The sequence below is a fragment of the Diorhabda carinulata genome, chromosome 8 (genome assembly GCF_026250575.1).
Source record: "Diorhabda carinulata isolate Delta chromosome 8, icDioCari1.1, whole genome shotgun sequence".
Classification (NCBI taxonomy): domain Eukaryota; kingdom Metazoa; phylum Arthropoda; class Insecta; order Coleoptera; family Chrysomelidae; genus Diorhabda; species Diorhabda carinulata.
The window spans coordinates 747,180-819,268 of NC_079467.1; the positions used below are offsets into that span (position 1 = coordinate 747,180).

Below are 72,089 nucleotides of genomic sequence, written 5' to 3' on the forward strand. Positions count from 1 at the left end.
TACATCCAAATAGTCAACAACTGAAAGGTGTATTCGAATTCTCCACGAAATACCTTAGAACATCACATTTTTTGGAAACGTTTTTGATATTACATGAATATACAGAGATATATCTTCAGTTGATGTCTTGAAAAATCTTCTATAGCAGTAGTTTACTCAATCTTTTTTACCAAATAATTAATAGTAGCTCTAGAAATGATTCTATTTCAGTCAATTATATCTATTGATATAATTGATTGTATCAAGTGAAAGTTGAGAAGAAGATTCTTAGTTCCACGTATATCCACGTATATTATTCTTACAACTTAGATTTACTTTCAAAAGTTTGGAAAAAGTTTGAATTTAAATATAAAATTCCAAGGAAAAGAAATACAATCTAATATCACATAGAAATCTGTAATACTGAAACATGCTTAACATTCAATTATCGATTCATGATTTAATTAGATGAAAATCTGAGAGTACTAATGAAGACATTCGATTGGTTGGATGAGCTATTCATACTACTATAAGTGAGTGCTGGGAGTGTGAGATCTCACGAATTTTTATCATATCCATAAAATGATTGCTGCATTTTCATTTCAAATTTATGTATTCAACGTCATTTGTCGTAGCATTTTCGAGTGTTAAACTTGAAAGTTCATTTAAATATTTTCCAAAAAAAGAAGGTTATTCGCCCAAAGTTCCAACTCAATCATTACCCGTCCTCTTAGGAATTGTTTTCTTTTGAAGTATTCATGCTACATCTCAAAATATAAATGGGTTCTGACAAAAACGAGAATTTCTCAATTAAATAATGTATGTTCAAGAGAAAGCTTCTTATATTATAGGTAACATTAAGTAAATTGGAAATCGGAACTGAAAAATATTTTTAGCGATCTACAATTGGGACAGTTTTTCTTCAAACATTTTGAATATTTCTCCGTTCACGTATTGCGGCACATTAGTCACTTCTGATTTATTTATTTCAATATTTTGAAGAAATTGACCTCGCACTCCTTACGACGAACTCGATAAAGCTCGCTAAATCGTCCTCTACGTACATGCTCTCTTAAAGTGTTTGAATGAAAGTACATTTAATGAAATTTGTGGTGTGTTATTAGCCTATATATTAGCTGATAAGTTTTTCTTATATATTTTCAGCTTTGTATTATAGTGCTTACAAAATTTCCAGTTATCTTTCCTTTCGTTTCAATCCAATTTTATATAATAATTTCCATGTGAATTCTTATTTTCTGTTTTTAACTTGGAACAGAACTAATAGAATAAAACATTTCATTATTTTGTAGAAAAAATATATGCTAGAGTATCAGCTACTTTTTATTAGAATTTGTTCTACCTACTCGTTCCTTCTTTGGTCGTATACATCCATGTTCCCGTTTCTATCCTTATTTTTGTTGGTTCCAGGTTTCAACTAAATTCCCAATTGCTGAGAGTTGAGTTGAATTTGGACGTTTATCGTGTACCGGATGAGTCCTTGAGTCCTTTGAGTGTGGTTGAACTCCTAGCCTGGCAGCTGTAGAACTGCCAGAAAAAAATGGAGAAGGAAATGGTAATACAAAATATTCCTTCCGGAAAAGTTCTTCAGAAGTTTTAAAACCATATATGGTAAGGAATTCATGTTGCACAGAAATTACAGTATGTTGAATTTTGACGAAAATACAGTGGAAACCACGTACAATTACAGAGCTTCGTTTTTCTCCCAGTTTGTTTATCTTCGGATAAACTTTGGAGAAATTCAACCAATGTCGCGCTGTCAAGTGGAAAAGTCTACTACAATTTCGATTGGAGGATTCGACTGGAACACACAAACTCAAAAGTTTTGGAATGAATCATATAAGTAAGTAAAATACAACGGGAGAAACTGATTTAGTACTCAATTTGCTTCCCATAGACGAAGATTTTCCACGGAAAACTGGAGAAAATCTGTAGTATAATGGAAAAAGAATAAAAAATATTTGACTTCACGGTGAATGTATAAAAATAAAATAAATACATGGAAGTGCAACGGCAAAGGTAAGAACAGGTGTAAAACAAACCTTTCAGGACCAAAATCGAGGAATATTAAATTGAAAAGTTGGGTCATTCGACAATCCAGGTGTACTGATTACGAATATAGATGATGAGACGGAAGAGATAGAAAATTTCAAAGCGAAGGGTAGTAAAATGAAGAGATTTTTGGATATTATTCTCAGAGCAAAAGCAATCTTAAAAGCAACAAAGATAAGATTGTATAAAACTATGAACAGACCGACTGTACTGATATGAGTCAAAAGGTGTTGATAAAGAAAAGAGCTGATAAAAAAAGTGTGTGAGAATAATGGGGATGTGAAAATAAATAATAAGTCATGAGGAACCAGAACAAATGCTGAGCTTGAAGAAATAAATAACGAGTCTAGTATTAATTGCCAAAGCCCAAAAAGTCATGTGTGCGGAATGGATGAAAATAGAATTACCAAGAAAGCACAAATATAGGGAGAGGGGAGTAGAAGTAGAAGTAGAATTGAACACCCAAGTGTACTAACTCTGATATATTTCGAGCTTTCAAACATTTGAGTATTTATCGCCTTGGAATCAATTAGTTGCGATATGATCAATTTTGTGATATCTTAAAATAAAACTTTAGATTCTTGAACTTCAAAATTCAATATTCAAATTGACGCTCAATAGAAACATTAAGCATACGGATTCTCTAGTTTGGCCACAATTTTCTTAGAAATGACTCGCTTTATTGATGTGAGAAATTTATTCAGATTCGATGTTATTGATAACTTCTGGAAAACGTTTCCAGAGCTTTATACTCAGAGTGTATATTTCACTTACGTTCACATTTTTCTGGCTACCGTCCATAAAATTCTCCTGTCGCGGATATACATCCCAAAAATTATTGTATCTTCAATAAGGTAGAAAAAATGTATGAAAATTGAACCGATTTTCCAGTAAATGCAAGGGTTCGAGCCGGGAAAAGATCAGATGCTGCAAAATAATGATATCCCCTCCCCACCTTTTCCATACGCATTCCCTCCACTAGCGCTTCGTCGCAGAATCGTAGAGATTATGTCTATGTGCCGAACTTTCCCAGTCCGAATTTTCCATTTTCCCACGGTGGAACGGTACATCGCTAGGAAATTTTGACGAATCGCGTCTATGAGTAGAATTCTTTATTTGGATAAAAATATTTTCAAGTCCCTTTATGCTGTTTATTTGGAAATAAACTGATTGTAGTGTCAATAATACCATTTATTTTTTGTTATTATCGGATTTTGTGTATACTAAAACACAACAATTTATGTTTGGTTTGAAGTAGTTAATTTGGAACACTTTTGTGACAGTGTGTTCTTGGATTAACTTATATCTGGATTATAAGGCAAGTCCTTATATTATTAAAAACAAATTTTGAAATACCGGGAAGTAAATAGGCTGTTATGTCGGAACTTCCTGCTGTTTCTAGGTCTGTAAGGTTTATAAAAAAATCACCAATAACACAGATTTTACTTTAGAAAAACATCAAATTTCATCTTCTACAGTATAATATTTACTTGAATAAGAAATAATAACACTCTATATACCATCTTTTTTAAACAAACTAATATATATTACGTCAAAACTTTTATTTTCCAAAATTTACGTTGAATATGAGGAATTGCTTTCCAAACAAGTAAGTTAGATGGTATATTAAGACTAAAAAATGATATTGGTAGGGGATAATCAGCTTCCCTTCAATATTATAATCATTAATCTCAAAATTATCACAATAGTTTGTCTTAACTGATTCTTTAGGATACAATGAAAAGATTCCACGAATATAAAAATTCCTTTAATAAGTATAAAAATATAAACATAAACTTATCAACAAAACTAGTGAAGAGATAGATAATTATCGATAAGAGAGTAAGCAAGGACATCAAGACATGAATGACTATCAGCTTGAAATACCAGTTTAAATTTCTATCAAATTTGAATTATGGAGATAATAATGGGAATCGAAACGTTGATTGTGGATAACCTCTCCAATCATCGGTTCGAGATATAATAGAATTTGAAGTATACAGTGCAGCTCGCAGGTCTACAACCATTGAATCATCAGCTCTTCGTGCAGGCTGAATATTTTTATAAATGGTAAAACTGCAACAATTGCAGATCAAGTATGTAACAGTGAACGAATAAAATGGGCTTGAAACACCTTTCAACCGTTGAAGGAGTGGACGGAATCTTTCCAGCCCTCCTTCAAAGAGGACAGGACGAAATCCAGCTTTACTTGATCCGCCTCAGTAGAAGCAGTATAAAGCCTTGGAGAAGGGCCAAAGTAACTTTCGTAGTAAAAGCAGGTAACAAGGACACACATATCCCAAATCCTCAAGACTACTCTAGAACGGAGATTCTGAATTGGAAACCTCTCTATCTGTATCCATTCGCATACCAAACAAGTACATTTATGAAGGTAGCCTTAGTATAAATTAAGTAGGGCTAGGCACCATTCCAATTACTGCAAATAGGGGGTGTTTACGATGGCGAACTCTTGCGAATAATTCTTAAGCTTATCCAACCCTCTAGGGATTCATGATGGCATCTTCTTCAGCAGCTGTATAACCACTTGGCAGATGTGTTTACTCATTTTTTAGTTTTGGCTGATATACACTAAGAACGTTGTAACATTCTGTTTGTATGTGATATGGTTTTAGTTATTTCTAAATTATGATAATTTTATATTTTCCATCCAGATAAGAAGGTGTACTGGCTAATGCATGTGATAATTGCATTAACGTCTGGCTAAACCAAAGGATATCGATATAAGTATACACAGTACACCTCTAAACTAACTGATTAACATATGTTTCCAGTTATCTAGTTACTTTCAGTTCTTTAAAATCTATCTAATTATGAGTATAATCATTGAGACTACACTACACTTCATTTATTGAAATTACAAAGACAAAAGGCTTAAGACTGAATTATTCTAAACTGTATTGCAGTTCTCCTGTTCATATTATCCTCGCGCAAGGACTAACATTGCTCGTGATCTCATGTTTCAACAAAAACAAAACATTTAACACCTCATTATATTATATACCAGCAAAAGTTCACTTAGTTTGAAATGTTTAAATCCGGAGGAAAGTTTTGAATCGAATGGAAAACGGGGTTCTCCATTTGAAATAAAGTTTTCGTTTGAACGCTAGGATAAAATCGCTCCAACAACTAATTATGAAAATGTAGGTAAAATTTAGCTTTATACTCTTGAAATCTCTAATTATTAGAGAAGGAGTATATTATCAAATTTATTTTTTTTTTCATTTAACAATGTCAATAATGAGAAATTATCTTTTAATTGGTACGATCTGTCTACATTAACTTTCCAATTTTCTGTCCATAACACTATTGAACAGGTACATAGAGTAGGAGACTACTCTATGTACTTTTAGCATTTTCTCTGGATGTTGGTCAAGCGTTTGATGAAGTGTGGCATGAAGGTATTATATATAAACTTAAAAAACAGTCACCACATTCCTTTTCACCTATCTTAAGATCCTATTCAACAGATAGACATTGTTTGGTGAAACAGCAAGATGAATTCACAGGATTGTATTCGATAGAAGCTGGGGTCTCTCAAGGATGTCTACTGGGGCCCTTCTTATATCTCCTTTGTACCTCCAATCTTTCAGCGACCAATCATACCGAAGTTGTCACACTCTCTAAGATACCTCAATATTAGTTTTATGTCATAATACAAAAATTGCACAGAGATAATTAAAAAAAAATAGATGAATGGCTAAAAAAATGGGGGATTGAAGCGGACAAAGTCAAGTCCACTCATCATAACTTACACAATGAATCCAGTCACACTTATTGGTACAAAATAAAACAAACTGCTGTTGTACAAGGCTATATTTAGACCAATTTGGATTCACGGAATGTGTACTAGATGAAGATAAATGATACACCTTTATAAATTTTCAAACTTTTATTTCAAATATTCAATTTATAATAATCGCATTTCATTTTATGATTGAATGTTAGAAAGGTGGTGGATGATATTTGAGCAATTTGAGTTGTTGTTGCATATCTTCATCTCGCATAATCTCCTTTCCAACAGTTTAAAAAAAAATGTGATCCTACAACGAAAAAATTTATCGTTATGGTACATTTAGCAGTACGATTTGATCTACCAATTTCTAATTGAATTGTGAGTCGATATTTACCTCTGGAATTTCATCTTCAATACATTTGGCAATCCCCCATATCTTCTCTACAGTTGTTGTTAGTTTAGTCTCTGTAAAATGGAAAACTTACTTAGAAAATAATACGATGTATTATTATTTAGCTATTACCTTCTCTTGCATTTTTGATACAAGTAGCGTAGATGGAAATTTGATCTGGGGAAATTTTTGATGGCCAGTAGTACGCCATTTTCTCTAAGTTCATATTCAGTTTACTGTCGATCTAAAATAAAATATATCTCAAATCTCAATACATATCAAATATCTCTTTATTTAAAAATAAGAAAGAAAGGGTTCCACTCGCTTTTATGGAAACTATGAAACTTGTTATAAAACACTCAAATTGCACTCAATCTACTCTCATCAGTTTATATACTGTTGAGCAATTATTGGTATCCATGGACAGACAAATAACATGAAATTCACGATAATTAACCTAACGAATCACTTAATTCCTTTTAGGTTTCTCCAATAGTGAGTAAAATGCAAATTGCAGAAAGTACACAAAGTGTACAGCATAAATTTCAAGTTCAAAGACTTCGCGTTGTTCATTATTTGTTTGTTAGCCATCAATAGTGAACGTTTTTCATGAATTTGTAAAAATACTGTTATTTGAAAGGCATTAGCTCAACCGAGGAGAAAGCTGACTTATATTTTAATCTTGGCGAGACTGCTCCTTCATTATGAACAGCATTTGGTCGACCAGCATCTCAGTGGTCGACCAAATGGAACAAAAACAACGTCGTGAAGATTTTTCCATCGAGTGTTTAGAAATATTTCACAAAAATAAAGTCAAACGTGGGTCCATCACTTTACACTCGAAGCAAAAGAACAATCGTTGAACTAAGTAAGGAGAATCGGCTCCAAAGGAGGCAAAGACCGTTTCTTCTGCAGGCAAGGTCATGTTAAAACCAAGAAAATACAGTTAATAAATTCAGCTTGCGTTCATGATAAAAAATGCGATTTTATACTGATCAAGTGAAATTGTCCATTTTCAATAAGGGCAGATGTGAAATATTGAATTTATGCTTTTACTTACCACTCCCACGTTCAACCAAATGCAAGCTGTATATTCCTGTAAAAGATATTTTGATAAATAGAGAAAAATCATTTGCATGACATCATGTAAATACAAACAATAACAAAGAATTAAACAGAATCATCTCACATCTCATATTATTTTTTCGAAAAGTCAAATTTTATATTTTTCTCGAAAATTATTAAAAAATAACTAATTCCAAAACAGAAGAGATCTAAAATGAAAAACATTTAGAAGCATGAATATATCGAAAGGTTCAAGGAATAAAAAGAAAAGAAATTATTTATATTTTTTATATCATTTTGGATAATATTGATTTAAATTTTCGTTTTTCTGTTCATATCTTATTATTGATAATTCAAATAGAATTATATTTGTCGATGGAATTCGTACAGATTTATTAAGGCGATGTAGAGGCGCTTTTGTCAAAAATTTGATAGATAATTCATACAATTAATAAAAATCGTAGCTATATATGAATCCAATGTGAACAATAAACTGTTACAAAGAGGAAACTCTGGAGTTTAAAGCTTCCTCTTGATATTAGTGACGCGCTTATGTCAGCACCACATATGGTATTGATATCACTACAATCCAGAGCATAGTATAAGCAATTTAATGATACCATCGTAATGGCAAATCATTAGATTATCACCGACTGTCTAATGAACTTAGCTGTCCCGGACTGCATCGCCTCTTACCCTCAAAAATCCACTCGACGAACTAGAAGGGAAATTGATAGTCCTTCAACACCTATCTGGATTGTTTTGCATTGCGCCGACGTTTGCATATGAAACCGCACGAATCAAATTATCATAGGGTTCGTATGAAGATTTCAAAGAACGACATATTTAGTTTTGCGACATTAACCGAAACCAGTTAATGAAGATTTTGTATTACGCATAATGCTTGGAGGACTGTGCAAATGTGCAATAACACAAAAAATGAAGTTATTTCATTTGCTAAGAACAATGTTACGAAAATAACAAATCTTGGTATCATAGAAGACAATCAGACTTCGTTCAGAAACAGATTCAAATAACTGTATTGGCAGGACGGTATCTGAATGCAATGGAATCTGCATGTAAGAGTTTTTAAATGATATTCTTACTAAGAGATTTATAGACCTTATTGGGCCTAATCATATCGTGTTACATCATTGATTCACAAGGATTTACAAACATTATTGTTTGTGATATTATTATAAACGTTTCGAAAGACTCATTCCTCCCCTTCCAACCACATTAGTTGGATTGGAGAACCATATTAAGGCAGATATTGAATCGTGTATCAAATTTGAATATATAAAATCGGGCCATTCTGGATCTGCACTGTGAAATTGATGCAATTGATTCATTTTAGTCGATGTTTAATCCCTCACCTTTTCATTCCTAAGAACTTTGAAAGTTCGACTTGAATAAATAACGTTATTTTCATGGAGAAAATTTTTAAATGGGTTAGGTCGATTGAAAACTCCAATATAGGATTGAATGAGAAATTGAATCAATTATATTTAGCTCAATATTCCATAAAAAAATTCAATCTATTACGATTAACGTGAACCACTAGAGATATTTGGAACAAAAAACGATTCTAAATCGTGAATTCTTCTTCTATTTCTAATTCAATTAAAACAAACAGAAACGAAAACAGAATAAGAATCATTTCAAATTCCTCCAAAATAATTAAAATTGATTCAAGTGTGATAAAATAATATAAAATGGTTTTTGAGCTATCAAACAATTGGTAACGCTTTAGATTATTTTACAGTCCTTTTTATCAACGAAATAAATATAGAATCGTGCCTCATTTTTTGCAATTTCTCGCGTATATGTGTGTTATCATAGTGTGTCAGTATTTCTTTAAATTACTAAGGAAAAAAATTATTATGTAACCAATCAAATTTTCACGACATCTCGGTTAAACAATACACAATTGAATTAGAAAAACTAAAATAAAACCTCTGTATCACGAAAGTACCTTTGAAAACGAAAAATAATTTTGGTGCTAATAGACTATTAGATTTCTCTTTTGGTCGGAAATCAATCAAACTGTACACAGATATTGATAAATCTTCAACTAATACAAATAATATGATGAATGATTTTTATAGCAAATAAATATATATATTGCTGTTTATGATGACATAATACCTATGAGAAGAAAAATTCATAATATCAGATTATTGAAGAGTCTTTCTTATGAATAAAAGCTAATGCATATTAGAATAATACCTTAATGATATCGTTCTCATCGTTGAAAACTCCATCTTTAACTTCTCCTATCATTCCATCCGTAGCTCCGGTTAATGCAACACAATTATCATGTATCCTTTTATAATCCTTCATCAAATTTGGCCCAAAATCCTTCAAATTTGAATTAAATAAACTTTCTTTTGAATTCTTACCACCAAATTCAGGGGGTTATTGCTCATATAAAATTGAAATGTGTATTTCGTATAACAAAACTTCTCAAGCTCACCCCTTTCCGAGATATTACTAAACATGACTTTTTATTTTTTTTTAAATTTCAGTAAAGCTAGTAACTTGAAATTATTTTCGTGCACTCACAAAGGGTTATTTTTTCAATATTCCTGTTACATTATACGGGGATGAAATTAGCAACCCTTGTTTCATTCCATATAAAAACTTTTTTTCAAAATGAAGTTCCATGGATTGAAACTATAACTTAACATTTTTTTCATTCAAAATTATTTATTATTCTTAAATTTTTCTCCTGAAATCAACAGCGGCAGAGAAAAAAAAATACCATAATTTATGATTTAATGAAAAAATTGAGTGGAAAACATTAAAAATGTGAAATTTGATACGATTTTTAATAAATCCTGGAAAAAATCACCTCTAGGTGTTATGGATTACCGTACACGTTTAGAAAAAAGGATAAAGACTCAATTTAATTTAATTTCATACGAGCAATCACGTCCTGAATTTAGAAACAAGCTGTATATGTTACTGGAAATGTATGTAATCCGTCATTGAAATACAATTCCTAGGATATGTATATAATTCCTAAAATCGCACGGAAATGTGTAAAATAAACTATATTAGACACAATTCCCAGGAAATTTATACATTGTCAAAATGGCCATCGGAAATGAAGATAGTGGTGATACCCGAAATATTATAGGTGTAGTTTTGGCTAAAACCAACGATGAGCTTTAACAAATTGGTACCAAGAACGGAATCATAGTACAATTATATTCTCGATCTCAGATTAATGTGTGTCCTATTGGCACTTCTGTACGAATCGCACTTCCAGAGGTTGACAGAGGACGTGCTGATGCCCGAAATATTATAGGTGTAGCTTTGGTACCAAGAACGGAATCATAGTACAATTATATTCTCGATCTCAGATTAATGTGTGTCCAAGAGTTCTTCTTGATGCAGAGGATGCACCGAGTACGGAGATGTCACTACGGTCAGTTGCTAATCCACAATCCACTGGAACCGGCCAGGGATTTAAAAAGTGCCTTCGAAAGAAAAACTGTACTACAACAAGATATCTCTGCTATAAAAATAAATTATTGTGTACTAACTTTAATATTGTGACATTTATAACTTAATTAACAGATTTATTACATACCAAACGGAAGTTTGACTTTATAAGAATAAAATAAGTCGGTTTTGTGATAAATACATTTCAAAATTTCTTAAATACTTTATTTTCGAAGCTTTTATTAGTGAGATAATATGAAAATTTTTATATTTGTTACCTGAACGTTGTTGTCTCAACGAATGATTTGATCAAAATTATTAATTACATTTTAACAACGTGTTTTATGACAGAAATAATTATTTTTTCACATTTCCTAATATGATTTTGGAATTATATAAGTATCCTAGGATTTTATACAACATACATTTCCAGTAACATATATACAGGGTCTTTCAAAACGTTCGTATGCGAGTTATATCATTGCATTAAGCGAAAAAAAAATCGATTGAAAATCACCAAACAATCACATGTCTATAACAAAAATTAACAATAAGGTTTAGCTAATCAAAGCTTGTGGAACGTTCAAGTTCGTCCTAATCGAGCGGTCGAGAGAGCCATAAAAGTATTAAGCTGCTGCCGCAGTTTTGAACTTTGGCAATTCAGTATGAAATGAAAAATAATCTCTATGACAAATTTATTTGAAAACCCTTTTATTTAAAAAATTTATTCCAAGTATTTACATTAAATAATGTTTCCCTAGCTTTCGATAGGGAGGAACGTAAACGTTCCAAAAGCTTTGATTGGCTAAATCTTATTGGTAATTTGCGATTAATCTTTGCGTTATAGACATGAGATTGATGATTTCTGATCGATTTTTCTCGCTTAACCATCTAACGGTAAGGCGGAGTGTATCATCATAAATAGTAAGGAGGGGTCAGACCCGACCCATCTATGTTTTTCTTTTAAATAGTTCAGAATCACAAGAAAACAATTTTATTTTCTATAGATCAATACATCAGTCGAGTAACCACATTCATATTCATTTTTCACTACCAATCTGATAACTCAAAAAATCAGGAACACATTTTGCAACTTTTTTCCAAAGCAAAATGACTATTTTAGAAGCAACTCTCGTCACTTGGTAGTTTGTGATAACAGTTTTTATTCTACCTATGAACAATCACATTTAGTTTCATAATTTATATCAATAAAATAATTATTTCATTTAGAAAACCACATTGGAAGTTTAACTTTACATTGAAGCAAAATTATTATTCAGTCTTATCAAATAACAAAGTGAAGTACTTTTCGTGCCACTTTTCTAACTAGTTATAGGACTAGTACTTTTTCGGTTTCAAAAACATGTTTGATGAATCACAATCAATAGAAATAATTGAAAATAAACCAATAAAAAAATTATATATAATAAGGTACAAATCAGAATGTTCATCATTAGTAGCACATTTGGGACACAAAATCATTTTGTATTCTTCACACAAACTGCTGTTGCATTTTGCACAAAAATTGTTGCCTTTCCTGTTCTTTGAAGGATTACAATAACCCCACCGCAGTAGTTTACGATTGTGATGGTTCCTTACTTAAAATGGTTCCTATTGCGAATCGCAATTCTGTAGAAATGCGTTGATTCTCCAGACGTTGATTCATATATGGTTCAGCCAGTCCAAAAGCAAGGCTTTTGAGGAAATCTGCACGTGCGTGTACTGAGAATTCCTCACAATCTAAGTTCCATTTGAATATTACAAATGTATTTACACCTACCACCACTTTTTGTTGAGTTATAAAATTCAATTTCTTCGATTTTCCTGAGTCTCCGTTCTCTTTCCCCATTTGGTGCATCGTTGACAGAAGCAGAACCTTTTTCTTAGGTTTTGGTGCTTGAGCAAAAATCATTTTGTTATCCTGATACAGGTATTTGGTAGAACCCTGTGGAGCAGCAGATAATAATGAAGGCGGTATCTGTGGTTTATTATTTTTACGAAGTATATCAACGATTGTCAGTTTTCGTTCTCAAAGGACTTCTGCCATAGGAAGTGAACCAGTTATCAATGGCTACATTCCTATTAGTCCCTGTTATTGTTGAGTTGAGTTTTGAAACATATTGAGCAGGAATTGGCAAATCACCTTAGCAGAACAGTGTATCTAGTTCCGAGGGTCCCTCGATACCGACTGACAGGGTTTCTTGGGTTCTCGTACTACAAATAGTTGGTAGAGGGATGAGACACTCAATATGGAAGGAAGAAGGTCGGATGTAACCCCCCCTTAGCGTTAGAGGGTTAATGCAATGATATAACTCGCCTTTTGAGAGACCTTGTATAAGTTCAATGAAATCGATTTTATGTGTGACATAATTAAGAGGTAATCTAAAACAAATTGGATGTTCTTATTTTTGGATAATTATCATAGAATAGTCAAGTGTTGCCTTTTATCAAAAAATAGTTTAATTCACGATAGACCTGCCTTTTAGGAAAAATAATCTTTTGTGGGCGCTTTTTAAATAAGTAATTGGTGAATTATAGTATATCTCATGTTATTTTGATCTATGAAGTGAGAAAAAAATGAAAAATAACATTACGAAAAAGACAAAAATCAAGTTATATGTCTCGATACTTATTATTAAAAGCAAAAAAAGTCAGATTTGTATTTTGTAGTACTTACTGTTATATCAATGCAATTCGTAAACTGCAGAGCAGATAATATAAATATGACTGGAATTAGTTTATACATTTCTTAGTTTTATGTTTTCTTATACACAAAGAGTACGTATGGTACTTCTGTGGTTACTTCTGCCATTTAAATGGATTCAATATCTCTTATCAAACTTCCTAGTTATTTAATTATTTCCCTACTTGACAAACACGATAATTTGATTTTTCAAGTCCACATTCTATTTTGGAAATATGAAAAGTTACTGATGATATATTCTATAACCGTTTTTTCATTGAGAATAATGAATTATTAAGAATATCATAGAGAGTGAATTTTATGTATATAAACTCCTCAATCATCTCGGAAACGTCTTGTGATACGGCCGGTATAGTGGTAATTACATCGTTGTCAGATCTTTCCTTTTATCGGAAAAATAATGAACTTTGTTCTTCCTAATACATCACAATGTTTATTTTTTTGCTTTTCAAAATCCTTAAAAACTATTTTCCTTATATCGGACGAAGCATAATACATTTAGGAGGTAATAGGCGTAGAAGTCAACAAGAAACGTGTAATATCTTTAATAATTTATATCCTAACCGAAATCCCATAACAAGAGAACAGTTACATTGTCAGCTTTAAGCTTTGCAATTAACTCCCGATAGTACTCGCTATGGGTCTAATTTATATTTTCTAATATCCAATTAGTTTTTTTTAGATAAAAAGACTCACTACTGGTATTTTCCTTCAGAGTATTGGTGAAAAATAAGTGCCAAATATCATATGGAAACATAAATAACTGATTTTTAATAATTGATGAGTTGAAACCACAATTTACTATATTTCTTTATGACAGTGTTTTAATTGAAAATTATAATTTTTTTTGGTCGTCAATAGAAATTACCGAGTGCTGATAACGTTGGTTTCATTATCTGTTATTGAACTCAAGGATATCTTATCCTGAATGTTATCAAATGTTCGATTTCCTTCTTGTTACAATCAGATGTGAGATTATCGTACCAGAAGAAACATTCTAATTTATCACAATATATTGAAAATAATATGTTTTTTCGAATCATTTATAATTCTCGAAACGCTCTCAGAAGATATTTCGATAGTTTTATTGAAAAACTGTGATTAATTTTGAAAATATTTACCATAATCTAATATATAACTAATTCACATTTTGTTTTTACGTGCTGTATAATTAGATTTGTTATTTATTCCATATAATATTATTTGATTTATGATTGCGAGGGGTACTTTGTACATTTATGGCTCTAGAATTAAGAAAATGAGAATATGGGAATGGAAGGAGTTCTATTCAGATCAATATAACTATTTCGACTAAGGTAGCTCTAAAATGTGCACAATATGGTTTCTCCTGGTACAAAAAATCGCTAAACGAGCTTCCTTTTTCTAATACAACATAGGAACACGAAGTCCAAAATCAGAGCTGTAAGGTTGATCTACCATCTAATCGAATCCTTTGTTTAGCATCGATGTGATTTCTCATATTACCACGATAACAAACTCATCCTTTTTGATGTTTGCTGAATTTTTGCAAAGCATTTTTATAAAAAAATGCTTATTTGTACAAATAAGCGCCTTGAGTTGCTATATTTTTCATGTTCAATCATTCTAAAGATTTATAACTTGAAAAATCCAAGTTTTTTTTTTGTATCTGAATGGAAACTTTCCGGATATACTCAAATCACTAGGACAATAAATGAAACACAATATTTGTAATGTTTTTTTTTTTTAATTTCAATAAGTATCATATACACCTTGCCCATATACATCAAATATTTTACTTTCATAAAAATCCAGTAGTTCTTGATATGGATTGTCGATTTTTGACATTGTAGAGTTGATATTGAATAAATATGGAACTTGTGTACTACAAGCAGATTCCCAGTTGGCATTTTCGAGAAACAGATCACGGTAAGGAATTGGTTCCCTGCAAAAAACAATCCGTAATGAATTTGACAGCCAGATAAACAATAATCAATACAATCATCGCAATTCAGAAAAACCACATCATCCATCTCATATATTTCAAGGGAACGATTCACCTTCCGATAATATAGAGAGTGGATAAGCATACGAGGATCGTCCCAGAAATACCTGGCACAACAAAGAAAACATGAGAATTTCGAAAAAAATTTTATAATAAGGGGTCATACATGTATTACTTCACCGAAATGTGACAATGAGTGACCAATTAAATTAGTGGACGTTTATATATGGGTGATTCCATTATAACTGTGATATTCAATGTCCTGTATTGTTTTTTTGTACTAGTCATTAATTAATAATCAATTAATAAAAATTTTGTGTTAATTGAATAATTCTTAAGATATTTAAACATTATTTTTATACAATATAACTTGCCACTTAAAGAAAACTTATACTACATCACTTGAATGTCAGTACCGTGTCATGTCCATTCCTAGAATTTACCGATAAATTATTAATTTTTTTTGTCGTAACAAATGATTTAAACTAATTACCTTATAAATTCTAATGTTTATGATCAAACTGAGGAAAATTGATGCACTTGTTGTTTAATATCTTAAGTTACCATGTCAGTACCGTGGATAAATGAGTCAGTACCGTGGAACTCAAAATCCGACATTTGTGTCTTGCTCGTGATACTTTGAAGTTGTAGTAAATTCCTCTTAGAGTTTTATTTTTACAGTAAAATAGATGAATATTATGCATAAAAAAGTTAGAAAAGTTAAATTTTAAAATCTTGAAATTTTGAATACAAAAAATCACAGTTAGAACGGAATCACCCATATCTTATTAGAAATAACATTTTAAGGAACAATTCAATTGAATTAATGAATATAATACAATACGGTGTATAGTACAGCGTGGACGTAATTGTCGTTGGTTTTTTTTGTTATCTGGAATATCGGATGTTGATTTGATCAGATTATTCATTGAAAGTTTAAGTAAAAAAATTAAAAAAGCTGCTTCCTCTCAATTATTTTTAAAAACATGGATAAATTTAAGAGATGTGTGACGTCAAATCAAGAGGAGGATCATAAAAATGTCACAACATATGACAAAGACGGGGGAGGCGTTTAAACGTCTCAAAATTTGTGTGACGTAATTTATTAACTACCGAAATCACTTCATTTTTGGAAAATCTTCGACCACTAAGCTGCTTTTTCAAATTTGCGAAGAGCAAATAGTCCGAGAGTGCTAAATCTGGCATGAGGTCGCAGTTCAAACTCAAATTCATTAATTTTAGCAATTGCTATAACGGATGTGTGAATTGGTCTATTGTTTTGATTAAACAGCACAAGGAGCCGTCTCACCAAGAGTGAAATTTAGTTTCGCTTCCATATTGGTTGGACTAATGCTTACTATGTCTGCTAGCTCGGGCACATTCAATCGACGATCATCCAATACACTTTTTTTTCAACATTTCTGGAGTCGTCATCGCATTTGGTCGACCACTGCGATGCTGATCTTCGCAGTTCGTACGGCGTCGTTTGAACTCTACTGTCCAATATTTTACTGGAGCAGTCTCACCCAGAGTAAAATAAAGTTCAGCTTCTTTATTGGTTAGGCTAATGCCTTTCAAGTAAAAGTATTGTACCACATAACGATTACCAAACTCAATGAAAACGTTTATTATTGATAGCTGCCGAACAAATACTAAACGACGTGGCGTCTTCAAATTTCAAACGTATGCTGTTGAGATTGTGCACTTTCTAATACTAAGCAAGCAACTAACGCAATCTCTTCCGGAACCATCCTTGTACATTACTGAAGAAAAATACGTCCACTAAAATGATAGAAACTACTAAATTGTCAATACAATCCTTCCATATATTCATTGTCACTAAACAGGAATAGCCACAGAAGTGAAAGGTGATAGTGATAGAAATGAAAAATTCGTGAATTGTGATTCAACTATCCTGAAACTCATGAATCAAAAGAACCAAATTCATACTAGAGACGATCGGCATATAGTGACAGAAATCATCCTTTCCTCTCTGATATTCAATCTCGTCAAGTTGTGAATCTTATTTAATTTAATGAAGACAACAACTATTAGAAAAGAATGTTTAAGTAATCTGTTGATATTGAGGGTCAGTATTATATAACTCAGTATGAATGACTTTCGTTGATTCTACTGAGCTGAGCATTCATAGCTTTCTGAAGCCTACGGATCTACAACAAGATTTATGAAGAATTCGCAGCAGTTATTCACACTAGTGCCAACTTATTCCGTAATTTCTGTTTAATACTTGAATTAATTGATTCTGAACATCTCATACAACTGTAATTATCATTGTTCCTCACCTAATAAAAGGAATTTTGAGTATTTATAACCCAACTACACACTATTAAAAAATATTTTATATATAAGAATTTCATCCACTCTTTGATAAATATATGAAATTAGAAATAAATTTGATAATATACCAGCGAGTTTTCGAAATTAATTGATTCAAATCAGATTAAGAGTTGAAGTATATTTGCTATTCATTCATACATCATTATTAAAAGAAAACAAATCGTGTGTGAACTGTGGAAAGCAGAAACAAAGAATTTTCTTGTATTGGATTCGGTGTTCAAACTAGCTAGAATATAATAGTCAATAAAAAGTAACCTTCGATTGTCTTATAGGATCTATGATTAGAAAACTGAAAAAGAGTAAATGATAAAGTTCCCTAGGTTGCTCTTGCCGTAGAACCCATTGAGGTTCTTCAAAATTAGTAAATCCCCAGGAAGCAAAGCTTTTTCATTAGGTAGAACCTGAGATTTTTTTCAGTATGCTATAAAAACCTTGATAGTTCCAATTTATTAAAATTTCTTCGCAATTTGGAGGAACTACCAGTGTTGTATCTGTGATAGTCGATTTGCGCATGCCTTGTGATACGCCTACCAGAGTCTTTTCCATCCTAGTCTAAGAGGCTTATCTCAACTACATATTTGATTTAGATTGTCTGCAGGAGGAATTACTCCATATATTTTTCCCATTACCATAACTTTAGATGTCAGAGCCCTTGTGTATCTTTTGCTGATAGCTCCAACGGGAACCAAAATAAAAATGTTTCACAACCACAAGGTTTACAATAATTTATGGTTATTATGGTTATTGCCAACAATGTAATTTGTATGTAATGTAATGAGGAAAATTAGAGTCTTATAGAATATATAGCTTACCCAAATTTGCAAAAGTTTGCCCACATCTTGACTACTTTTTTTATCATTTCATCATCTTCTTTGGAGTGATTTGTATCCGAATTGAAAAAATAGAGAATATCGTCGCAATGTGCTACACCTATAAAAAACCATATTCCATCTTAATATGGGATAATTATGAGAAAAAATTGGATATTTATTTATTCTCGGGGAATAGCATTCAATTCATAAGGCAAAAATAAGTGAGATTGATTATCAGGTTATATCTTCACGAGCAGATTCTTCATTCAAAAGTATCATGTTTTGAAGCAGATTTTGATTTTATTTTTGCTGTTTTTATTCCTATAATCACAATTAGAATTCGCGATTCGGTTCCAGGAATATGGAATATTTTCTAATTCGAAGATTGATGAGATGGTCCATCAAATTTTTTGGATAGCGAGGAATCAATTTGATATCAAAAATGATTACGAAGTTGATTCTGAAATAACCGAGGCTAATACTATGAACTATAGTCGTTAATAATAATTATTTACGAACAAATTGAAGTTTGATTGAATTGATAACTTTGATTCTTTGTTTTTGGATCTTCCAGATTGAAAATACTGCTGCAATGTCACCTGTCTGTTGCAAATAAGATTCGAATGGATTTCATGAAAATAACGTTGTATGTATGTATGTGTGTACATATATCTTGTCATATGTACGACTCACAGAACTTTAACATTCGGAGAATTCGCACGACGCCTATAATCTGATTTTTATAAATAGCGGACGCGTCTTAAGCGTAGTAAGTTAGTTTTAAATAATTAGACTTAGTGAATAGAATGAATTAATAATCGTAGAAATTATTTAAGTGAAATTTATAAGTGAATTATTATAATTAGTGTATAGTGTGTAAGTAAGTTGTCATATGTACGACCCACAGGATCTATCCTGTGCCACAGCCCTGGGGATTCTCCTTTCAGAAAGTTAAGATTGAGTATGGATCCAACTGACAAAGATCTTCATCTTCTATTTTATGGGCTTCTAGGTGTAATGCTCGGAACTTCTTTCGCGCTTGAAGAGAATGTGGATAAAGCTTTAGATGAAGGCGAACTCGACAAGACTCATCTTGATATTGGCAAATCGCTTTACTAAGGTTGATACATTCTATACCTGTATAGACTTCTTCAGATTATTCCTATTTTTCTGTAATTGTTTCACAGAAATGGAATTTGGTCTTATCTTGAGAAGTTGATCCGCTTTTTCATTTCTTTCCCATACCATTGTCATATACCTCTGCTCTGTTTACCTAGCTGATACAACTTTCTCAGGTATTCTAAAACCAGATTATATCTTCATTTCTGCTCATAAAATATTTGATTTATTGCTCAAGATTTCAGAGTGGATGATTTTGTGCCAATACACTTCTATTCCAGTTCTGTCTGCAGTTTTGGATCCATTCCTGTACCTGTTTTGAGGTACTTTTTTGGTATTTCTACCCGTAGCATACCAAAATAGTTTTGTCTGCCATTTTATATGGTAAGGTGATAACTTTATAATTATAATAACTCCTCGTTATGTCTTTGGGTATGTTCTCATGGCACTGGTTGTACATATGCAGAACATTATTTGTACCTTCGATAAATTATTTCTCGTGGTGTTGAGACTAGTTCTAATGCCTCAAATTGCTGTCCCATACATCTTGATCAGCGCTTTTGTGGATTCACTTATATTTAATATATTCAGTCTTTGTTCCTGGGAAGCTTATTATCTACAGTCTCAGATATTTTCCATAAGTTTAGTATTCAGTGGATTTAGACTAGATGGGATCGAGATTGAGCCTTTTCTTCCTCGTGATAGTTAGTAATGTATTACTGAATTTAATTGAACCACTTTCGAAACTTATCACGTATATTAAAAAAAATTAATCGGTAGAATGATATTTTATAAATCTATCAATAAACTTCGTGGAATCTTTTCGAAGATGACAAGTCAATTAAGTTAACTGATGGGCGCCACCATTAATTATTGCCACACGAAATTTTGCTTCAAAATGTAATTTAACTAATGTTTTGGTATATTTCAGGATGATTCCTGGAATATTTTACATCGTTATGTCACAGTAGATAAAGCTTTGGTGCACTATTAAAACAATGAAGTTTATTCGAAGAACCTGCTCCCAAGAAAGCAAAAACGCTTAAAAAGTTCATAGGCATATTCAGTATTTGCTCTGAAATACCAATACCATAACTGATTATTCTCTATTTTCAGCACACCAAAGATTTAAGACCAAATTCATATATTTTTTTACAAAATATTGAAATTCGAGATTTATTTAACCGCTCCATATTATTGGAATGTTCTCTAAGAAAACCTATTTGTTTGATTGTGAGGAATACTCACCTTCTGAACTTACTCCTGGAAGTTTTCCTTGGTAGCTGAAAATATAGTAATAGATCTGTGGATCATATTTGCACACATTTTTCACGAATCTATTGATAGGTCTCACATACTGATCTACATTTCTAAACTGAAATCATGGAAAACTATCAATCAACAAATATTCAGAATAAAAACGCATATAATTACTACTAGTGCTAGTACCAGAAAATTGATGGATCCGCATATCTAATTATCAGTAACGGCATAAAATACATCAAGAAAGAAATGAAAAAAAAAAAAAAAGAAAAAGCAATAAGGGATGCAGTTCAAAGACGAGGCCCCCATGGGTGTGGAAGGGACCCTGGAGATAAAGAATTGCGTGGTATTATTGTACCAAAAGAGCAAGAACAGGCATATACTTGAAGATTGAGAAACTTCCAGAATCCATTGAAGGGGAGGAATGGGATTTGGTGGAAAACGTGAAAACGGTCGCCCAGAACATCCAAAATCTTTTTGGCTAGAATTGAGGGGGGAAAGTATACACGATCTTGAGACACTGAATCAGGTGGTGGATGGGAATAAGGGAGAAATGGTGAACGTAACCCTAACAAGAAAAATATCAGAATTTGAGGCTAAAGAGGGGAGTTATACAATAGCGCAATCCAGGGCAGAAAAATCCAGATGAATGGAATAGGGAGAAACGGTGTTGGTTATGACCGGGAATCGTCCGTAAGCAGAAGTCTTTAAGGAAATAAATAAGGTGAAGAAAACCAATGACTAAAGGGTGAGGACCAAGCAAAAACCCCCAAAGCGCAATGAAAAACAAGACGGAGGAGGTATCGGTCTCCACTAGAAATAGAGAAACTGCATTCAGAATATTGGATCTAGACGCCTCTGTCACCTCGGGGGAGGTTAAGGAGAAAGTGGAGAAACACTCAAAGCTAGCAGGACTTGTAGAAGTCAAATCAATGAGGAATACCAGGTTTGGCGAATAAATATGTCTGGTGAAGTTGAGGAACGTCACGACCAATAAGGTACTTTCCAAGTAGCACCTTCGTAAAATGGTTTTATGGCAAGGAAACTGAAAACTTCAATAAAGACATAAGTACTTCATTTGGTTAGGTTAGGTTTCGAATTATTTAGTGCTAATTGCAACGAAGCGTCAGTTCCCATCACCCAAAATAACGTGGACATGTATTTGAATGAAAATGGTAGTTTATTAATCATATATATTTTTCTGATACATTAGTAGTAATCATGTTAATACAAATAGTTTCGATTTCTCACAAGAAAAGAGATCAAAATTCTGTTTTGACTCAATAACGTCGTTTTCTAAGAAGGATCTTACATCACAGTTGTGCGTTGTTTGCGAAGCAATCCATAGAATTCACAGCTTTCGTATTGAGAACATGAAGTAGTTTCGGAATTTGTTTTTTCCAAATTTAATAACTTGAAAAAACATTCCGAAAATACTATGTTGAACGAATGTATTCTGTAATTTATCTATTCTCAATGATGGTGTTGACAAAAAGTGAATAAGAAGAATTTTCTAAAATAAATGATATTAAAGACATTCTTTTTGAAAGAACTAAATTTTAATCACTACGTTTTTTGTTTCAGGTAAGTTCAACATTCTGTAAATTCTACGATTCCGCAAAAATACACTTTGTATCGAACTTTGCATCTTTACTAAGGTTCTGTTGGATTTTGGATGTCAAGAGACGCCATCAATTCAGTTGCGGGTGCATTTTGATGTTCTGAAGTATTAGAATAAACCAAAATCTTGTTCTATTTTTATCACGAGTGAATTCTAGAAAATAATTAAGAGGTAAAGTGAAGTAAATAAACTCAAATTCGTGAAAACGTATCCAATCGCCACCGTCATAAAATAGGGTTGTTGTTAAAAATTAATTTTTTCCGTCGCCCTCTAAAAAGATTCTTTTTGATTAAATAACACCCAGGAAATTTATTTCAAATCAAAACAATACGGGCCTTCTTAATAGACTAAATCTATTGGGAAAAGTTTTGAGTTTAGATTTCTATTTATTGTTATTTTGATCAAGTTTTGTTATTTATATCAATTTTAGTAGGATCGTGTAGAGGCACGTGTTGTATCTAATTAAAAATAAATTTTTCATTAAATAGAAGTATTTAAGGGGCGTCGCACAAAACTTTTAACGACCATCGTATTACGCAATCAAGATAAAGCTCGCACATCAATTACTTGCAAAAAATTCAATTTGCGTCAAACGACAATAAAATTGATTGAGGTTTGGTAATAAAGTGGATATCAAAGAAATTTTCATGATCATTTGTTATACCAATAAGTGAAAATTTTGGATAGAATTTACCTGTATCAAATCCTCTACTGACGAACTGATCGATTTATTCACCCAAAACTTGGATTTTATTTTGAAACCTGCTTCTGTTAGATTTCTATTAGAGTGAATACCAGTAGGTACCAGTAAACTAAGATTCGAATCATAAAATGGTCCAGTTTGACTATGCAGATATGAAAGTACTGAAATTAAAAACAATTTTTAATTCTTGTTGTTGTCATCTAAGAATTTTGGAACAAAAACATGAAAATCCCTGTTTTTCTTTATATACACGTTCATCCTATATACTAAATCTCTTTGTGAAACTACTTCAAATACAGTAGACTTTATCAACCATTTTTTCATGAGAGAAATAGGAATTTATTTCATTCTGTTCAGGTCAGAAGTTCTGAAATCAACTTGTTTGAAATACTAGCTTCGTTTTATGATTGTTTCAATTTTAGAGTAGAAACTGTTTAGATATTTTGGAAGTACTCCTGCATTGGCTAGCAACAGAACATTCAATGAATTAATCTTTCCTATTCACTGATTTTTGATAACGTTAAAAAACAAAATTTCACAAAATCGCAAGTATATTAGAAACTATATTACTTTTAATGTAATCAAAGTATTGGTCACAACAAGTTTACTGCATTAGACAATAGAAACAACAAGGAATCAGATGAAGTGACAAGAATCCTCCCTCCATTAGTTGTAACTGTTCAAAAAAAGAATCAATTCGTATTCTTCAAGAAGAAAAACCTCTTTCTAAATGAGAAACTATTGTAATATTTTTCTTATTTATTTTTATTCGTGCGGTTAATTAATAAACTCTGTCTCTTACGTTCGCGATTTATTTAAACACTATACCCTACACTTAACTAACTTATAATAATTCACTCATCACTAACATTTAATTAGCTTAAATAATTTATTTAAATTCTTTCATTACAATTCATACAAGCAATCTCCTTTTGTATTTTGACGCATGCATTTAGAAGCACCCTGTATATCGCAGAAAATAAACGGAATAAATATGTTGAATGTTTTGTTTCATGTTATCACAAGTTCCATCTGTGAAATTGCTCGAATTTTTTAACACATGTCAGAAAGTCTACATCAACTCCAGTGAAGACAGATTATATCAGAAATACATCATATCTCGTAAAAAATGATATTTTCTGTACTAAAAACAAAGCACCGTTATTTCAAAAGCAAGTTAAACTTTTATGGAAAGTGAATTTTTCACTACATTTATACTGGAATTTAATCCTTCATATTGCAAGTAGTGAAGTCGTAATCCCTTATCTAATATAAACATAATTCCGATTTGTTCCAATATCTTCAGTATACAATTCAAAAATCTAAGAATAATTATTTATGTGATACGTGATAACAATAATTCACAATGTATTAATATCCCGCGACCACCCACTCCTATAAAACAAAACAAAAAACTAAATCCAGTCAATCTATTTAGATCCGTTCAAAATATTTGGTTGGATTTGAATCGAAAACTCTTAAGGGTATTGCGTTCTCATTCCTTTAGATAATTAATCATAATTATATTACTTACAAGGTATCTGTTCTTCAATTCCGTCTTTTGTTATTGGAATTTTAACACTTTGCCATATCATCATTTCGTTGGAAGTGAATCCCAACAGCATTGGAACTTTGCTAAAATTACCCTTTACCAATAATTCATCACTTCTTTTGGTCAAAAAAGCAGTTGGATGAGGAGGTTCTATTACAGGACCAAAAGGTAGCTCGAACAAACCTGGATTTGACTAAAATGAATACAACAGTGTGTAACTGGCATGAACTAGAGATGGAGGTAGTTGTTTGTATTAGAAAGTACACAGCAGACATGGTAATATTTTAAAAAGTGCGGTACATCGGATATTTACTGAAAATTTGGACATGACAAAGCTGAGCGTAAGCATCATGAAGATGTTTCCATCGGGTGTTTGACAAAGTTTTGTAAGAGTAAAGCCGAAATTTTGCGCTGTTTCATACCCACGAATGAAACGTGGATTCATTACTTCACATCCGACAAATAAAGAAAAATCAAAAGAATGGAAAGAAAAGGAAGAACCGGCTACAAACAAGGCAAATATCGTTTATCTGCAGACAAGGTCATGGCGTCAGTTCTTTGGGATGCGTATTTGCAACGTTTGAGTAAGGAAATTAAGCAAAAACGGCCTCATTTGGGGAAGGATTTTTTTATCAAAAAAATGCATCAGTTCACACATCAGTTATTCCATTGACAAAAACTGATGAATTGAAGTTTGAATTGCTAACGCAAGCAATCTATTCGCCAGATTTATACGCCTTGGATTATCCTGTCTTCTCAGACTTAAAAAATGGCTGGATGATCAAAGATTTCCCAAAAATGGAGAAGTAATATCGGCAGTTAATGGATATTTGAGGAGCATGACGATTATTATTACCATCGTACATAAGTTTTAAAACTAACATATTGATCTGTCATTGATTCATTGCTTATAAAAGTGGCAATATGAACGATATATGAACAGGAATGGAAACATATGAAAACGATAACTGCGAGATGATTATCGCGATTGTTTTAAATTAAATCAAATTTCTGGATGTCATCAAATTTCTTATTAATATGTCACAGTGGATGAAACTGGGGTTTACAATTATACCCCAAAAATAAAAATTGCACTCGAAACAATCAATTCAATGCGAGGAAACTGCTCCCAAAAAAGGTAAAAATAGTTCTTTTATCCAATAAGATCATGGATACGGTGCTTTGGAATTTGATGGGTTTAATTGTCTATTTTTGATTAAGAAAAAAGAAAAATGCGCCTGACCATTCTTCCCCTTCCGTTGTAGAAATATTGGTCTAACTGATTTGAAATTAAGTCTTCATCTACCATATTCATCTGATGTAGCAATTACATCATACTGCCAAAATAGATCATTTTTTGGATGAATGAAAAAAACTGGAAACCTGCTGCACTGAGTGAGTTTAGTTCGAAAGGAACATTCCATGTAACATCATATTAAAAAATAGATAATATAGGAACACATTCATTCATCACATTTTTCTTCCATCGGAAAATTTCTTCAATAAACAGCTGGTCGATCGTTACGATTTTCTCTTCTTCCGCGAACTCTGATGATGAAAATTTTTTCCACCCGTTCAATCACTTGGTGAGCTCAGTCGTGGGCATGCGCATAGTTTAGTTGTTTTGGTCTGACTAGGTATTGAAAGATGAACCATGTCGTTTGATAGGACAACCCATTCGTTTACCTTATTATCAAACAATGAGATCCATGAGTTTTTAGATTAAGAGGATTGTATCAAGCGGAAAGTCTGAGGAAATAATAATTTTCTATATTCATAGAATCAATAAATATTCATGTTATCAAGTTATCAATATTCCAAAATCTTTTGTGAAAAGTACGTTCTTGTTGTGAATATAACCAATAACTTGAGTTGGTGAAGAAAAATATGATCAATTTCTAGTAATTAATTAAATTATATCACAATGTATTTACCATCACAACAGAAGTTGATTCCATTTGTAAACTTCTATATTCCATCGTTTTCAATCGTTGTACCAATAACTTCGTCGAGGTTGGTGAGCTGCCAATAGTATACGCAGTTTTTAGCGCGTTTCTTGTGAGTGCTAATGAAGATATGGATACTCCGCTATTCATGATTGCTCCTTTGAATAACCCTTAGAAAAATTATAACTAAATTCATTAGATATAGATAGGTACCAAATCAATCCTAAGATTACGTAACATTGATCAAAATATTATAGGGCTTTTCATTTATAATCAAAGCCCCACGTGTCCATTGAGGACGATTCGTTTGTATTTTTATCTTTTACAACTTTATACAAAAGGGTATATTAACTTGTCATTGTGATATTCTAAATCACAAAACTGTACTCCCTCTTTCCAAACCAAGAAGGAATTATGCAAAAAAATCGTACACTACATATTTTTCATATTGAAAACTGATTTTCAGCAATGTGTTTGTTTTTGTGGGTATTCTAGTTATTACAGAGTATGTATGTTTTAAGTTCATTGAACTAATCCTTCAAGGATTAGTAAACAATTAGATAAAACTCAGATTTGAACTATCTGTCTTGAAATTGATTCACCTGTCGGAGCTATTCTAAACTCTAAGTAGTTTTTTGCACGTTTACACATCTTCAATTTATTAACCAAGCCTTTCCTGTGATTAATAGACATGTTTTTTTCATTTTGGCCCAAAATAATGATTCTTTCAAATGTTGTCACAGCCCTAGCTGATGCCTTCGCCAGAGAAAGCCGGAGATTACGCATGGGGTAGCGAAGTCTACCATTCACGATGCACTCCGGCATCTCCGGGGACTGGTAGCTACGATAGGAGGACCTTTAGTGGGCGACCAAGGGCAACAACGATGGTAGAGGATCGATTAATTACGCTGTCACATTGAACGGTTCCTGAGGTTCAGGAAAGACTTGAAGTGGCTCAAAATACACTGGGTCGCAACTCCTGGAAAGGCATTGAGGACTCTGCAGCAATGTGGAACTGTTTTGTTCACGAATGAGTCTCGATTTGGTCTCAGAAGATAGAGACAGAGTATGGAGACGACCAGGAATTTGCTCAATGTACCATTCGTGAATCACGGCCTAGAAGATCAGTTATTGTTTTGGGTGAGCTGAACTGATTTTCATAAATAATGGAGCTCTAATTGCTCGGAGGTACATCGAGGAAGCCCTCCTAGAGACTGTGATCCCATTTGCTCCATTTATTGGTGAGCAATTCATTTTGATGCAGGATAATGCTCGTCTACATAATGCATACCTGAAGAAAGTGGAAATCACAGTTCTGGACTGACCTGCACAATCTCGTGATATTAATCCCATAGAGCATTTGCGTATTAGACTTATGATTATGATTTTGATGGCGGATCGTTCATAACCTATTGAGCGTTTATAGAAATGAAGAAGATGTGATCTATTTCACTGTAATGTAAGTACAGTTCATGATATTCATCAGTATATCTATCGTATAGTGGAGCTAGACAATTTGCTCTATTTGTTTTATTTCTACACAGAGAGCAGCATTTTTTTGCTTGCCTGAAAATTGTCCAACGAAATCGTATCTAAGTGATACAGTACACAGAAGATCTTTTAGTTTAGTTGAGTTCCATATTTCTTCAGTAAATACTGTAATATGTTTCGTCTAGAATGAAAACTGTGTGTGTCATATCCGTTAGAACGGGCTAACTGATAATTTACTAAATATGTTTTCTATATTTTCATTATATGAAGTTGGATCATATTTTTTCTTCGATTAAAAACCTTTTACATTTTTACATGGGCTCAACACCATAACCAATTGACAATACTGTAACTAAACAGTTATATTTCCATTATATAATACCATGGTCCTCATCCAATGCAGCATGAATATCTTCTTTCATTATTCTTGATTCAACTAATTCATCTATTGAAATGTACTATAAATACTAAGTCCTCCCTTAAATTATTTACCTTTTGATTTCTCGGAAGTTAAATGAAGAGCAACTGATATAGCACCTGCACTTTGACCAAAAATGGTAACATTTTTCTTATCTCCACCAAAATATTGAATGTTTTTCTGCACCCATTCAAGTGCCAATACTTGATCCTTGAGCCCAAAATTACCAGGACAGTTGAGATCTTCAGTACTCAGAAATCCGAAAACACCTAGTCTATATTGAATTGAAACCACCACCAAATCTTCATCTAAGAAGTTTTCGGGATTGGCGTATTCATAAGAAGCGTTTCCACTGAAAAATCTACCACCATGTATCCAAATGATTACTGCTGATGTACTAGTTAGCTGTAAGTTATTGTCGTTTTATATCAAATGAGTAGTTTTTATCATTTTCTTATCATAACACGTGATATTAAAAGAATGAAAACGTTTGCAGTAGAGAAAACACAACTTAAATGTACCATAGAAGTTATTGAACAGAACTGAGACCTAAATTTACTAAAATGGGGAAAGTTTAATTTTCCCATTAACATTATGCTGTTGAGTTGAAAACAGAAGGCAAATTTTGGAATAATTTATGATATAAGAATGATGAAAGTGCTTTTTGTCGAACCGATTTTTTGTTACGATCTCATTTACTGAACAAAGACCATGAAACCGGTCCTGTTCTATTAGGTTAATACAATCCAAAGTATTTAGGATACGCCAATTTCTCTTTGTAGGTCAATTCACATTATACCGCAAAAACTCTATGTATTGCTCAGGAAATTAGAGATTTCTAGGAATTATAATATTCTGGAAAGCGTGATAGTGTATATAAGCGACTCTCGTAGTCAGTGAATAATTTTATGTTATAGTTAATAATTTGGGACAATGATAAGTGAAGCAAACTGTGTATTAAAATAAATTAGTTCGTTAAGTATTAGTGAATAGTGTAGTAATAAGTGTTGGTTAATAGAGAATCGTTCAGTGTTCTATGAATAAATTAAACAAATAAGATGTGATGTTTAACTGTTTAAATTAATCCCAGGAACATTTTAGTAATTCCACCCTATCTATTACTGATTGAATTATATGTAATAAATATTTTTAAGCGAAACTGAGAAAATATTATGTTGGTAGGTATCAAATTGAAGCCGCGCAATGTGTGGGATAATTCCGGGGAAGAATAATCATCAATTAAGCATCAAAAATTACTTCAATGAATTTAAAAAAAAATAATTTGAGCCTTTGAAAGGAATAGATCTGGACATTTCTTCCAGGGTGTCTAAGAGTAATTGCCATCGCGGTGTGGGAGAGATAGCCACTACTTACTTTGCCTTTTCCTTAGTGCAATTATTGCTCCGTACATATTACACCGTTTTGTGCCCATAATAATTATAACTACAACTTCCGCAGTTATCTTTTTCTCTATTTTTAGCTCCACTTTTAGAGGTATCATTGAAAACGATGTGAATTTGGTCGTAACTGCTATCAGTCAACCTACGAACTACCCTAAGTTTCTTAAGATTCTATTAGTCTCAATTTCTCTCTCTATTTTCGATGTTTCTTTTTAATTTTCTCTAATTTCATGTTTCTCGATATGTCTCCAGATTTAAAAAGAAAGATCAGTTGCTTAGCTTGTTTATGGACTTTATTTAATTTTACATGTAGTGCTTAATACTTTTGTCAGTATTGGTTGGTCCACCTTTTGACTGGATCTATTTGATCCTGGATCTGAAACTGCAATATTTCTTTCAATAGATTGCAGAGTTTTTTTCACAAAAAGCGTACTCCGGAATTGGTCCTTAATTTAGTGGAAAAAATGCTTCTGTCTTGAATCTTGATATTGCATTTACAATTGTCGCTGATTTCCCACAGGGCTTGGTTTAATAAGAAGCCAAATTGTTGTCTATTTAGACGGTGCTGGTTGCTGCAGCATCCAGTGGCTGAAGATGATGGGATGTGTTTGCCGGCATCGACAGTAAGATGATGTCATTATAATAAGCAAACTCCAGCATATTAACTGAATTACAGTTTGTAGAAAGGTCGTCCAGATAACATTTTGCTATCTGGTCTTCGGAATTGTATTTCAGCTATTCAAGAAATATACCCGAGGTTATTCAGGCAAATTTTCAAGAGATATAAATAATTGGGCTTTGAGGCAGTACATCTTCGAATTCAGGTTCATTCTTTTATAATGCACGCGGTAGGCATAAAATTACCTTCAGCATGAAAATGATCATTTACTGTGATTGTTCCATCTTTTCTGTGGAGGTAGACATAGCTACAGCTTTGGAACCAATTTCAGCCAAAATATGACCTGTTCGATTATTCAATTGCAAACCCAGATTCGACCATGTTACAAATACGGTCAAGTTTATTTATTAAGTCCTCTCAAGCATTTCAAAGTAAGTACTTACTTCTGCTTTATTTGAATGCATCAGTTCTTAAATAATTGAAAGTCAAATAAAAACCTCGTGACTGTAAATAGTCATACGGCCGTTTTGTACTTCTTTCATGGCCTTTCTTCAAATTGTGTTTACTCCAGGCACCTCGACTAGTAGTCGTATTTCGTTTGTATTGGTTAGGCATATGTGGAAACATTGAAAATGAAAAATCAATACAAATTAGCACATCAAATTCTTTAATTATATCTCCCGTGAATACTATGACTATCTCTACCTGTAACCAGTTAAAATAAGTGAAATTATCTACTTTCAAACCATTTTTACGAAAAAATAAAATCAACAACACCTTTTACATGTTCTGAAACGAATTAAATTGAGTAGTGCCATCGATCTGTTTATGCCACGATTTTTTTATCAACTATCCCTCTCTTAAGGCCATCTCCTCCGGAATTACCCTATATTAAAAACAAAAAATCTCACATTTGTTGTATAAACACTCAAAAATAAACAATCTTCCGAGCCGGTTATTTCTTCTAAGCCTTGTACACATTCTGATTTATCGTATGTACAATTCAAGACATCTTTCCATGGTTTCTTAGGAACTGCCACCTGAAATTTGATAATCTGGTGTGATATAAAGTACCAGATTTTATACTACAGAAATTTTTAGTTTACCTTCAAATGAGAAATCCTTCACGATCTGATAAAACAAATTATTTGAAATTGAATACTGGTCAATAATTTTTTAAAGATATTTCAATATTCTTCATAAATGCTTATTTTACAAAATAGCCAAGCCAGAACTAATGTAAATGAAATGTTTTCTGGATCAATTCATTTAGTACTTAGGAGTACCAAATTGGGTACACATTTATACGAGAAGGACCTGGCCCAACAAAAATTACATAAAAATTTTGGGAAAAAATATATTTATTTTTCCACATGATGTTTTTTCCCCTTTCAAGGTTGTCAATGGAAATTATCCCTCGCGATTTCCCAAAAACCGACGCCGTGACCTTATCTGCAGTTAGAACGGTGTTTGCCTTCTTTGGAGACTCTTTTCCATTCTCACTCCATTGTTTTGATTGTTATTTTATTTCAAGTGACGAGCCCAAGTTTCCTCCATGGTTATAAAACTGCGCAAAATTCGATGGATACATTCTTCAAGAGGCTGTTTTAGTTCCACTGTAAGCAAACGCAGCAAATGCTCTGCTTTCTCGAGACCAAATTTTCAGTTAATGATTATTCATGTAACATTCCCAATCTTTCGATGTATTATGGCACTAAAACCAAACTCAAACCGGTGGATATCGAAAACATCTTTGATATTCTCGTTTATTTTTTCAACTGGCTAAAAGATATTGGAGTTGTAATAAACAACATTCACTGCGATTCGTTATCACATACATGTTTTTTATAACTGAACCAATAGCAAACTTGAAAAGTAAAACTCGAAATTTCTGCCTCGAAGCAATACAGCTATCAAAAACAATTGTAATTTCGTAAAAAATGACTCTGACTAACACAGAGGATGAAGTTTGGTTATATTTATGCAAGACTTACTTCAAATCTTTCAGGTGGTTCTGCATAAGGTATTCCTTGAAATGCGTAATATTTTTTATTCAAATTATGAGTGATACCTGTTTTTCCTATGATAGATCCTTCTCTAATAGAAATTTGAATATACTGAAAAGAAAAGCGATAGATAAATATTTTCTTGTATAATACAATAGAAATATATTCACGAAAATAACCAGTTGAAGGTCATTTACTAGTCCAATGTCTTAAGTGCGAATACATAAAATTGAAAAATACCCATAGAGAAAAGTACCTCAGAAGCAAGGTTCGATTACTAGTTACTAGAGGATCATGGTTTGTCACTAGGACTGGTCCATAGGTGCCTAGAATGGATCATGCTTTGTTACCAAGACTGCTCCTCTTGGTTGCGAGGAATTAGACATTTTTAGCTGTCAATACCAGCACTTATTCAATTACCACAATCTGGCCATACATTTAATAATAATTGAATAAACTAGATGATTATGATTCCTTTCCATCCGAAACTTCTTGTAGTATTCCAGTTAAAAATATTTCACGATTTCTAGCTCATTGCTGAAATAACCTTTTTCCCGTCATTACTGATACATTTTTCAGTCACTGAATCTAGATCACTTAATCTTATACCATCATCATTATTTGATTGAAACGTCTTGTATTTTTAGTCCGGATATCGACAAATGTGGCCAAAGCTGTGTCCCCTAATTTTGGCCAGCCGTTCCTAGGATTCACCCACACTTGAAACAAGGTTCAAAACTGGTTTTTCCATTAATTATTCATCAATTATTATCACTAGAAGTTGGCGTAGAAATAGATTACATTAGCGAATCACATAAAAGCACAATTCGTAACCAACTAGTCGTGAAAAAAAAAATAATATCCCGATGCTGATTCAAGTATGACTCTTTAAAACAAGCTAGTCAATCAAAATAATGACCAAGAAGTTTGATGTCATTTTTAATGTTAATAATGAAAAAACATTTTTGCTACACTTCACTATTCGTTCTGTAATTAGATCTTTAATATTTAACAATAAACATTAATTAAACTCACCCCTCCTTTCGCGGTCAAAATAACACTTTTTAGAATGCATATAAATAGAAATAGATTGAGAGCGTGCATATTATATTATTAGCTTCTGTATATGATACAGATACCTCAAAAAGTTTTGGCATTCACAAAATACGTAATATCCTCTTACCAGAGATAACATAATCAAATTTCTGTGAATGTTATCCAAAATGTTGAAATAGTAATCCAGAACCGGCTTACGTTGAATATGATTGAAGTTTAATTAAAAGCAAAAGGCAGGATCAAAAACCTGTGTTTCGTAAGTGCCATTTCCACCAAAATTAAAATTAATCGTATTCAGTTAGAATTAACTTCAATATAAAGAGATGGATGAATTATAGCAGTTTGGCTGCTTTAGGACACATATTTGTCAAAAAAATCACGATTTTAAGGGAAAAAAAATTCGAAAATTTAAAAAAATCACTTTTTTTCATAATATCTCAAAAATAATGAGAGATACGTGTGAAAGTATTGAGATAAAAATTAGGTTTTCTTCTGACAAAAAATTTGTAGGACCAATGCTTCATCGGTCACCGATTGGATCACTGACGACAACAAAGTTCTCCGTTTCTTTTTTGGATCTCCTACATTCAGAATAAGTCGAGATGAGATATTCGTTATGTATACGAAATTGCTTGCTGCTTGAATTTCAGTCTGGCATCGATCATCACTACCAAGTAACGTTTGAGCACTTGGGATATGATCCCAAACTCCCCAATTTGCAGCTCGATTGTGTCCACGTGTTTCTTGTTTGTAATTAGAACCGCGCTATTTTGTGCTCTGCTAGTATCAGGCTAACTGATTCCATCAATCTACGAATCTTCTCAAGAACCGTATCAAAAGTAAAATTGATCTCCTCCAAGTGCTTTGCAACTATTACCAGTACTAGTGATGTAGTGTGTGTTCATTATGTTTTTTCGGCAAGAAAAACCCATTCGTCTTTTTATAGCTTTCATCAATGTATATGTCGTCGTTTTTCTCATGAAATACCTGTAGGGAGGTGTCCTGTTGTGAGTTTTCACCAAACTTATATTCTGTTTTTTGAGAGATTTTTGTTTCTTTTTGGGTTTTGTGTATTTCTAATGTTTTTTTAATTCCTGTTTTTGATCTCTCATCCTAAACACTTGAAAAGATAAAAAGAAGATCTTCTATTCCAATTCTTCCTTTTAAATAGCTGAGAAAAACATCTCTTACTATTATTCAGGTCATTTATTTGTAAGGAAATTGAAATAACAAAAGTTTGATTTATTCATCTTATAAGTATAAGAAATCATGTAAAAATATGGGTAGTCCAGGTTGATGTTCAAATTTGTATAACTTCCTCGATCTGACGAAATTAGAAGAAGAACCAATTCTGAAAACGATAAAATCTTCAATATTTTTATACTGAATATCTGATCAAATGTCAAAATGAATCGTTTCAATTCCTTATAAGATAAATATTATTTATATCATGACAAAGTAGAAAAACGAGGATCTTTTGGAAAATAAATGAACAAAATTCCCCGAGAAATTTGGGAAATAAATTGAATTCTCAGGTGTTTCTCACAGATAATCATGAATTTATTGGCGGGATATATAAAAATCATCGCAAGTAAACACACTTCACTAATTTATTTGAAACACAATTTATGACAAATGAAGTGCAAATATATGAGGTTATTGTGATTTTAGTTTCAAATTAACCATCATTGACACACAATAGTAACTTTTTTTATATTGGAATTGATCACAATATACTTTTAGAGCAATTTTTTGTTTATTGGACTATTTTTTGAACATTCGAATACATTTAAAATAACTTGCTGGGCTTGTGTATCTAAACTGTCTTCATTTTCACTAAACTTTGCAATTTTATTGTATTCATTCGCCCATAGTCTAAAGAACGCCATATTTCTATTTGATATGCTCTAGCTTGGTAGGAAGATCAATTCTATTTATTTGAACTTGAGACAGGCATCAGTCCATTTAATGAAATTAGTTTAAATAACTTACATAGAGATTAGAGGGTATTAGAGAGGAGATGTAAAGCAACTGATTGGAATTCTTAGTAAGTTGAGCAGAATTTGAGGTGAAATTGATGATCTAGTAACATAAAAATTCAATCAGATTATCAAGCTCATTGTTTGTGAGACGTACCTACCTCAAAGCCATGAAGAATGAACTTCAACGATCCATTTCGTAATTAATATAACATTGATAGGAAAATAGCTCATTGAATTTAGGTGTGTTTAAAAAAACTCATAATTACTCACCTCAGGTTTTTTATCATAAAGACATTTCGTTAATGCGTACGTCTTATCTAATAAAGTAAGATCGGTCGAGGCTGCAACAAAATATTGATTTTGTAGGAGAATCTTAAAATGCGATTCTCAAAAGTCCTATTGGAAAAAAAGGAATTGAAATATCAATTACAAAGTATTCATAGGGCATATATTAGAGGCAACTAACGCGTGTATATTTATTATTCAAATATTATTTCACCTTTTGATATAATTTCTTCACGACATTCCTTTATAACATTGAGTTGCTCGTCTTTGATTTTCTCAGGTAAAGTTTCATCCAATAATTTCTCATTGAGTTCAAAATTTTCATTGATCTGAAAATGGAGAAATCACTAATCATAGTGATATAATCCTCAAAAAGGATTTGAGAGGTTCTGGCTTTATCTGATACAAAAACAAATCGAGATGACAGTATTATTTTCCAAAAAATATCGAAAATATTGCCAAATAGACACTCTATTGGAATAAAAATGTACTGACTATATTAAATGCATTGATTTAAGAGGATAACCAGGAAATAACTATTTTCAACTTTATTATTTCCACGCTCTAAACTCGATTTTAGAGAACTTCAAAATGACGGATTGATTGGAAATTTTGTACACTTATTAAGGAACGGTGACAAAACAACAATTGAAAAAACTCCTACAATCATTCTTCATAATTTCACCTGAAACCAATCCTTGAAATCTATTATCATTAATTTTCAAATTTAGTGCACTTGTCAAGGCAAAAAATCCGTGTTTTGATGATTTGCAATTTTGTAAATATCAAAAAAATATAGTTTCGTGTATAACCCTATATCAAGATTAACTATAGATTCCTAGAGGAACTGAGCAGCTCCTTAAAGCTCTTCGATTCTTTTGTTGAGGTTGGCGCAACTTCGGATGATCATTCTTTCCATAAAGTTTTAAGGCTTTTAGTTTCTTGCGCTAGTTCATTCTCAACTTATGTTGATCTATGTTGGGTCTAGCTTGATCGTCTTTTCTTACAAACGAATCTTTTTTTTTTTTGTTTTTTATCAATTTAAATGTTCTACTGAAAACTTCTGTCTTATATATGCTTCTAAAATAACCCTCTTTCCATGTATTTCGGGAATATAGTTTACGGCTACCTAATAAAAAATTATTTCAACCACTTCATAGTTCCTAATACTTCAAATTATTATCTTCGTCGTTAGATGGCGTCTGGGTGTTAACCCATAACATGGTTCATTAAAATTTTTTGGTATGAATCAACGAGATCTTCCATTTAGCTGATATTTCAATAAACTCATATACTATCTTTGCTCTGATGGATAAAATCAGATGATGCGTACCTAATGAAAGTATATTCTGATCACTACATTAGTTATTTCTGATCAAAAGCTTTCAATATGTAAGTACGTACCTGAGGCTGTGGTAAAATAAACTTACCGCTTTGGTGTACAACCACAAACATCTAGTGTATTCCTAAAACATTGTTAAAATGAATAATCAAGATGCAAACATCGACGCAGTAAAAATATTTCACCTTAATTTTCAAATCATCATCAAATTTTCCTTGCTGAACTCTTTCTATTTCTGCTCGTGTAGCACCAGTCTTTTCAAAGCAATTTTCATGAGTTTCTTTGGCCAACTTTTGCAGTTTAGGACCATAATCCTAATTAAGAATATTTGATTATACTCATTGATTGATTTTGTCCAAATTATATGAATGATTTTTGTTTTTTGGTGACAACCATTTATTTAACTGAATTACACCACCACTATACCAACACTCACAGCGTTTCGATAACCAAGTTATCGTCTTCAGAGACAGTTCACCTTCAGTCTCTAAAGACGATAACTTGGTTATCGAAACGATAGTTTTTGTTATATTTGTGGTGAGTTTGTTATTAAAAAACACCAAAGAAACATTACAGACTTTGTAAAAAAGGTTTATCTAGCATATTTTGGAACTAAACTTGGAGATCAGGATAAATCTTGGGCGCCGCATAAGAATTATTATTTATGACCTTAGAAAATGGCCAAAAAAAGAGAAAAAACACTTCAAATTTGCTGTTCCTATGATATGGAGGTAACCAAGAAATCATTCCGATGACTGTTACTTTTGCAGTGTTGATATTACTGGTCATAAATCTAAAAACAAGAGGGTAATAAGCTACCCTAACCTTCCGTCCGTTATCCGTCCAGTAGGGCACGGTGTGGAGGATTTGCTGGTCTCTGAACCACCAGAGGACTCAAATTCTATTGTAACAGAAAAATTTTCTGATATACAGTCGGAGTTAGATGAACACGATGAAGAATTTGAATGAATTACAGAAAATGTAGAGCCTAAATAATTTACTCAGGTCGAGCTTAACGACTAAGCTAGGGGTTTGGGATTAACGAAAGAAAAAGCTGAACTGCTTGGCTCTAAGCTAAAAGAAAAGAACTTGTTGGCGGCTGGAACTAGCGTTCATGCATATAGGAAGAGAGAACAACAATTTTGAAAGTATTTTGAACAAGAGGGTGATTTGGTGTACTGCTCAGACATTCCTGGTCTAATGAGTGAGTTTGGAATTGAGTACAAAAAAGAAGACTAGAGAATGTTTATTGATTCATCCAAAAATAGTTTGAAGGCTGTTTTACTGCACAACGGTGAAGTGTATGCTTCTGTACCTGTTGGTAATTCTGTACAAATGAAAGAGAGCTACGAAAATCTGGAAATAGTGTTAAATAAAATAGGTTATTTTGGACATGATTGGATGTTATGTGGTGATTTGAAAATAACGTGCATGCTCCTTGGTCATCAAGGTGGTTTCATCATAATGCGCAGTAATTTTTGTTTTCCTGAAAATGCGTCATATATCAAGCCAACCCTTCACCTCAATAGCTGAAAAAATGAGACTCAATCAACCCATTGGAATATTTTTCCCATTACGTAAAATACAACTTTTATTTGATTAAAAAAATTTTAACAAAATCTATTCAATAGAAAATGGTGATGCTGATGAAAATGAAATGGAAATGATGAAAATTTGACGGTTGTTTTCGTTAGAAAGATAGTACTCTAACAAAAAATGTAGTGACCTCTATCCATTAGATCCTTATCTAATTGATCGATGATATAATATTCTATTCAATACACTCACCGCTTCGGCAATATAACAACTAGCAATACCAATACTGAGAGCTGCGAATAGAATAATTCTGTTCATTTTTCTGGAAAGATGAAAATACTTGTGAAAATCATTGAAACATATCTTTTTATATATGAGTAGTTTCGCTTGAAACAGCTCAATTTCTCTGATCATACAATATCGTTTATTGAATTAAAATAGAGCAGTTTCGATGTGGAAATTTATGAGCTATACGTTTCAATATAATGATCACAGCTCAAAAATTGCCTGAATTATAGGTACTCTAATGTTTTTCTTATTCATTTTTACCCTATTCCTATGGGTGCCGTGAGATCATGCACTCTGTCTCTCACTTATCTAATTTATTTAAGCAATTTACACTACACTTAACTAACTTATATAATTTATTCAAATTTTTCGGTAACTTTTCCATTTTTGGTGTCCACTAAGACTAATTATTATAGACTAACTAGTCCCATTAAATGAATTCGTTTATATATCCGAAAATTCTAGAGAATAAACAAACAAAACAAATAAATGAAAAGACATATAATTCAGTTTTCTCATTTTACACGGCTTAACGGCTTACATATGGACTTGTCTTCGGAGTTGTGCTAATAAAACACGAAAGTTTGCATCTAACAGGATGGAAATACATTTTATTAGCATCAAATACATCAATTGATCTCAGTATCTGGGTAAACAATAATAATCTAGAACTAATAACAACTTTGTTTAAAATATAGCAATTATAAATTTTTTCAAGCAGAAATATCTGAACTTTGATAAGTTAGCGAATGTATTTAAGATTATTTTAAATGAAAATAGATATAAATATGCATAAATCTGCACTTGTGAGACGTTAAACATCGAATTTCCCAATCCAATTTCCATTTCTCTCTCTTACTGCAATAACATATTTAGAATTATTCAAACATTTCCAAAACTTTTCCATTTTTCTTAAATTGAAACTTCAAACACATGCATACTACTCCGGATCCAATTTAAGAACTGTGAGATTAAATTTTATAAAAGTAAGACTGATATATTTCGATTAAAATCAACTTCAAAATTTGAGATTCAAACCTCTTGAATTTAAGGAAAAATTCTAAATTGATAATTTTTTGTTTGTACTACTTCTAAGTAGCACTTATTCTGAGTGTCCAAGTTAACTAGCTATATTTATAAGAGCAAATGGAGTGCGCTCAAAATTACACGTGAAAAAATAGTTTTCAAATAAGTGTATTCATAAATACAAAGATTTCCACTCAAGTTTTGGGACAAATGATAACCAATGTTCATTGGATATTCCTTCAATGTTTTCCAAAAAATATTTTCCATCTAGGTATCTCCAAAACATGTGATTCAAACTTGTGGTGTAGAAAAACATTGACCCATTAATTTGATTTTCCTGATTTTTTCTGGGAAAAAAAATTCTGGTGTATCTTTCAGAATTGAACATTCTTCGTTGCTCTGATGGAACGATTTCCAAATGTTAAGTTATTCCTTAAAACAGGCGACAATTTACTTTGAACTGCTTTGAGCGCGAACAATTTTTGTTGGATTTAGCTCGTCCTGAAAGGCCCTTACAGTTGATTATTGTTCGGTTTTGGGATCAAATGCACAGATCCATGCACATTTTTCACCTGTCACGATTTCGTAGACTTCTTTTCAAGCATTGAGAATAAATTATTCCAGCATTTCTTTGCACCCATCGACACGAGTTTTTTTGAGCAATTGTCAAATTAAACGGGAACTAATATTATTGAGAGTTCATGCAATATTGAATTTATGCGAGTAGAGCTAATGCCCAACCTCACGGAATGTCACATAAGGATCTTGAAACATTTGTTCACGTATATCATCGATTTTTTCTGGGATTGAATTCGGAAAATCAGCAAAACAAGATGACCCGAGATAGTGCTTCATCATATCTCAGAACTTCAGTAGCAGCCTTGGTAATTTATAAACGATTATGTTCAAGTAAAAAATACCTACGATGAAATAGAAAACAACACATTCTGTAGTCTCAGCTGCTTCCAATGTTTGAAAAAATTAACTTTAATTAGAATAGATGATAATGTTATATTAAAATATTTATCCTGGGAATTATACAGATTTAGTCCCTTCGAAAATACAATGGTTACAAATAGATGAATTGATTCAGATAGTTCTTAGAAGATACCTGGTTTAAATTCTGATCCACATGTTGTTTCGCCAACAAAAACCTTTGTTGAATAGAAAAAATAGAATTATATTAGATGAATCATAAATAAGTAGATGAAACTTAGCTTTATTAAAATCTACAGAGTGAGTTTTATGTATGGAACGCCTCAATTATCTCGGTAACGGCTTGTGCAATATGCCTGACTGGTCAATTCTCCTTATCTTTGTAGTAATCCTATCTTTTGATTCCTGTATATTGGCAGGTTTTGTCTTATAAGCGATGTTTTTTATGTAACCTCACGAGAAATAGTCTAAAGGATTCATTTCGGTTGATTGCGGGTGCAATTCGATAAAACCCTGTCTTCGAATACATCTTCTGAGAAACGCATTGTTTCACCATTTGATTGTAACATTTCTCCATCAGTAGGTCTGCTAATTCTTCACGTCCATCAAAATCGTCATCTGACAACTCTTCAATCAACGTTACTTTTTATGTATGGAATTTATCATCACGTGAAATTTTCAATAAGGATGTTCAAGAAATATCAAATTCCCTGGATATTTGTCTATTACTCAAGTGTGAATCGTTTTCTAACAGGACACAAACATCTAACGATTTGTTTTCAGTTGATGCAGTTTTTCTCATTTGGATAAATCTTCTACCGAACCAGTTTTTACTAATTTACTGACAGTAGAACTCGGATTTCGGTTAGGATATAAATTATTAAAGATATTAAACGTTTCTTGTTGACCACGACTATCACTATTCGTTCTTTTTCATATAAACGATCCATTGTAACATTCAATAATCTTCAACAATAATAATTTATTGGATCGTCAAATTGTTGAAGCTATAACTCCGAAATTATGACCTTCAGTTATAAGAAACATCTGATAAAGAATGCTGAGTATATTTTAAGGATTCCAAAAAAATATATGGGGTGATTTTTTGAAATAACAAAGTTCATTATTTTCCCGGAAGAAGGAAAGATCTGACAACAATATAAATACCACCCTTATACACAAAATTTTGTAAAAAACTTGTAAAAAAGTTGTTTCCGATATAATTGCGGGGTTCCTTATATATAACTCACTCTGTATATTAAATATTGAGAACAAATTTACCAAGGTATTAATCTAAAACTAGACTTTTCGGTATTGAAATCGTCAAGTTTAGGCTAGAAATTGGTTTCAATTTTTTATTTCAATTCATTATCGATCAAATTTGGTCGCAAATTATCAGTTGAAATATAATAAATCAACGATATAACGTACCTAAATATTATTAATTGATGACTTCCCAATAACCACTTGAAACCTTAATCAGTACTAAATTGGACATCAGTGAAATTCCAAACAATATTTATACTTTGTGGTAAAATTAAAAAAAAAACAAAGTATATCTTGTTTTCCTTTATTGAAACTGCTCTATTCCATTTCGATCAATATGATTTGCATACAGTACATTAAACCTATTTACATTGCAAATGATACATGTGATATATACGAGGATTGTCTGAAAATTTACCGACCTAACAAAGAATCCAGACATTTATTTCCATAATTGTTCTCATTTCTCAACGTTGAGTCGGACGAGGTTCGCTACTTGTAATCCACTTTCTTGATTTTTTATTAATTTTCGAGAATTCAGTGGTGAAAATTAGAGCAGGGTTCATAAGGACTGGGAATTGTTCTTTGGAATACGCTTTTGTTTCCATCGCGCTGAAATATTACGCATTAGTCAATCAGTCAATAAAAAAGTCTTGAAAATCATATCTTGCCTGCCCTTTTCACAATAACGGCGGATAAGTCAATTTTCACTATAAACCTCACAATAGTGGGGCTTTCTTGGGCAACGGTACTTTCACAAATTTGACAGTAAAACTTGAAATCAAAAAGGGGTTCTCTAGAACATCGTTTCACAGCTTTAAGATTTTCCATGTTCTCGAAGTCCCTCAAAGAAGAGATATAACAGAGAAAATAATATAAATATAGAATATAGAAAGAAGAAGAGACAAAGCTAAAATCCACATCTGTGATTACGAACAAGAAGATGACATTAACATTAACCGAATCGATGTTTTGTCTAACGACATTGAGTAGCGCTGATTCCGGACGATGGGAAAGCCCGATCTTGTTTAAAAAAAACTCACTCTCACTAAGGTGTTTAACTCAGGGTAACATTTGCACATCTTCAATGTAGCAATCACAGTTGAAACAGAAAAACATGTAGCCACTTATCCCCAACCAACCCCCATTTTCCTCCTCTCCTCTTGTTTTCCAAGAGTCGTCCGTCTTAGTTCTGTAATACCAACAATATAACCTGAAGACTCCTACTAAATTGAGTTTAGACAGTACTAGAAAAATATTCTGTCGTATCATTTCTCCAATTTTGTGATTTTCTGAAGGAGCATGAAATCCTTAACAGTGGTTTCTAGCGCTAAAATTTATATTAATATTATTTGGTGGAAGTTTACCAACATTTGGCTAATAATTGTAGTAGTTTTTAGTTGTTCAAGTATAGTTAGCAGATAGGATATAACATGATAATTTTCTGTTTGGGTGCATTGGATGTTAATTTGAACTATTGACTCATCAGACAAAATTTTACACTGGATTTTACGATTGTATTCAAACGTTATCGAATGTTTTGACTATTTGAATCACTTTTTGTTTAAGTGCTGATATAATTTCCCTAATAAGTAACTGGATAATTGAGTTATCTCAAGTTTTATTAATATCCAATGTTTTTCATATTTTATCACGATAAAATTCATACATTTATTATTTGAGTATACAGAAATATTCCATCTTCTCTTATATTTATTTTTCACAAAGTAGTTGTTTCTAGTTGTTCTCAATCAAGGTCTCGAAATAATTTACAATGTATAAAAACTTTTGAAAACAGAAAAAGAACATCTCGACCTTATAATCTGTTATATTTGAACGAGCAAATTTATATATGCTTATCAAATTAATAAAGTCAAAACGTTGAATTTTCATCTGTCAATTATAAAAGAAACTAATTTCAAATCAGAAGAACTATTGAAGAAATTTATACATATATAATCTAAATATTGGAAGCAAGTCCAACGATTTTCATGATATTTAATATACAAAGGGTTTCGGGGGCGATAAATCGATCGTTTTATTACACGCAAATAAGAAAGATGAAGTAATTAAAGGTAAAATAACAAAAAAGGTGGCGTTTGGATAGTCCTAATCCACGTGCAGATAAAACTTCCTTTCAATCAATGCTCCTTTTGGGTAGTTTTTAAGACTTTAAAAAACTAGGAGATAATATGCACGTTGATTGATATAGAGAGACCAAATTTTGCTGACTATTTACTTAAATTAGGCTACGACTTACTGACAATGAATACTATGAACAAAATTGAATTGCCACAGAATATCATTTCAAACATCAATCTTTTGATTGATTCGTTTGGTAACTGGGTGATTCCGTTCTAACTGTGATTTTTTGTATTCAAAATTTCAAGATTTTAAAATTTAACTTTTCTAACTTTTTTATGCATATTATTCATCTATTTTACTGTAAAAATAAAACTCTAAGAGGAATTTACTACAACTTCAAAGTATCACGAGCAAGACACAAATGTCGGATTTTGAGTTCCACGGTACTGACTCATTTATCCACGGTACTGACATGGTAACTTAAGATATTAAACAACAAGTGCATCAATTTTCCTCAGTTTGATCATAAACATTAGAATTTATAAGGTAATTAGTTTAAATCATTTGTTACGACAAAAAAAATTAATAATTTATCGGTAAATTCTAGGAATGGACATGACACGGTACTGACATTCAAGTGATGTAGTATAAGTTTTCTTTAAGTGGCAAGTTATATTGTATAAAAATAATGTTTAAATATCTTAAGAATTATTCAATTAACACAAAATTTTCATTAATTGATTATTAATTAATGACTAGTACAAAAAAACAATACAGGACATTGAATATCACAGTTAGAACGGAATCACCCAACTACTAATGAAAATAATAAGGGGGTGAAAGACAGAGCAATACTCGCTCATCTTAACAAAGATTCTAAAAAAATTATTGATGATCTAATTGCTTAATCACCCGGAGAAAACAAAATTCACTATAACCACGACTCAGTGACATATAAACCTAGAGTAGCAGTTGAATTTACAACACAATTTATAGATATTTGTCGACATTTCACCACGAATTGAAATCAATAAAAAAATCATTGATGTTGTTATGTAATTTAGATGTATCCGAATGACTATTGAATGGAGTAAGATTAATATTAATAAGTCTGTGTATTGATAACCTTGGATGTATGAGATTAAGAACCAATTTCAAAATCAAAACTGTGATAACAGAAACATTAAACTAATTACCCTGGTTATTTTTCATCCGAATAACCCGTTCTGATTTTTTTATTATAATGTCATATGTTTTTATTAATATGTCGGCAGGATCAGAAAATATTATTCATATTTCACCAGTACGTGATTCGTGTCTAGATGAAACTCTCAAGAAAACACAAAATACCGAGCAAAGCTCAGTCAACCAGGTAAGTAAAAAAGTAAAGTAAAAAACTTGTTTCTTCAAATTATCCGATTAAGAAGAGATAGAAAGCATAGAATGTGTTGCAGGTTTTCTGTATATTTCTCATAACCTGGTGAACCACTTCATCATGGGGATGGGGAGTTATGACCCACAGTTGTACCCGCTTCTTCTAATTAACACATCATATAACTTCAAAAGCTGTTCGCTTCATTTTTTGCCCTCATTATTTTATTTTTTCATACCTTAACGCAGTGGTAGGCGGACACATTAACAATGAATTGATAAATGATATCAAACTATAAACCCCCACTTTAAAAGTCAACATAATCATAGCTTTGTAGAGGAAAAGTACTTTCCTGAAATTAACCATATCTTACATAAAAAATGTGCGTATCCGTCTTAAAACTATTCAATGATACTCTCTCTCTAGATCGCTGAATCATTCACCTCAGGAAACTATATTGAACTATGAAGAAAATATTCTGATCTGAACCGAGAGAGAGAGAGATTCGTTGGAAAGAATTTGATAGATAAGGAAAATTTCAATAGGAGGAAGGTTTGTTGAAGTGGGTCCTGATATAGGAATTTTTCCTCTGCAGGGCCGATCCGATCGGAACCGATCTTTCAGATATCGATTTTAACAGCAGTTTAGACCCCACGAAAACTAGATAGATAGATCTAACCAAATTCTCTTTTTCTAGTTAGGATAATGACAAAAAAAACACTTATTAGTATCAATAAATTCATATTTATTTTGGATAAAAGAACTTAACACTCAGAAACGAATGCGTATAAATGAAAATATTTGGTTAACATTGTTGCAATCATCAGCTTTGTCGCAATTAGAAGAAAAACCAACTCTGAAAAAAAAAACTATTCTCAATATATGCGTTTTGAATTAAAATCATTTTGATAAGGACACAATAAATAAATAAAAAATTGGAAAATAACATGACAATAAATAAAGTTTATACTTTAAATTATTGTATCACGATATTTGTAAAGATTGTACTTTGAAACGTGAGTATTTGGAGTCAACTTAACCTAACCTAACATTTCGTTATTGTATAACTGTCATTAAAAGTGATGACAGCTGACAGTATAGAAAACGATTGTTCATGTAAAAGCGTGTTAAAAATATTTTTAACAAAGCGTTCAAAATAATAATTTTAGGAAGTGGAAATTTTCATTATTAATATTTAACAATCTTTACAAATGAACATTGATATTATGGAATCATCAGCTATCGTCGTAATCTTCCATGTTTTTTTATCTCCTATAATTTTTAAACTGTTTTAATTTGAATTGTTAATTTCGCAAGTTGTATGCTAAATTCTTTTTTCGTCCAAGATGGCGCCAACTTACAAATATTACGATAAGTGATAATTGCTTTTAGTTTAATTTCCAAATTAATTATTTTAAACATTTCCTTTGTATTATTATTTATCTTCTGTACTCATTTTTAGCATTTTTGGATAATAATTTCTTAAAAAAATACTGATTATAACCCTCCTACCGGAAATGCATCTGTTTTGATTCATAAAAACGGGGGGTAACTTTTGGGATTTACGCACTGATAAATTACAAAATTCTTCACGTCTATAGGCTTCAAATAATCCAAAAATAGTTGAAACTTTAACCATCAACTATTTATCATCTGGTGCCTTGTTTATGAAATGTTCATTTTGATCATGTGTGAGATGATACACTTTTCCGTTTGAATATGACTATTATTGATAATTTACTCCACAAAGTGGATGATTTCTTGTGAGTATTGTTGTAAACTCGTTCATGGTTCATGACATGGACCGTGAAGCCGGTACTATTCGGTTATAATGGAAAATTGGCAATATTGAACCAATGCGAAGAAAGTAGTAGTTTTTGGACACGGCAGAGTTGGTTAAAAGGAGTTTTCTTCAAATTTATAACACGACTAAGATTCTTTTGGAAGAGGAATATGAAACTAATAGAAAGGTCTTCATATATTTTCATAATAATATCGGATACCACCAATTTTTTCATCAGATAGAGACCTGGAACCTTGAGTATTTCAACATTTTCCATATATAATATATTATTTATCATTATGAATAAACATATTTGGGATGTCACATTCTTGATAAACAACTGAATTTACCGGCTGTAAAGCGTTTCTATTTTTTGAGTTAATCATAGAGACAATGCAATTCATTTTAAGGAGCTGTTCTCCATTCATAGCACTAAGATAAGCACTGGTCTGAGTACTAGAAATAGTATATTGAAAGTAGATTTAAACAATTAGATGCCATATTTTCAACGTATAGTACCACAAAAACCAAAATAAAGCACGTTATTCTGTAAAATCTGTCTTTTCTCTTCTAACAAATTCATTATTAGTGAGGAATACCATCTGCAGACTCATGTATTTTCTACTGAACACACTGTTTACACCTACACTACACCAACACTCACAATTACATTGTCTGAGGCGCGTTTCAATAACCAAGTTATTATCTTTAGAGACTGAAGGTAGAATGAAACTTAATAACTTGAATAACCTGTTTCATACTAAATTTTCTCACCAATAAACATTCACCCGCGAAAATTCATTCCAGCGGGAAAACTTCCTTGGCGGAAATCTTCTCATTTACTCCTTGACTTCTAAACTATGGAGTGGAGAAATTGGCCATCTGCCCCTTCCAAATACATCCAACAATTTATAATTAGACATTTTTTAACAATCTAACATTATATATTTATATTTCGGTATTTCATACTTACCAAATTTGGAAAAGATTAGTACATATGAAATTAGCTGTGGTGATTGTGACGGAAAGTATATTGGGCAGACTAAAAGCTCCACTATTGTCCGATTTAAAGAGCATATTCAAAACATGGACGGACCGTGAAATCGATTATATAAAATTGTTAAAACATGTATTCAATAATAAATTGTTGGATGCATTTGAAAGCATTGAAATTGCCTAATGTAAGAAAAGCTTAATTAGGTTCAAAGGTCCAATTCTTTACAGCTCAGTCTATAGCTGGAATTAATTTTCGCGGGAGAATGTTTATTGGTGGGAAAATTTAACATAAAACAGGTAATTAAAGTTATTAAGTTTTAGTTTACCTTCTGTCTGTCTGAAGACGATAACTTGGTTAACGAAACGCGTGTCAAACAGTGTATTGTGAGTGTTGGTGTGAACAGTGTGTTCATCATGAATATCACAATAATGTAATTTCTGACAGAAATAGTGAAATGCTGTATCGACAGATGAAACTATTCACTATTTATATTGATGAGATGAGATTAATTATGTGTGTGTGTGTGTGTGTGTGTGTGTGTGTGTGTGTGTGTGTGTATGTGTGTGAGATGCTTGAGGTTCTCATAACTTCTCACCTCTGGGTTCCTATCATGGACACATTTTGCTAATGAGTAAGCTTTATCTGCAAAATTCATATCGGCTCCTGCTGCAACAGAAAATCATTTTCATTTCAAAAATATCAAATTATCAATGTGATTTAAGAAATTTCCGTTTAAATAAACTGAAATAACGTTAAGCTAAGAAACAAATTAATAAGAGATCAGATTATGTATTTATATTTCAAAAATTTCTTCACCTGTCCTTATGATTTCTGCACGGCAATCCGTTATAACTTTAAACTGCACGTCTTTTATTGCCACAGGTAACGTGTCTTTTATTAACTCCTCATCAAGCTCAAAATTCCCATTCATCTAAAAATGAGAAAAATTCAATATGACAATAGCTTCAGTATAATAGATTTGGAGTATCATGCATACGAATTCGCTTTGCTAGAAGTCGCTTCAGTATAAGAAAATTGTAGATAACACTGGAAACGAAGTCAAAATATACAATTGAGAACGATAAGAGGAAATGTTATTGGAAGCATTTACCACGTACTTGTCTCATAAGGAAAAAAATGTACTTGTTGAGAAATATTTCGATGGTAGCCTTGTTTTTGCCGTGTGTTATATTATAAATACGATCTTACTCAGTTACTGATAATAATTGATCCATTTCACGATTACTCAAGTTAGTTCACACTTTGTTAAAACAAAAGAAGTACCTGGTCTGACCAAGATATGTTTAAAGTTGTTTGGCAGCCATCAATAGTCAACGTTTAAGGTGGATTTGAGAACATGGACAAAATTGGTAACTCTTACGTAGTGATAAAATTTTATTTGAAGGGTTGAGCTCAACCAATATAAAATCTAAACTGGATTCTACTCTGGATGAGACTGCAACTTCGATATCAACAGTGAAATATTGGGTAGCAGAATTCAAGCGAGGTCGTAAGACCTGCGAAGACCATCATCGCAGTGGTCGACCAAATGAGGAAAAAACTCCAGAAATGTTGAAGTGTAGTACAGTAACTGAAAATATGGACACGAGAAAGCTGTGCGCAGGATGGGTGCTTGTTATAATTGATCTAAAAATTGCTATTTTCTAACCTCCACATATCTGCGAAAATAACTAAAGGTGTAAGGGATATGCAGACAAACTTCACCACTAAATAGATGATAATCATCAACTTTCAAACGTTGTTTGTCTCCTTTCTTTTATATGTACAATATATGAAATATCTCTATCGTCTACCTTTCACAGTTTTTTCGTAACATTAGACAGGATTCCTCGGTTTAGTTGTATCGAAACAGTTGATATTTTTGATATTTTTTTTCTACAATGATAATATGTGATCATTGCACATTTCAACCACCACATTTGTTACAACTGTCTATCTATTGAAAATGAATCTATCAACATGATGATCATTATCTAACCGCTCGCATGGTTTGGGGTCATCTCAATAAAACTCAGTTTGTAATGATTGATGCAACGATGTCTTATTGCAAGCTAATAGAATGTGGAGTGCCTCAAAGCTCAGTACTAAACCATTTTGTGTATTTTCTGCTTAATAACGATCCTGATTTCACTTAACTAATATCTAGTGATCTAATCACCCTTAAATGTTGATTCGAATCTAATCTTCTTTGTCCCAACGTTTCTTTAACTAAAGTTTCATCATATACGAATCTATTATAGCCTTTTTGTATCGAATAACACCCCAATTCTTCGAAATATCCTAAATATTGACTTTTTCTTCCTTATTTATCTCTGAATTCGTTTGCCTAATTCGTAAGCACGCTTCGACAATTTTAAGTTTTAGATTATTATTAGAAACGGGTAGCATGACTGATTTACATACTTAACGTACAGAATTAGTTAAAGGTTCAATAGTTTACAATTAAAAAAAATGCAAAATTATTTGCCAATTGAAATCAAATCGATATCACTACGATTTTTATTCTAATAATAATATTTATTATTATTAACTATTATTTTTATTGTAGATTTTTGTGTATACTTCATTAGGATTTCATTTTATTTGCTTCATTTATTAGTTATTCGTATATTTGTTTGTTTGTTTGTTTTCTACAAGCTTTTGTTTACAAATTTGAACAATATTTTGACAATAAAGCATTTCTCTCTAATTTAGAAAAACTTACGGCTTTGGTGTGAGTCCATAAACAGCCGGTATATTCCTGAAATAATTTCATATGATTAATCGTTAGGCGAAACATTCAATGCGGTGAAGATATAATTAATTTACCTTAATTTTTATTTCATCATCGAATTTTCCTTGTTGTACTCTTTCTATTTCTGTTTGCGTAACGCCAGTCTTTTCAACACAAAAGTCGTGAGCTTTTTTGGCAAGAGTTTTTAGTTTATAACCATAATCCTAAATCAAAATACAAAATCATACTTATTATTCAAAAAAACCTTATAATTGATTCAATAGCATAACTTTTCTTATAATTCTGTTCTCTTTCATCAAATTCATCAACCCTTATGTCACCCAGTCTTTACGCTACCACTATACCAACACGACGTAATCATCTTCAAAGATTGAAGGTAAATTGTCTGTAAATACGATAACGTGGTTATCGAAGCGTTCGTAAGATAATGTAAGTATGAATGATGAATGTAGTAAACAGTATGATCATCACTTACGTTTCCATAAATTACAAATATTACATTTTTTTCCTAAGCGCATCCCTCTGAAATCATCAAACATTCTGAAAGTCTAGTCATTTTTCAAGCAGAAATTCATGCAATTGAAAAATATGTCAATCTAAAGAGGAGCTATGACAAAAAGGAAATCGCCATCCTGTCCGATAGTCAAGCAGCTCTTAGCTTTAATATCATATAATCCCTTCCAAAGAAAATAAAATATCTAAAGCGGGTGCAGATAAGCCCTTCATGGGACTTGAACTCTTCTATGGTATCAGCTTTATAACAATGGAGAAAGCACTGGAAAAAAGATGGATAGGAACCAATTACTTGGACAACCTCATAGGGTTGGGACACTATAACCAGAGTAGATATATAAACTTAAGCACAGTATAAGTATAAGCAAGTACCGACACTTCTCATAAGACAATGCTTCAAGTTTCAATGACCTTGCGCCATGTTCGCGGTTGTTTTCAGAGCGAAATTTAATTTATTTACTTTTATTTGTAGTTAAATTCATAAGTATCCCAATAGAAATTGAAGAATAAAACAATGGTAATTGGATGAACAATAATTTTAGTAATTTAGCTAGATGATTATTCCAAATTTGATAGGAATTGTGCAATTCGAAAAATACGTTGATATATTGAAAATGTGGAATAAACTATTAAATAATAATTCAGAAGAAAATAGGAGCTGGAAATTGAATATTTACCAAATAAAATTAAATAAGAGGTTACGTTTTCATATATATTTATTAGTGATCAAAGTTTACGTATAAATTTGTTACAAATAATTGATTTGCGACGTCCCTTCTGCGTTTAGAAATTTCTATGATAAATTTTAAAGAAAAAAATAAACTTATACGAATAAATTCAAGTAGAAACTGATCATATGGATGATTAAACTAGCACTCTTGCAATAGCTGTGTATATGTATGAATAACTCGTTTTTCAATTAGAATATTATCGAAATTAACTTGGAAAATGTCTTCTAGTTTTGAAATATATATGATACAAGTATCATTAGGTGAAAGTAATCCTCCAAAATTCTCAGTATCTGTGTCAAATGGCTAAAATAAGTATATAAAGTCTTTTATTCTAAACTTACAGACCTATGTGCAAATTCCTCACGAATGTGACAACGATATAGTCAATGAACACAATTTTTAAAGTATGAATTAACTTCTTACACACTAATTTATCGATTTAATCTTAAACACTATACCCTAACTATTATAAAATAATTAAAATAAAACAGTTTCTTGCGTGCAAAACTTTTTTTTGAGTGTTGCTACTGGATATTCCTATGCTGTGACCTAAGTAAGAATAATCCAACAACAAACACCTGAAGACGGAAACAATAAGGAACTCTAGAGCACTACATCTGGGTGCGTATGTATAAGAAGATGAAGATCTATGTCAATTAAAACCATCTTTCATTCTAGACTTTTTAAAAGGAGTGGGATTGATGGATCAGTTATAAACACTGGATTCTCCAGTATGGCAGTGTATACCAAATCCATACAAACATAGGTACGTACAACATGACTGCTACCTGCTTATTCTTCGCAATGAATTACTGATTAGATGCATAATCAGTTTGGTGGAAGATGTGTTTAGAAAATGAGTGTGACATGTTGTTCTGCTAAATACCGTAACCGTAAAATAGATTTTTTTTATATAGGAGAGTAAAACAACGGAACACAGGCAGCTTTTTGACAATTACGAAGAAGAGTTAGGAATAATATGGGCTTAATTATTAATCTTAAACAACTTTTCTCAATAACTAAATTAATCGCGTTTCGTATTTCAGATATTCTGACGAAATAAACAATAATTCAGTTTGTTCATCTATCAAATACACTGAAAGAGATGGGAATTGGAAATGTAAGCAACAAACAATATTTTCAAATAATTTTTTGAGTACAGAAAGTGCGATCTACGCATACTAGAGTGCATATGGGACTAGATAGTATAGATACTAATATTTTTCTAATCGATATACTCACCCCTTCGGTTAAATAGCAACTAGCAGCACCAATACAGATTACTGCGAATAAAATCAGTTTTTTCATTTTCCTGAAAATATCAAAATTGAATATTAAGAAGTAGTCACTTGAATAATTGTCTGTTGAATAAATTCTCGACATTTCCAATCTCATTAATATAACTATTGTATTCCAATTTGAACTTTTGTTATTAATATTATGAATGGTATATAAAATTTTAATTATTTTAATGAAGCATTTCTATTTAAAATAGCACACAATTTTCAAGCTTATCAACAAATTTGAATGTTTTTTTCTCAATTTTCTGAAAAAAAATAGATAGACTATCTAAGAATTATCAATACATACGTTCTAGTTTTCACATATTCACGGAAAATCATTTTACTAAACTAAACTTTCATGTCGGTATCGCCAGATCATCTGCAATTTTCCAACTAAAGTCGTGGTGCACACAGCACCCACTAATTCTTCTCCAAAAATGTCTCTATTTCAAAGGCGCTTTTGACAACACCGTTCAATCAATCAAGAAGAAATGGGAATAGGAAAATAAGCACGGAAGCATCTCCATTACTATTACAGTGGAAGGTATTTCGCGAAGCGTGGTCATTGATAGTGGACAAAGTTTTTACTAGTCTGGGCAACACTAGATTCATAGTCTCAAACCACGACGATAGTAGTAGCAAAAATGAAGGTCAAATATCTAGCAATATGCGAACGTTCCTAAACACAATTGAAAACCATTTATCCTGGATAAACACTAGAAATAATCATTTAGATAAAGTAATATCCAAAGGCACTGTGACTGTATAGTCGCTATTCTGTAGGCAAGATATGGTGGATAGTGTGATACCCAGAAATGACACTAAATTCATAATAGGTCTCTAGACAGGTCCTAATGGCTCATAGGTTGTTTCCGGAAGGAGTGGTCGGTCTTGGATCTTTAGAATTATTGTAAAAGGAAGCACGACTGACTAAACAACCGGATAGGCGATGAATAAAGGAGCAGATGTACTCCCCAATAATTGCCCGCGAATCACAAAGACCTAGAGGAGCAAACTGTCAGCTGTCAGCTATCGAGGATAGGGGATGAATTGCTACTCGTTAGTCAGCCTCTGGGATACCTGGCGAACTCCCAGAGTATTCTACCTTGGCCAGATATGGGCACACTTGATAAAGAAGGATCAAGGAGGCAGAAAAAACATTCAAAGGGGAATTAAGAGAATTAGAAGCGGAAATAAAGGCTAAAGAAATGAGGAACGGGGAGGCAAAAGAGAAAACAAGTATGGATATTAGGATATTAGGCTGAAGAAAGCTGAAGAAACATTCAGGAGGAAAATGAGAGAGCTCGGAGAAAAAATGAGGGAAAAAGAGAAGACAAGTGAAAAAATGAGAGGGAAAAGTAGGAATTCCGAGGAAGAGCTAGTAACAAGATGGAGCGTTCATAATTTCTTAGATCCTTCAAGGTTCTATAAAAGGAGCATCAAGTTTGGTCTCTTCACCTCCTCAAGTTTTTTTGTGTACCACATCAAGTCCAAAGCGCACTCAGAATCGTGAGGAAATGTCGTTTAATGAAATTGAAAATATTGGAAGAATACTAGAAACAGTACCATTGTATGAAAGTTGGAGGCAGATAGTACTTCAAATTGAACTGTTTCTTCTTACAATAATCCATGCAATTTCATGAAATGGAGTCGTTTAGAATAATAAAAATGAGAGTTGGATAGATAGTAAAAGCAGCTTCAAAATTGTACATGACTTCAAACTTTTAATTTTTTTTATTGGTGATAAAGAACAGGACTCCTATAGAATAAATCCCCTTTCACGTTAAAATCGTTTTCTTTCGTTGATTTTCCGATCATAAACCTTATTTGTGGTGCAAATTCTACTTGGAGATACTTGGACACACCCTGTATATCTTTTAAATCATTTTGTGTCTCGTATTTGCGATAGATTAACATATTAACATATAAATTTTATGAATATTGCAAAACATTGTCATATTGGAGACGTAGAAATTTTCAATGGAAATTTTTGATATGATAAGTGATAAGTACCATAAAAAAATGACTCAAAATCAAATACCGATGACGAATGCAAAATCACGTCATATAAGGTCAAATTATTGATAACAACTATTATTACTGGAGGATATCTATTTATACAGTGTGTACATGAAGTAAAATTTTGTTGAATAAAAAATTATGCAAATAAATCGTACAATCTGCAGAAGTATATTATTAGTGCAAAATTCACATATTGTATCAAATATTACTCTTATTTTTAGTTTTTCAAAATTTATTGAATTAAAAATACAACCGTCGGACCGTATAATTCTAATTTTCTCATTTCCTAAGTCCATTAAAACAAAATTATCAAAAAATTGTTTATTTTAAAGAACTATTGGGTTTTTCTGTAGATAATTATCTTTGTTGATGAATTATTTGACACTAATGGGAGGTGTTTAGTGTACTTAGATTCTTTCAAAGTTCATTTATATTTACAAAGAAGAAAACGACAGGTTATGGTGCTAGTAGCAATTCAATATTACATTTCCAAATCACAAGCGTATCAAACAACTACAGTTTGAAGGTTTTTAAATCTGACTATAATTAACGATGAAAATTCTTGGACGTATGTAAAATTTTGAGGAGAAACATTATGAGAACTGCAATACAACATGATAGAAATCGTATAATGATATTTTGTAAAACCGCAGAGCAAAAAGTAGATGCATACCCTCATTTCATTGGTGAAATAGTGAAGCAACGTTTATGTTAATCACCACTTACTTATCTGCAACTTCTTCTATCATATATGATATTTCTTCTACATTTAACTCTATATTTTGCCGTTCAGCTCGTCTAAAGTTCATTGCTCTTATTTCTCCATTTCATATATTTCTGGGCCTGCTTCTTCTCTTCTTTTTATTCGTTCCGGTTTTCCAATCACTTCTGCTGCTCTGTTCTCCTTTATCCTCACTATGTGACAAACCCATCTCAATTGTTGTTGTTTGATTTTTTGCACTGCATTCACTACGTTCAATTTTCATCTAATTATATCGTTCCTCATTTATCCAGTTTCTTCACCCCCGTATCTCCATTCCACATGTTTATTTTTGCCTCAATTTAATGGTTAGTACTCAGGATTTGCAATCATAGATCAGCATTGGTAGTAGTACTGATTCGTAAACTCTCGTTTTTGTACGTTTTGTTATCTCTTTTTTGTTGTAGAATACTCTGTATAATTCTATTTACTATATCGTCTGTAGATTGGTCTCAATCTATTGAATCCTATGTGTGTTTTTTCTTTTTACACTTCATTAACTATCGTCGTCCCTGACGAGAAGAAAGAATAACGGATTTAAAGCGCATCTTCATTCCTCTCCCTATAAGTTACGAAAACTCTTGTCGTCTTCCCGCTAAATCTTAATTTTCTTATACATATTCTAAGCTATGTTTATCAGTTGCTTACTAACTTTTCCATTCCTTATTATTTCTCACACATTTTCTCTGTTTATACAATATACTTATCGAAGGCTCTTTCTAAATCAGCTGCTATAATATAAACCTCACTTTCTGCATCTGTTATTTGCCTCAAAGTGAATATCCGCCATAAGAGAACATAGAAGGCAAGGTTATTGTTTGGGAATGATTGTTATCATTTTATGAAAGGCAATTCGAACGGACCAAAGTATTTGGGTCTGTTGAGAAATCACATACTTCTCGCCAGAAGAAATACAGATAGTAACAAATGACAATGAAAATTAACAAGATGGATGCATAATCATCACATTTTATTGTGGTTCGAAATCAGTAAAATGGAGTTTCCAAAGACAGATAAATTGGAGAAAGGGGCCCAATAAAATGATCAGCTATATCTTTCGATTGACTATTTTCATTCATATAATTTTGGAATAGCACATATTACACTCCTGTTGATGGTCTAAAGTATTTGATGAAGTTTCTATCTAATAATTTTTGCTAAACCTCACAAAATCATTTCGTGATTTATCTATATCACTAAGAATAATGTGAAAAATTCCATTCCGCTATTTTGTTGATGATGAAGTTGATGATTGCATACTAACGAAAAATTTGTACAAGGAATGAGATGAACTAACAAATAGAAAATTTAGTTGTTTTTATTATCAAAAACTATAATTTTAGAGATTTGATTTGATTTTTTCACCCCGATTTTACACAATTTACGTTGCAAATCATTTCATAAATTAAATTTGAGATAATGGAATGAATGGAAAGCTGTTGATAATGATTTATTAAAATTAAACGAAATATCAATTTGAATACAATCTAAGATTGATGTACCTGTTTTTAGATTAATAAAAAGCAATGATCAATTCTTTCCTAGCACTTGAAAACCTCACTCTTGGTCACTTTTGAACTGTACTGATAGCTCTCTATCCCTCCAGTATATTTATACAATATCGTTACCTAAAAAAATCAAGTATTCCTTGTTTTTCATCGACAAAATCACCGTCTTCCATTTTGATCAAGTTGATTTGCATACTGTGTACCAAAACTGTTTTACATTGTAAATTATACACGTGACATCATTTTCAAATTTATATTATACCATGATAAAATTTCATTTTCATATTTTATTTCGTTGAAAGTGAATTGAATTCAAATATTAGTTGATTATTTGGACAATTATCACATTGAAAATGATAATGATAAATAATAATAGAAGCACACATGTACACACGATATAATAGCTGAGAAATTTAAGCGCAGACTTTCTAGACCCATAGCTTAGAAATTATTCCCTTCTACATTTTCCTATTTTTTACTTTTGTTTTCCAGTCCTGATTCTTCCTCTCTCTCTCTCTCTCTCTCTTACTTAGGTCTTTCATAAACTCTACATACGACCTTTTCATCGGTTTTTCCTTTGTCTTGTTTGTCCTTATCCATATTTTTTTTTATGCACTCAAATCTGGCATTCTCTGAATGTGAGCCTTCCACTTTTTTTCTGGACATTTTCAACAGCATTGTAGATAACGAATCTCCCTGTTTCAATCCTGTATGGTTTGCCTTTACCTTTATTTTTGTTTGTTCGAGTTTCATTTTGGTGAGACTCATTAGCTTTTTTCCCAAAACATTAGAACAAGGCCAACATCAGAAAAACTTAATGGTCAAGATAAATAAATCGGTTTAAGTCAAGTTCTTGATAAAGTCTAGCGCTTGGATTCACTCTACATAATAAGATACATTTTTCCGCTTAATTATTTCCCCATTGTTAAATCATACCTTAAACTTTGATACTTTGTGGTTAAGTATACAGACGTGTACTCAACAATTAAAACAGTTGTTCTCTGGAAGCGTTTTAGATCAGCTTCTATATGATCTACACACAGCCGATCAGACAATTCAACATATCATTATAATCCTCAAAATGCATCACAAATCCTTCCAACTAATATCGACAGGCTGTTGCAATTGTTGAAAATATTGCAAAGTCAAGGGATCGAGTCCAAATCCATTCATGTTACCTTCAAAAACAAACAAGGAAATCGTCTGTTAGATTAAACAAGAGACTTACTTGGAGGAAACATTTCTTTACGAAAAGAAAACAGCTCAAGATTGAACTTAGACAATTATATTAAATACATGTGGAGAAATCACAACTCTATTTCGAGAATGAGCTATTAATATGTGGAACAATTCTAAAACCTGTTTGGATATAAGGTGAGATTTCAATCAAGAGTTCTGAGGATCATAACAAATCCTTAAATACTGCATGGTATGTACTCAACAACATTAATAAAAGAGATGTGCTCACAAAACAAATTGAACTGATCAATGACAAGTACAATAGAAGACTCGAGCCTTACCTCAATCAACAACGCAGAACTTTAGTATCAGAACCTGTTATCTGACCTGTCCACTCAAAAGATTTACCATGTACTACAACACCAACACATTTTAATATATCTCATGTGGTAGAAGTCTCTAGTTATTCGATGTCCTCCATGGTTACTATTGGATTCCAGCCTTTTGAATTGACTACAAGTTGTTGTTAAGTAATGTCATTGGTAACGGTTATCGTTTAACCTACAAATTCCACCAACTTTGATACACTTATATTACATTTTATTTGTTATGTTTATTATTTTGTGATACTAGATAATCATTTAGGATACTACAGGGTCAATAAATTTGGAAAATCTTTTACCACTGAGCCATTTTTTCAATTCTGGGAACAGGAAATAGTTCTGCGGCCGTTTTCTCTGGAGCTAGTTCTCCCTTTTCAATCCATCGTTTTGATTGTTCTTCTATTTTGGGTATGGACGTTTCATTCATGGTTATGAAACGGAGCAAGGAGCAGTCTCATCCAGAGTAGAATCAATTTTTATCATTTACGGGTTTTTGATATGAAAATTTTTTAAATAAATTATTCCTTTAAACTGCAAAATCTCGTAGAGTTTTTAATACTTGTAGTGACATCTTTCAAAAGCTAGCGAGATTGAAATGAGAAATATATAAAATAAGAAACCTCTTTAGTAGACTTAAGAGGTTTTGACATTTCAGTATATTTTTAATGAAAAATTAAAGTGAGTTTAGAATCGCGCCAAAAATCACTTCGCGTTAAGCTAACTCAAGGTTTGTTTTTGTGCCCTAAACGTTCATAAAATCAAATAGTTATGTCACATAACCATGATAGTCGTGGTAAATATATCGTGAGTTTAACATTTAACAAAAATATCACTGAGTGTGTCGTTTATTAGCTCAAGATGATTTCTGCAAAGGTCATGATCAAAATGATATTCTGGTGACAGATTTAAGAGCCAGAAGTAACTTTATCATCGGTGACGATTTTAATATTGAACAATATCACTGAGAAACAAGTATCAACCGGTGATATTCCTTGTTATCAAAGAAATCAAGATGATATTAGTAAAAGCGTGACGCCTACTTCCACGGTGCCAACATCACCTTTGGAGGAATCCTTATTAATCCTTGACTTGAACAATACGACATTAATATACGAGGTCTGACTTGTAGATTCATAATTCTAATAACGAACCTAGTGACAGTGGTTCTGAGAATGTTATTTAACATATTGAGCGGGTTCTAAGCTCTTCTAAATCTGAAAGTTTCTCAGAAAATGATCGAAATAAGATAAATCAAACTGTCGCTCCAAAACGTGAAAGATCTAAAGGAAAAAACGTTAATAGCTTCAACTGGGAACGTAATAAAAATAAACTGAAACGAATGGAAGGAGAAAATTATACTACTACTAAATTAAATAAGGAAATAAAAAACTATAACAAAATTGAGAGAGAATCAAGGAAAATGGGTACTCCTTGTGATTGCAGTATTTCCAAGAAATCCAAATTCCGAAAGTTTTATTGCCTATCATTTTCTGAGGAAGAAAGAAAGTCAAAATTCATTATATTGGTTGGGCTTAAGCCTCTCAAATAAAAGTTTTCGTTTTCATCACTTAACGATATTAAATTTACTGAAAACGTTCAATATTGATGGCGGCCAACTAAATACTAAACAACGTGGCGTCTTCAAACTTTTGGTTTTTTTCAAGCAACTACTGCTATCTCTAGGAGAGCCCAGGTACTCCTGAAAACAATCTCTTGGAAAATATTCAAAATGATGATCTTTCACGACTTCTCAACGTGTACTTAATTCAAAAGTTATTCAGAGCTTTTCGATATATAGTGCATTCAAAAGCTTAAGTCCAAAACCGCGTAGAAAAGTTGATAATGAAATTAGTTAATCATCTTTATCTCTTTAGTATGTTTTAATTGACTCATTTCTCCTCATTTCTTCCATTACCCGTAGTTTCTTAACAGCATGTAGTTAATTTAGGTTACCAGAATTAGGATTTATGTAAATACTATCTATTGTTCCTTTGTTATGTTAAAATCAAAATTAAAACAATAGAATTTTGGTTTATTCATATTTCTATTTACAAAATGTTACAAAATATTTCGAGGTATTTGAATAATTTTATTGTTGTCAGTATTAGATGGAACCAATTTTTTGATAACCTGACCTTACAACTGAATCATGCGTGAAATGAATGCATATTTGATTAATGGAAATGTCTTGGATGATAATAAAAGATACACTTTGATTGAATCATCAACTAATAAGGAAACGCGAAATTACAATTACAAACAATTAGTTTGAGCAGCATCTAGTTAAGGTTCAGATAGTATGGCAAATGATATGGAAATAACTGATTAAATGAGGAAACCTTATAAAATTATGACAGTCATGACTGCAAAGAATGACAGATCAGATTAGTTTGGTATCAGAATTTGAAACACACATCAAGAGGAATCCGTATTTACAAGTCGACCAACTAGATCAGAAATAATGATAATTATGATAATTTCGATGTAATTTAATGATTTCCCAGTAAAAGAAATCATTGACGTAATCCAAACTACCAACAACTAGAAAGCACCGGATTTGATAAAATCCAAAACTTCTGGTATAAGAAATTCCCGAGTCTACGCAGGGAATTAGCGAAGCAATTTTCTCACCTCCTACAAAATCCAGAAGATATCCCATCGTTTTTACCACCGGGTTCCACTCATTTGCTTCCACTTCATATAAGATACTCACAGTTTGTAACACTAACAGAATTTATAGGCACGTAGAGGAGAATAACATCTTACCAGAGGAACAGAAAGAGATCAACAAGAGTTCAAAGAACAACTTATTATGGAATCTGTGATTAGTTCTTATTACCAGGTTTTTGTTACCAATTTACATAATTCAAAAACTGTCTTTATAAAGACAATATTTGAGATGACTTTATTGTTTGTTCACGGTATTCTAGAGATCTCAAGAATCTGAATTATTATCTAGAAAACCGTTGGATAAATATATAAGCGATAGCTTATCAGCCAGGATAAGTAAAGAATTTGATGTCTTAGTGAACACATCGGGATAGTGAAAAGTAAACAAAACGGCGTATTTAAATAAATTAGTATCAGTGAATAGTTTAGTGTAAGTGTTAGTGTATAAGTTAAATTCATCGTGTGTATAAATCAACTACAACATTCTGTAATTTACAACTGTATAAATAAATGAAAATATAAAAATAATGATAAAGTTAAGAGAAATTAGTAATATTTAATATAAAGTATACTATTCTATTCGCGAGTAATGGTTATTTGGATAAAATCACCACACACCATATGTGTAGTTCTAAAACCGGTCTATGATCGATTATTATTGAATATAAGCTAATGGATACTTACACGTTAACGAGTTCTTGTTTATCTGAGACTCTAGTGATACTAAATGAATTCATATATAAGAGAGACCATTAATGACTATTTAAATTATCAATTTAAAACGAATTATGTATCTAAACTATGTTCAAGTTCATATTTATGTTCCACGTGTATATTTCTTGTATCTTCTCAAATCCAAAAATTTCCTACGTAAAGTTATATCAAAAGTAAGTTATTTCGAATATTTTTTCATCACCAAGAGTTTACGAAGATGGTCCCAGAGGTACCTGGTTTGATCTAGACATAACGAAAGTTGCTTGAAAAATAGCAGTGTATTAGAAAGTACAGAATACATACAACATATGTTTCAAGTTTAAAAACAACAGTATTTGATTGGCAGTCATTAATAATCAACGTTGGATTCTACTCTGGATTATACTGATCTGTCGTTATCGACTGTAAAATATTGGGTAGCAGGGTTTTAACGAGGCTGTAAGACCTGCGAAAACCAGCATCCCAGTGGTCGACCAAATGAGGTAACGAATCCAGAATTGTTGAATAAAATCCACAAAGCCGTACAGGATGGACTAAAAAGGGAAAACCGGCTCCAAAGAAGGCCATTCCATTCGCAGCCAAGGTCATGGCGTCAGTTTGAGCATTTGAGCGAAGAAAGCAAGCAAATACGGTCGCATTTGGCTAAGAGGAAAGAGTTGTTTTATGAAGACATGCACCAGTTCACAAATTCGTTATTGCATTGGCCAAAATTAGTCTGAATTGTTACCTGATGTAACCTTTTCGCCCCATTTGGCTTATTTTACGTTTACAATTTCCGATACGTCTGGACTTTGCGATGACCAAAAATAGATCGCAAGGCCAGTCATTGGAAGTTTGTGGAATCAACTAGGAGTTTCGCTCATCGAATATTATACATCGCGCGTTCGCATCACGAAATAAAACAAAAAATATCATAACTGCGTGTGAGAATTTTTTTATTAGTTTTAATAAAAACATCATTTTATACAAAAGTCTAGGTTTATATATTGATTGAGGCAGCATGAAGTCTGTGAGGTCAGTTAGTGGTAGATATTTCTCACTGTATGAGAAATTTTTTTGCTACGAACGTGAAAAAGCCATAAAAAGAGCGGAACATTTTACGGGTATGAAAAACGGAGTCGCTGCATTTTTTCTACTTGACACGGAAGATCAATTATAGTCTAAGTAATAACGCACCAATATAAAAAAATGCATTGACGATTAATATGTCTATTCCAGAAGATCCATTCGAACAATAACTTTTTGGAATTAGTGATATCAAATTATTTGATTTATAATTTTTGGCAACACTGTTTTTGACAGATCACGCGTGAATTATGTCTTGTGTCATTGTCAAAATTGTTCAGTTTTGTCTATAATTTAATCATGATTCGACTTACGAAGCAGCAACGCTTGCAAATTATTGAATTTTACTATGAAAATTCATGTTCGGTTGAAAAAGTGCATCGCGCAATTGGGCCTGTGTTACTTCACTACGTCGAAAATTTTGCGAAAAGACTTGGGTGTGAAACCCTAAGAGATACGGCTGGTGCAAGAATTGCACAACGTCTAACATTTGGTGAATTGTCGCCGGCAAAGTTGGAGGAAAAAATTGTATTTGGCAAGGAAGCTTATCTCTTGTTGAATGGATACATCAACAAGCAAAACTGCCGCATTTGGAGTGAATATCAAACAAAAGCATTGCAAGAGCTACCAATGCATCCCAAAAAAGTCACTGTTTGGTATGGATTATGAGCCGGTGGCATCATCAAGTCCAGAAGCGACGTTGGCCGGAACGTTACAGTGAATGGCGAGCGCCAACGTGTGATGATTAACGATTATTTTGCCCAAAATGGAAGAATTGGACATGCCAGACATATCGCTAAGTGCTAGACGGTACGCGAAAAAATGACGTCTCACGTTTGATAGTGTGATTTAACGCCTTTGGACTATTTCTTATGGAGCCATGTTAAGGCTAATGTCTACAGGGATAAACCAGCAACCAATGACGCACTGGGAGTCAATATTGAAGTATTTATTTGTTAAATACCGGCCGATATGTTGGAGAGTGTGGGCCAAAATTGGACCTTGCACATGGGCTGTCTAAAGCGGAGCCGCGGCCAACATTTGTAGGAAATCATCTTCAAACATCCAATCATTCTGAGTGTTCTATCGATTACAATAAAAATTTCATCAATTTTTTCATTTTTTTTGTGGTTTTTTTTTCAAAATAAAATCCTATACCTCTTAACAAATCACTGATTATAAGATAAAACAAACTTAACCCTTCACGTTAGTGAAGTGTCTATCATAACCAGTTTCTATAGAAAAAAATAAAACTAACGACTGTACTAACTAGTCAAACAAGTCAAAGAAATCGGGTTACTTCCGAAGTAATTGCTATGTTGGTCTGGAAACCTTGGAGGAAATGCTCCGTGGAGACTTATATCCTTGATGTACTGTTCAATCTACAGAATATGATAGAAATCAATAATTAATGATCTAATGCGATTACGATGAATCTGAGAATAAAAAAAGCATCCCTAAATCAAAAACCTCTTTCTATATATGTTCTGTTAATAATACTTTCTATTTTTACAAAGAGGGACTACTCATCTTATTAAATACTCGAATATGTAGTAGGCTCTTCTATCAAAAACAATGGAGCAAGTGAAACAGTCTCAAGCTCACAAATTGCAAACATTAGTATCTCTCGCTTTACTCTTAGAACACATTTGCCTTATAATGTACGACGCTCTTTCTCTCTAAAGCTGGAAGCTAGCTTTAAACAAAGATTAAATAATGATCAATGATAACAATAAATGAAAGCGGGATGTAACTGGCAAACAATTAGTTTTCCGTTGTAATTAACGTTATATGGAATCCAAAATTTATATGGAAGTACGAAGTAAAGCGTAAGTAATTTTCAGCCGCAAAATGGATATTTTGATTAAATTTGCGGAGTTAGGGACATCAATAGCTTCCTTTTACTCGCTGTTGAACCGTTCTATTCAATTGAATTCCTACAGTATTGGATAGGGTAGTTTTAATTTGACAATTGAGAACGATAAATAATAATTAATTATGATGTCACTATAATTTTACCTTGTATCGATGAATAATTATCATTTATTGTCATCGTGTACAATGTTTCATCCATTTCTCTTTTGCGATGAGTATTTTCTCATTACAATGAATTATTTCAAATGCCCTATAAAGATACTTGGACACTATAACTTGCACTGCGTGGAAAGCTGGACAAGAAAATATTAGTTCCTCAGACTATTTAATCAAGTCATAGAAAACCTTTTCAGAAAAAACATATTGAGATGAAAAATTGATTTATATAAAAAAGCAAAACCTTAAAATTATGGTAAATAGGAAAGCTTCAGATGAAGTAAAAGGATAACTGGGAAGAACAAATCATGAAGCCGAATAAAGAAAATCATAATGGAGATATCAAAAGTAAAACCACGGGAAGATTGAAAAATAATAAATTTGAGTTCCCTTGGTCAACGAGAAAACATCATATTGACGAAAATTTTATTAATCATTGGACTAGAGGGAATTGATGATTTTGGAATCGATTCGTTTCTTCAGACTGAAAATTTGAATTAATATCAATACCTAACGGTGTAAGCCTCTTTGGAAGGTTTTTTCCAATGAAAGCTGTTTCAATACCAAAAATGCTGTCACGAAAAGCGAAACATATCTTCGTGGTGAATTTGGTGGAAGGGATGGTTCTGGAAATAAAACATAACAGTTGTGAATCAAATAAGACTTTTCAAAGACATCCATTTCCAGTTTCTCGTATGGAAAGTCTTATAGTTGGATCTTGAATTCACCTAGACACATATCTGTAGTATATTTTTCAATGTCAAAGCTATGATAAATATCATCTGAGAGTTTCAATATCAATATGAAATTAGAAATTTATTTTTCCCTTATTTTTTCATCTGACGACGAATACGTAGCAGTCATCAATTAAATTGTAGTTATACTAGAATTTACAACAATTGTATTTAAATTATTTGGGTCTTTTTTATCACTTTTTCGTATATTAGTTTCAATTCCAAGAATTTTTCAATATTTATAAATGAATTTATCGTATTGATGACCTCTTAGTCTATTTTCTGTGATGTCTGTCCTATGTAGACTGGGTCACAATTAATACAAGGTATTTGATATATAATATTAGTTCTGTTTTTTTTTTTGGTTTTTGATTTTAGTTTAATGAAAAATTTGAATAATGTACTGGGAAAGTTTTTTTTCCCAATTTTTCCGATTAATTATTTTTTTTTCAATGCAATTTTTGCTTTTTGAACAGCTAAGCATCGAAATTCAGGATCTGATAATTGGATAGATCTATCAGCTAAATTTATTCTATTTTAACGTTATTGTTAATTTTATGAATTGAAGTTTCTCATGATAAGAATTGAATTTTTCAATTTGATTCTTTGGTACACTGTAGAAATTTTTTGTAAAATTATCTTTGGTTTCCGAAACATATGGTGGCTAAGAATACTAATCAAGATGTGTGGGAAGTCAAATTATAATACAATTAGAGTGATTTTTTTCAGATAATTGAGGAAATGTAGGTGTAATTTCACGATTTTTTTTATATAAATCCACTCATTATTTTTCCATAATATGTTTGAACCTTATAAGAAATTTCTAGATTTTATTTCACCAAGTTTTATGGTAGAATTACAAAGAAGAGTGATGGAAACATTTGATAGATGGCGCTAGCTACATCGTTTGCATTTATGTTTGAGAATAAACTACTCAAGCCTTTTGTTTTCAAATAAAGTTTCTTATTCAGAAATTGGGGATTTTACGTGAAAATAAAACCTGGAATAAATCACAACTATATCATAATAGTTTGTCGGAATAGATAATTTCTAGTATTGTGAGAAAAAAATATATTTGAAATTACAAAATTATTATAGTAAAATTGCTTAGTACGAAATGTTTGGTGATGTCAAATCTTCTCACACATTTTAAGATTACCAAAGAAATTTTTTTATTGCAATGATAGAATGGAATATTCATATAAATTCAGAACTATAATGGAAATATTTTCTTTTACTTTTCGAAATCCCATTGATACAGGATTTGTTTTAGCACAAAATTTTTATCAAAATATTTTTCAGATAATTAGATAATGGGGTGAAGGAAGTTTGAATATTTATAGCTCTATTATGTAAATTCTAATACAACTGCAAATGATTTAAATGATGACTGCTACATATTCTCGAGATGAAAAACTAAGAAAAAGAATAAATTTCTATATTGATTCCATTTTTATTTCAAGATTCACGTCGTAGGTGATTGCTAATATGTCAGAGTCAATATCATATTTTGATAAAGACTAAAAGTAGTCGATGGTCATGAAAATGTTCATCTATTTTTCAAAAATTATCAAAAAAAAATTATTTTATAACACAAGACTAAGACCTGAAATCGAGACGATTTGGAAACATGTTTAAAACGTCTAAGTAATAAGAAATTGAAGAAATTCTACCAATTGATTTTTATATATTATAATTCAAAACTCTTAGATGATATTAATCATAACTATGACATTGAAGTATATGCTACAGCTGATATGAGACTAGATTGAATCCAAAATCCAAGTATAAGACTTTCCATACGAGAAACTGGAAATGGACGTGTCCCAAAAGCTTTGACGTGTTAACTTTCCACTTTAAAATTGTAAAGTTTGATAACTGATTTCGATAAGACAATTTTTTTCCTAGCTTTTTCTATATGTACGAGGTGTGATAGAAAACACGAATTTTTACTGCAGCAACTAACAAATTTGTGCTGATGTGGCTTGTCGCCTTCCTACTATAACTGTTCAAGTTTAGGTGGTGAAACATAAATCTTGAACAACGCATTTACTTAAAGTTGATTAAGCTGAAAAAATGGAGAAGAAACTGATAAATTGTCAGATGATATTGTAGTAATTAATTAATTGAGGACCAATCAGCTTCTAAATCTGGAAAAAAAAAAGAAAATTTGCTATTCGAGGTATAAGTGAGGAAATTACGAGCCGGGAGAAAGCATTCTAGTGTATAATTTGTGAATAGTACTGATAAAGTTGAGTCTATGTCACCTAGGATGTAAATGACAGTCACACAAAAGCCATATTAGCCATCGTGATCTTTATTCATGACAAGGTGATACACCAAAACCATTCCGCTCACTAAATTTTCCACGATGCTACGTTTAACTTTCCTGACAGTATTTTTGGCATCGAGAACGCTATCGAAGACAGCTTCCATGAAAAAAACCTTTCAAATTTCCCACTTTGTAAGAAGATGTTCCTTATCTGGAAATATTTCAGTTTGAAGCAACGAAAATTTCTAAATCTTCAATTAGTTTTAGTCCTATGATAAATAAAATAGCTAAACCAAATTTTCGTCTTCCCGTTGACTTAGGAATCTCAAATTTGTTATTTTTATATTCGCATAAGGGTGATTCCGTTCTAACTGTGATATTCAATGTCCTGTATTGTTTTTTTGTACTAGTCATTAATTAATAATCAATTAATAAAAATTTTGTGTTAATTGAATAATTCTTAAGATATTTAAACATTATTTTTATACAATATAACTTGCCACTTAAAGAAAACTTATACTACATCACTTGAATGTCAGTACCGTGTCATGTCCATTCCTAGAATTTACCGATAAATTATTAATTTTTTTTGTCGTAACAAATGATTTAAACTAATTACCTTATAAATTCTAATGTTTATGATCAAACTGAGGAAAATTGATGCACTTGTTGTTTAATATCTTAAGTTACCATGTCAGTACCGTGGATAAATGAGTCAGTACCGTGGAACTCAAAATCCGACATTTGTGTCTTGCTCGTGATACTTTGAAGTTGTAGTAAATTCCTCTTAGAGTTTTATTTTTACAGTAAAATAGATGAATAATATGCATAAAAAAGTTAGAAAAGTTAAATTTTAAAATCTTGAAATTTTGAATACAAAAAATCACAGTTAGAACGGAATCACCCATAAAGAAGAGAGTTAAAATCAAGACGATTTGGAAATATAAAAATAAATTGGTATATATAATGAGGTTTTACTGCACAATTAGGTATCAAAGACACATTTACTTAATTAGAGTTAATCATAACTAACCACAGAGTTCGATTAATCGTTCATTTTACTTTAACCTGCTTAAAAATAGTGGAATTTTAATCAAGTTATACGCGAGATGATCGATCGCCACACTGCAATTTTTGGAGCTTTATATCAAGTACCGATAAATTCCATTAGTGATATTGACAGTTGACAAATTAAAACCGTATACTACTCAAAACAATTTTTCCGTTGCAAGGTAAAAGTTACCTGAAATAGAAGCTCTACATCAATACTATTCCTTGGCATTTCATGAACAATGAATACAAAATGTGAAATGACTTGTTCGAAAACAGCGATAAAATAATGACATATTGATCTATTTCAGTCTTCGTAACAATATTTCGGTGAATAAAATGAGTATGTTAATAATGGAGAACGATCGGGATGTCAATTGACCTCAAAAATAGAAGACATTTCATAATTGTGAATGTTTTTTCATCAACATTCTCACTGAATATAAAAGTTAATTCGTTAAGTCGCCCACAAAGTTTATATTCGTTCTAAAACTCTCGATTCCACAAAGGGGCTATTAGAACGCTTACAAAATCAAGTACAAAGGAAAAATTTGGAAAGAAGCGCGTATATTCATGACAAGGTGCCATGTATTGTTTGATTCATGAGCTTGTGGTCGCTGAAGTCTTTTTGTATGTCTAGAAAAATCTTATTCCACATTTGGGCTTCGTGACAGCTTTCTTTATATCGAGAACTCTTGTAGAGAAACTTCTATTAGTCTGGCTATTGAGATTCATTCACTTTCTTGTTTGGACACACCTTGTAGGCAAATGTTTTTCTTAAACTATTTCAATCTAAAGCAATGAAAATCATCAATTGCCTCTGGTCATTAATTAATATTAGAAAAATTTTGAATGATATAATAAGTTCAAAATTTTGTAAACGGTTGGTTTCTGTAATCACATCTATTAATATAAATAATTAAATCGACTAAAGAGCTCGCAATATCTGATAAAAGAACAAAATCATATCATCACAAATGTATGCTAATGAAGTAAAAGGAAATTGCGTAGGAAGTTACTAAAACAGATTCTTGAAATTCCTCTTGATGCTGAATTTACTCAACTGTCCACTATAATAATAAAATCATTTGTCATCCAAGTTTGGCTTGGAGATATTTGGATAAAGTTCAGATATATGATTTGTCAAATAAAACAGGACCCCTTTAACATGCATGCTTCCTTAATATCGATATTAATATTTTCTTCTGAATACGTTGTCTCAGATATAACTCAACTAAACGTCGAGAATTTTAACCTAGTTAGTAACATTCCAAAGCGTTTTCGTAGTAGAATTGTGGCAAAATTAAACAAAAAAGTGTACAAACACTAATATATTCCGAGCTTTCGAATACTTATATATCTCCTTATGTTGTTTCTTCTTTCGAAATTATATTTTATAGGAATTTAACTTGTCTACATCGTATAGCCTTATTTATTGGCGATTCGGGGTCCCTTTGTCCCTTTTTCTACCGGCAGATATTCTGTTTTTGTCATATTCATTCATATTTAAACCTCATTTTGCATAGACATCGTCCAATTTTCTCAGCATATGATCTGCATCGTCTTCGTCGCAAGCTATAACAACTTGGTCGTCTGTTGAGAATTGCTAGTCCAGTGTCTCAATTCTCACTTTTTAAATTTATCTACAAAAACATATAACTAATACTCCATCATTTTCTCTTGAAGTATCGTCATTGGAACTATCAAATTCTTGGTTTATTCTCTTCAATTATTTGTGAGAGTTTCTCGAAGTAAACAAT

At 31.9% G+C, this 72,089-nt stretch overlaps 4 protein-coding genes across 6 annotated transcripts; all 4 read right to left on the reverse strand.

Annotated features, from left to right (window-relative positions):
• Positions 1-5,940: 5,940 nt before the first annotated feature.
• On the reverse strand, positions 5,941-13,513 carry LOC130897554 (uncharacterized). Its single transcript, XM_057806476.1, has 6 exons — positions 13,387-13,513; positions 9,489-9,620; positions 7,255-7,290; positions 6,327-6,438; positions 6,198-6,268; positions 5,941-6,110 (listed from the first exon to the last, which is right to left on the reverse strand). Exons 1-6 carry the CDS (start codon positions 13,453-13,455, stop codon positions 6,093-6,095), a joined length of 438 nt encoding a protein of 145 aa, XP_057662459.1. The 5' UTR covers positions 13,456-13,513; the 3' UTR covers positions 5,941-6,092.
• Positions 13,514-15,119: 1,606 nt separating this feature from the next.
• On the reverse strand, positions 15,120-34,005 carry LOC130897555 (juvenile hormone esterase-like). The gene is made up of 10 exons (XM_057806477.1): positions 33,741-34,005; positions 32,694-32,816; positions 31,611-31,739; positions 28,755-29,085; positions 26,760-26,941; positions 24,808-25,018; positions 23,265-23,434; positions 20,935-21,061; positions 18,568-18,685; positions 15,120-15,337 (listed from the first exon to the last, which is right to left on the reverse strand). The coding sequence occupies exons 1-10, from the start codon at positions 33,807-33,809 to the stop codon at positions 15,145-15,147; spliced, it is 1,653 nt and encodes a 550-aa protein (XP_057662460.1). The 5' UTR covers positions 33,810-34,005; the 3' UTR covers positions 15,120-15,144.
• A 943-nt stretch (positions 34,006-34,948) lies between these two features.
• Positions 34,949-42,656, reverse strand: LOC130897556 (uncharacterized). 2 transcript variants are annotated; one of them, XM_057806478.1, is made up of 7 exons: positions 42,588-42,656; positions 39,159-39,228; positions 37,556-37,684; positions 37,459-37,494; positions 36,243-36,357; positions 36,014-36,084; positions 34,949-35,112 (listed from the first exon to the last, which is right to left on the reverse strand). In XM_057806478.1, the coding sequence occupies exons 2-7, from the start codon at positions 39,222-39,224 to the stop codon at positions 35,095-35,097; spliced, it is 435 nt and encodes a 144-aa protein (XP_057662461.1). In that variant the 5' UTR covers positions 39,225-39,228; positions 42,588-42,656; the 3' UTR covers positions 34,949-35,094. The 2 variants fall into 2 exon arrangements, with proteins under 2 accessions (XP_057662461.1, XP_057662462.1); XM_057806479.1 differs by lacking the exon at positions 34,949-35,112 and having other exon boundaries at positions 36,014-36,139.
• Positions 42,657-46,600: 3,944 nt separating this feature from the next.
• On the reverse strand, positions 46,601-58,367 carry LOC130897557 (general odorant-binding protein 83a). Of its 2 annotated transcripts, none has more exons than XM_057806481.1 (7): positions 58,226-58,367; positions 53,901-53,970; positions 51,489-51,617; positions 51,385-51,420; positions 49,476-49,590; positions 49,255-49,322; positions 46,601-46,735 (listed from the first exon to the last, which is right to left on the reverse strand). In XM_057806481.1, exons 2-7 carry the CDS (start codon positions 53,964-53,966, stop codon positions 46,718-46,720), a joined length of 432 nt encoding a protein of 143 aa, XP_057662464.1. In that variant the 5' UTR covers positions 53,967-53,970; positions 58,226-58,367; the 3' UTR covers positions 46,601-46,717. The 2 variants fall into 2 exon arrangements, with proteins under 2 accessions (XP_057662464.1, XP_057662463.1); XM_057806480.1 differs by having other exon boundaries at positions 49,255-49,325.
• Positions 58,368-72,089: the final 13,722 nt, after the last annotated feature.

Excerpts from the sequence above, each read along its gene's own strand:
- LOC130897554 (XM_057806476.1), bottom strand. The coding sequence starts at position 13,455 with ATGTATAAACTAATTCCAGTCATATTTATATTATCTGCTCTGCAGTTT. Across the intron at positions 9,621-13,386 it reads CGAATTGCATTGATATAACA|GATTTTGGGCCAAATTTGAT; the intron begins GTAAGTACTACA and ends TCAAATTTGAAG. Across the intron at positions 6,269-6,326 it reads TATCAAAAATGCAAGAGAAG|AGACTAAACTAACAACAACT; the intron begins GTAATAGCTAAA and ends TCCATTTTACAG.
- LOC130897555 (XM_057806477.1), bottom strand. The coding sequence starts at position 33,809 with ATGCACGCTCTCAATCTATTTCTATTTATATGCATTCTAAAAAGTGTT. Across the intron at positions 32,817-33,740 it reads TTTTGACCGCGAAAGGAGGG|TATATTCAAATTTCTATTAG; the intron begins GTGAGTTTAATT and ends TTTTCTTTTCAG. Across the intron at positions 25,019-26,759 it reads AATCAACTTCTGTTGTGATG|TCAAATCCAGGTTTGTTCGA; the intron begins GTAAATACATTG and ends TATTCATTTTAG.
- LOC130897556 (XM_057806478.1), bottom strand. The coding sequence starts at position 39,224 with ATGAACAGAATTATTCTATTCGCAGCTCTCAGTATTGGTATTGCTAGT. Across the intron at positions 37,495-37,555 it reads ATGATGATTTGAAAATTAAG|GAATACACTAGATGTTTGTG; the intron begins GTGAAATATTTT and ends ACAATGTTTTAG. Across the intron at positions 36,085-36,242 it reads TGAAGAAATTATATCAAAAG|CCTCGACCGATCTTACTTTA; the intron begins GTGAAATAATAT and ends ATTTTGTTGCAG.
- LOC130897557 (XM_057806480.1), bottom strand. The coding sequence starts at position 53,966 with ATGAAAAAACTGATTTTATTCGCAGTAATCTGTATTGGTGCTGCTAGT. Across the intron at positions 51,618-53,900 it reads GTTGCTATTTAACCGAAGGG|GATTATGGTTATAAACTAAA; the intron begins GTGAGTATATCG and ends ATTTTGATTTAG. Across the intron at positions 49,326-49,475 it reads TGCAGAAATCATAAGGACAG|CAGGAGCCGATATGAATTTT; the intron begins GTGAAGAAATTT and ends TTTCTGTTGCAG.